The sequence below is a fragment of the Enhydra lutris genome, unplaced genomic scaffold (genome assembly GCF_002288905.1).
Source record: "Enhydra lutris kenyoni isolate GAN:26980312 unplaced genomic scaffold, ASM228890v2 scaffoldscaffold1, whole genome shotgun sequence".
NCBI classification, from domain to species: Eukaryota; Metazoa; Chordata; class Mammalia; order Carnivora; family Mustelidae; genus Enhydra; species Enhydra lutris.
The window spans coordinates 68108402-68180490 of NW_019154085.1; the positions used below are offsets into that span (position 1 = coordinate 68108402).

Here is a 72089-nt window from a genome sequence, read left to right on the forward strand (position 1 = left end):
CTTCGTTAATCAATATCAATACACAATCCCATCCTCTCTTCTCAAAACCTAGCGGTAGCCCTACTCCTTAATCATCTCACAAACAAGGGACACGGCAAGCGGTGGGTATGGAATCCTTCCAGCTCTCGCCCCAACAACGAACTGGATGGGTTATTGGATGCCGGGCCAAGGGGCGGCCCCGAGATTCCAGCGGCTGGCGGGGAAGCCCCTCCTCCCGGGCGGAGGCAGCTCCCAGGAGTAAAAGTCCGAGTCCCGCCCCGGAGTCAGAACCTTAAGGCCGCCGCCGCCGCCTGGCAGAGTTCTTGCGGCTGGCTATGGGGCTCTGATAGCCATGGACGGCTACAAGGGCTTTCTGGGGCTGCTGGTGTCGTCGCTCCTCGTCGGCTTCCTGTCCGTGATCTTCACCCTCATCTGGGTCCTCCACTACCGGGAGGGACTCGGCTGGGATGGGACCGCGCTCGAGTTTAACTGGCACCCGGTGCTCATGGTCACTGGCTTCGTCTTCATCCAGGGCATCGGTACTGGGCATCTCCTGGGAGGCAGCGGGGAGGGACGCAACGGCCGGGGCCCGGGACGGATCGCTCTCACCCGAGTGGGGCAGACGTGGGCGAGCGAGGGGGTGAGGGGGGCGCGAGCGGAGGGTGCCCTGGCGCCGAGACGGCGGGGCGCGGCGGCGGGACCGAGTCGGGGGCCGCGGGCGCGCAGAGCCGTGACTCGGACGACGTGGGCTAGCGGGCAGCGGCGGCCCTGGGGCGGCGCGCGGGGCCGGGGAGCGCGGCCAGACGCCTCGGGGAGGGGGGAAGGCAGAGCACAGCTGCAGCCGGGCGGGTGGCCCGCTCCGCCGGCCCCACTTGGTTAACTCTTTGCTGCGAGTGGCGGGGGCGCGCTGGAAGCGCCCGGTGACCCCCGAAGCCGGGACGCAGGAGGGAGGCTGGAGAGCCGTGCCTCCCTAGCGCAGTAGCCCCGAAAATCGCCCCCTGTGGACGGAGCCTGCGCGGTCCTTGGCGCAGAGAGGCTCTTTAGGCGAGGCCTTTCTCGGAACTTTCTTCAGGGGGGCAGATTGGGAGAGAAACGCAACGGGGGAAATGGTGGGGCGAGAATTTGTCGATCCCGGTCCCAGCCTCGGTCCTGAGTGAAGGGGTCGGCCGGTTAGTCGGTGGCCGGGGTGAGGAAAGCATCAACTGGGGTTTCACTCGTCGTAGAGCGTTAAGTTCAGTGCAGTCCGGGAAGCCTCCGGGACTCAAAAGGGTGTTAGGCTGCCCTGCCTGGTCATGGGACAGACTTGAGCCCAACTTGTTTTGGTGGCTGCCGACCAGTGAAATTTCCCCTGCGGGCCTTCCCGTTGGGCGCTGGCCCCGAATCGGGCAGGAGATGCCAGGTGAGGGTCTGCGGCCGGCCGCCTGGCTCCCAGACGGGCTTGTGCTTGAGACATCCCTGGGGTTTGCCGTGTCCATGTTTGGCCCCGCACGAGCCAGCTCCGGGCCTGCACTGCCTGAGATGAGCCTGACCGAGAGGGAGGGTTCCGTGGACGGCAGATTTTGTTTTAGTTTTTGTTTTGGGGTATAATTGACACATATGTTTCATGTGTGTAACATGGCCAGGTGTATGATTATATTTAGGATTTATAAATCGGAATGGTCACCACAGTAAGTCTAGTTAACATGCACCCACTACATAGCTACACAGTTTTTTTTCTTGTGATAAGAACTTTGAAGATGTGCTCTCTTAGCGACCTTTAAGATCTACTTTCTCAGCCACGGCTCAAATATACAATATAATATTATTCATGTAGTCATCATGCTGTGCTTATTTTATACCTGGAAGTTTGTAACTTTTGACCACCTTCACCCATTTCGCCTCTGCACCCCTGCTTCCCCCCATCCATGGTGGTTTTTACTGTGGCTGTGTAGTGCCACTCAGTGTCCTGACAGTTTCCTTCCTCTGCTGCTTGGCTGGAAAGGAAGCTTTAGCTAGTGGTGCAAGCCCCATTTATTTGTAGACACTTTTCAAAAAGTGGAGTCAAGGCCTGGTTGATAAAGTATTTTGAAGAAGGTAGAAAGTGGTGTTTGGGGGGGTGGTTATAGCTCAGAAAACAACGGATAGAAGCATAAAGGTTTCAGAAAGAGGTGCCCACCAGCTGAAACCTCTAAGCCTTGTCTTTGAGCAGGCCACCTTTTCTCCACCAGTATCTGGCTCTCCAAAACAAACAAATGAAGAAAAGAGCTCTGATCTCTTTCGCAAAGCAAAGATTTTTGTTTCTGTGTAAAACGTTGCTGCCGCCTTCCACGGGTGTGGCCAGCACCCTCTCACCCTGGGATGCAGTGGTAGGTGTTGCTCAGGCTTAGTTCACCTGGGTTGCCATAGGCAACGGGGTGGGAGGGCCATCAGGCAGCCAAATTATTTCCTTACGTAAGTCTAGGTGATTTTGCTACTGACCAAAAATGAAAAAAACATACTCCAGTTCCAAAGTCGCTGTCATCAGAAGCACTCTTTCCTTGGTGGTGGAGCCCTGAAGTGTGGCCAGAGCTGTCAACGTCCTCTGTTTGCTCAAAGTAGGAGAAACAGTCTCTTCATCTCTTCCAACCAGCACTTCAGACCAGCTCCTAATACCAGGAAATTTTCCAGAGTCTTCTCATAATTGTGAGGATAAGGGAAACACAGATGATACTAGTTGTTTCCTGACTGACCCAAGAGGAGATGGTCACAAAACAGTCACTAACATTTATTGAGTGCTTTCTGTATGCCCACTAGTGCATTCTTTCACAGGGATTTAAGAATAAACCAAGGCACAGAGCAGCTAAGTACCTTACCCTTATTTTCAGGGTTCATTTCTCTGCCTTTAAGGTAATATACTTACTTTCTGCAAAATATTCTTAAGAGGAGCAAACACTTCATCTAAAATACACCTTGAAATTCTTTATTCCTGTTAGAGTCCATTAGAGTTTTCCTAAAAGGGTTTCTAGTTTCTCTAAACTATGGGCTTTTCTTAATCTGTCCATACTCACTTTGGGGCAAAAACATGTAAATGGAAGGGCGCCTGGGTACCTCAGCCCATTAAGCTTGATTATGGCTAAGGTTGTGATTTTACGGTTGTGACATCAAGCCCCACCTAGGGGAGTCGCTCACTCTCTCTTAAAAAAAAACAACAACAAAAAACAAAAAACAACAACAACAACAAACAAAAAACTCGTAAATGGATATTTTGGGAATTTTCATCTGTTTATTTTATGCAAACTTTGTTTTCTTAAAGCTTAGTTACGGTATTTGTATCAGTTTTGGAATGTCTGTCCTGTTTACTATTTGGATTCCAGATTTGCAAAGCACTTAAATCAGATAATGCATCTAATCAACATAAACATAAGTTTCTTCCTGCAGACAGGCACATGCATAGTACTCCCGAGTTTTTACAAATCTCAGTGGGCCAGTGTCCCCTCGGGTCCAGCAGTGGAAGGGTAAGTGTTCAGTAATCAACATTATAGGCCAGGAGGGAAACACACATTACAGACCAGTCATGCTAGAACAGGGCTTTTTTACTGTGTGTAATTGTTTCAGGGAGGAAATTTTTAGGTTTTGCTCTTTCAGATCTCTAGTAATGAACAGGATGCAACTGAATTTGTCTGTGATGCACAAATATTTAGAGATGAGGAAGGGAAGGCTAAATTACAGTTATTATTCTAAGCATAAAATGCCTTACAAATACAATACACAAACAGTAAGCATTACTTAAAACCATTTGAGAACAAGCAAGAGTCTTGTGAAACACCTTTAAAAAGTAAGCTCTGGGGTTAGCAGAAAAGTTACAAAATAAATGTGTACACATAGAGGCTCGCAGACACATAGTCCAGATATATTTCAAGGAATACATGTGTTCTAAAAGAGAATATAACCAACAATGGGATATCTAAAACAAATAAAATTTTAAACGAGTGGGATATCTAGTAATTATCTAGTGATTAAGGATAAGAGTTTCAAAGAGAACTTAGAAGAGGCTTTGTGCTTCTCTGAAAGGAATGTTTCCCATGAAGTAAATACACTGCCAGGAAACCAGAGAAACAACCCTCGAAAAGAAGGCTGCAGAAAAGACTGAAACAAATAAACCCTCTCAAAGTGGCAGCTGACCTTTTAAAAGGTTCAGCAAGGTGGAATGTGTTATTCGGTAAGAGGTAGAAAATTCAAGTATTTAAATTTGCGGAATAGAAGTCTCAGCAATTCTATCCTCCTCCCTTTTCCACATGTAGAACTCCGTTTACTGTATAAACTGAGGGGAGAGAAACTGAATTGTGTAATGATCTCAAGTTGGCTTTGTGAGAAAATGTAACTACGTTTCAGTAACATTTAAATGGCTAACAAAAAGAAACTGAGTACTTCTTAAAAGGCAGTTGGCATATCCGATTAATGCCTCTAGAAGCGACCACATTCCAAGTCCACGTAAGTGTATTTGAAAAGGCTCTTGGGATAGAGCCTGGCCAAGAGGACAATGGAGAGAATGCCCCAGATACCTACCCCAAAACCAGCCTTGGGAGCACCACCGAGAACAAAACCTACCAATTTTAGGGAAAGGAAGCTTGCTACAAAGCATAAGGACACAATGCAAGGCAACCCAAAACAGAATTTTTGTTATAAATAAATACATGCAGATCTCTTCGTAATGTAACTAATAAAAATGTTATAGAAATTATTATTTTGCTCAGTTTTTTGTATATCTGGCTCTAAAATAACACCTAGAACTGACAGACAGTAGGCCAATAAGAACGAAGGAGTGATTAGTTCTGTACCTTCATTAAATTGTTAGTAACAAAATGCAGTTTTACTTATTTGGGATGATAATGGTAGCATCTAAGGTAAAAGTGCCCTCCCTTGCCCCTCAGTGATTAGCCTGTTTAGCCAGTTTGGCTGCACAGATTTATTTGGGAAGAACAAGCATCAGATTATATTGGAAATGCATCTTTCTTCTGAAGACCTCAGGCGCATTAGAATGTTGCCATCTAAGTACAAACTGTGTCTCCTCTTGTCTACCAAAGACATCAATCCTCCCTTTTTCCTTCTGCATCATAAACTTTCTTCCCACCGTTGGATTATTTCCAACATGTTATAATGTCTGTCCTCATAAAACCAGCAGCACTCTTAACGCCATGTTCCCCCTTCAGCTACTGTTTCAGTTCTCTGCTTCCACAGAACATTTTTGGGAATTTTTGTCAACACCTGAAGTATAGACAAAAAAGTATCTCCCATTCCTCTCCCTTGTCCTGTTTTGAAGCCACTCCAGTCAGGCTTTTACTCCTCTGCTCAGTCAAAATTGCTCTTAACATAGTTACTAGTGGCAAGCACATAGCTAATTCAATGGTCTCTTCTCAGCCCTCATCTTGCCTGATCAGAAAGCAGCATTTGGTGTAACTGACCTCCTTGGGACACTTCCTTCACTTGGCTTCCAAGACACCTGGTGTGCTTGGCTCTACTCTCTTCACTGGCTATGCCTTTCAGTGCCCTTCGCTTGTTCCTCCTCTTCTCCCTGATCCTTTAAATTTACAGTGTCCAAAACCCAGTCTTTTGAGCACTTCTCCTTTCTTGATGCACTCATACTCTTGGTGATCTCATCCAGTCTCGTAGCTTTCAACACTGTCTATTCGCTGAATCCGATATTTTTGTCTTCGGCTTGGACCTCTCCCCGGAACTCCAGACCCACATATCCATCTGTCTACTCAGAATCTCTGTTTGGATGTCAACTAGACATGTCCAAACCTCAGCTCTCCATACCTCCTCCAAAACCACTCATCACACAGGTTCCCCATCTTAGTAAATGGTAGCTTCATCCTTTCTGGACGTTCATATAGTCATCCTGGATTCCTCTTTTCCTACCATACTTCTCATCCAATCCTTCAGAAAATTGTATTGACTCCAAACTCAAAATACAGTATTATCCAGACTCTGACCATTGACTATTTTAGTTATTTTTTCATTCATTGTCTATCTTCTACTAGAATGTAAGCTCCCTTCTCTGTTTTCTTCACTGCTGTATCCATTGTGTGTGGAACGCTACTGAACATATAGTCCGCATTTGATAAATATTTACTAAATTAATGAAAGTTTGGTCACTCTTCTAAACCAGGAGCCATACTTACAAGGATGGCTTATAAAATCAATATGAGAGTGCTCGCTTCGGCAGCACATATACTAAAATTGGAACGATACAGAGAAGATTAGCATGGCTCCTGCGCAAGGATGACCCGCAAATTCGTGAAGTGTTCCACAGTTTAAAAATAAATAAATAAATAAATAAAAATAAAATCAATATAAGAAATGGTATAGCACCCACTACTGTGTCTTCCTCTATTCAACTAAACATTCAGATACACAAGACGGCCAAGACCACACTGGGCACCAGAGCTTGCTGCCAGGGCAGCATTTGGTATTCTTTCGTAATGGGCAACCTTTCTGCAATTGTTTGTATAGCAGCCATATAGCCACCCGTAAACCAGTCTCTCTCTGGGAGACTGTTCAGACCCTGGAGACAAGATCTGCATTGGTGGGATCAGAGCTTAAGGTCCCCACAGAAGCCAATATGTTTTTTAATTTTATTTTATTATATTTTATTTTTTATTAACAGATAATGTATTTTTAGCCCCAGGGAAGGAGCCAGTATCTTTTGTAATACTCTACAGACCTGGTTGCCAGTGTCCTTGAAGGGGATATACAGTGAGTTGAACAATGGCCCCCAAAAGACACATCTAGCTCCTAATCTTACAGATCTGTGAATGTGACTGTAGTATCTTTGCAGATGTAAAGTTAAGGATCTCAAAATGAGATCATCCTTATTTAGAGTGGGGCTTAAATCCAACGACTTGTGACCTTAGAAAAGAGAAGACTTGGGACACAGACACAGAAGGTGGAGGCGATGTGAAGATGGAGGCAGAGATTGAAATGATGTGTCTACAAGCCAAGGCACACCAAGAGTTGCCAGCAGCCACCAGAAGCTAGGAGAGAAGTATGGACTGGATTCTGCCTCAAAGCCTCCAGAAGGAACCAGTCTTGCCAAACACCTTGATTTTGGACTATTGGCCTTCAGAACTGTGGGACAAGACATTTCTGTTGTTTGAAGCCACTCCGTTTGTGCTAATTTATTACAGTAGCCCTAGGAAACCATCACAGGTTATAACAGTTATTGCACTCTGGAAAGCCCAACGTTTGGCTTTATTGGGTATTTATAGAATTTTTATTGTTCCTCCCAGTCCATTAGGGGGTAATTTTTATTATAAATGGACGTTGCCTAATAACATTAGTGTCAAGCGCCTGGTATCTGTTTATTAGGACAGTTAACCAAAGGTCAGATCCTTGTGCAACAAAAGGTAAATGCCGTGTGTGTGTGTGTGTGTGTGTGTGTGTGCACACGTGTGCGTGTGTGTGTGTGTTGAGAGAGGAGGGGGGATTATAAAGAATTAGAGAGCGCCTACTCTGGACAAAATAGGAAACCTCTTAGCTGCAGCGAAATGTGGCTGTATGGGGATGCCAGCCCAAAGTGCCTAGAGCTTCCAATTATCCAGGAGAAGCCAGATTTTTAAAAACTGGTTCAATCTAGGGACGCCTGGGTGGCTCAGTGTGTTCAAGCCTTCGGCTCAGGTCGTGATCTCAGGGTCCTGGGATCGAGCCCCACATTGGGCTCTCTGCTCAGCAGGGAGCCTGCTTCCTCCTCTCTTTCTGCCTGCCTCTCTGCCTACTTGTGATCTCTGTCTGTCAAGTAAATAAACAAGATCTTTAAAAAGAAAAGAAAAAAAAAAAAAAAACCTGGTTCTATCTAAAAGTAAACCAGCCACAAAACCAAAACAAAACCCCCAAACATGATGCTGATCAAACAAAACACATCTATGGACCAAAGCCATTCCATACCTTCCAGTTTACAAGTGACTCCTGCTAGAGCTTCTCATCTTGATTTTGTGGGATTTAAAATTTTTCCCTTAAAAAGTAGAACAATCTTCTCTTTTAAGAAATTAGACCAGAAATCTTTGTTATAACTTCTTTTCTTCCTGTAGAATCTTTCTTAAAAGGCCAAAATGGGCTTTGAAATAACGATACAGACTTAGGCCATACTTTTCTAAGTTCATTCATTCATTCAGTTTTCATATCTCATGCTATTTAACTAGCATACATTAATTAAGCACTTACTGCATGCCAGACACTCTGTAAAACAAAGGAGTAAAATGTAGCCTTGCCTACAAGTTGTTCTTATTTGAGTTTGCTAGAGCCAAATTATGGTTTCCTTTTGGAAAACCTGAGCCATAGGATTTGAAGTTCAGTGCCTGATTTTAGAGATTTTAGAGATCACAAAGAGGTGATATCAGAGCCAGTACTATTTCTAATCTGTTATAATATTGATACGAGGCATTAAAAAATATAGCTGATGTTTCTAACAATGCAGGATTTCTGGATATTTATAAATGTCTAGCACTTAATTGGATTTTTCTCTCTTCACACACTATTTGTTACCAACTAGCCGCCTTTGTGATTTCAGTCACCTCGAAGAGATGTTTAAGTGCCAAGATACTAAAACAAATCTTCCAAATCATCCAAATCCCTTCCTGCATTTTGATTCTCTAAAGGTTTTCAGTTACATGATATTCATGTAGTGAGACAGTTTGAATACACAGGTATGTTTCAAAACTTAGATTCTTTTTTTTCCCCCCAGTGGCAGGTGGATTTTATTGGACTGGGACACACCGGGGATCCTCACCAATGGCAGAGAGTGGGGGACAGGTTGAAGATAAAAATCTGATGGTCACTTGTGGTAGCACCACAAATTCTGGGGCTTTGCTGGATGAGAACCAGGTTGCCTGGTAATTGGGAAGCCCGACTTTACTGTTGGTTGCCTGTTCCCCAGAAACTGGAGGGAGGCAAAGAGTCCCCGGGGGTGCAGGCAGAGCTTGGGGATACATAGGGTGCAGGAAGAGTCAGAAAAACTAGTCTGTTGGTTTCATCTGCTTTTGTAAGGACAGTCTACCGCCAGGCTGTAGGAAACCTGTCTGGGTGGGCGGAAAGTGCACTGCGTAGAGCTGTGGCTTTGGCGGAGACAGGTACCATGCTGCCGGAAACGCCAAAGGTGCTCTGAGCTGCAGACTAGGCCTAATGGCTGGCTAAGTGGGTCCATAGTGAGGCAGGCGGTTCCGTAGGCACTGCTGGGGCCGCCTTGGAATTGACCGGGCTCCGGGCTCCCTGCGAAAGCAGGGGCTGAGCCCACATAGTGCCGGGTTCCAAGCACTTGGCGTCTGAACATCTGCTTGGCCCTCTCAGCCACCAGGAGGGTGCCTGGGTAACTGTCTTCCAGGGCTCTTTTGCACGCCGAGGAGGTGAGTCCCTGTGTGAGCAGCCAGGCTCTGCGGGGCGCAGCTGATGGCAGAGCGGTCGGGTCCCTCTTCGCGCCTGTTCCTCCTCCTCACGTAAAACTTTTCTTGAGCTGCAGGAAAAGCTGGTGCTTCTCTTCCTCTAGGGCCCAAAACTTCTCCTGCAACTTCAGATTTGTTCCTTGGACTCCTGCAGTGACATTCTCACGTCCATCTCCTTTTTCTTCCTTCTCCGCTGCTCCTCCTTCATCTTCTGTTCCATCATCTTGTCCCCCTCTTCCTCCTATGGGGGTTTGCGCGCAGGCTCCATCTCGATGTTCTGGTGCAACACCCTGGGGGCCAGGAGGCTCCAGAAGGGCAGGCGTGGTGCTGCTGGGGGCTCTCGAGGGGGGTGGGGTGGGCACCCGGCTCTGTCGCTGCCAGACGTGGAACCGGCCCTACCCGGAGGTGGGCACTCAGGGGGTCACAATGGGCGGTGCCCCGTGGGAAAGCCTGCAGGCCTCCGCTGCTGCCACGTCACCGGGTTCCTGGCCCCGCCAGCCCCGAGTGCTCCGCGTGCGCAGTGCCTGCAGGCTGGGGTTCTCAGGCCTCTGCGCTTCAGAGTTCAGATTCTCTTTGAGAGCCACTGCAGGAATCTAAGAAGATTATTTTATTTTATTATAAGATTTTATTTATTTACTTGTCAGAGCTCAAGCAGGGGGAGCGGCAGGCAGAGGGAGAAGCTGACTCCCCGCTGAGCGGGGAGTCCCGTAGGGGACTTGATCCCAAGACCCTGGGATCATAACCTGAGTCAAAGACGCTTAACTGAGCCATCCAGGCATCCCCCCCAAGAAGATTATTTTAAAACAGTTCTCTGCTTTTATGTGTTTTGTTTTAAGATTTATTTATTTGAGAGAGAGAACATGAACAGGGTGAGGGGCAGAGGGAGAAGCAGGCTCTCCACTAAGCAGGGAGCCTAATGCAGACTTGATCCCAGGACTCCAGAACCATGCCCTGAGCCGCAGGCAGACGCCTGACTGACTGAGCCCCCCAGTCACCCCGGCTTTTACGTTTAACCTTGAGGTCTTTGGATACATTCTGGTACATTTTTGGGTGCACAGGGAAATTAGTTGATAATACTGCTTGGAGCCTATACCAAGGATGTCAAAACAATATTTTATTCAAAGAGTTAAGAAAAGTGTAATAGGTACCCCATATTTAATTAGAATGTATAAGCGTTTAAAATTAGCATATAAAATTACAATGTACTTCAAACAATAACTTACTCTTATTTTATTTTGGGGTTCACTTAAATCTAACCTAAAGCTGTTAAGTGGGCCCGGGTGTAGAGTACCTATTACTTACTTAAAAAGACCATTTGGTCTTATATGAACTAACACTTGGATCAGCAGTACAAATTGTCTTGAGTTTTTGATTCATGCATTTTAAAAGAGGATCTGCTCACTTCCTGGGGAATATTGAATAAGTTACTGTATTTCATTAAATTTATTCATTCAACTTAATGAGTTCTACGGTGTACCAAGCTGTGTGCTAAATGCTGAGATATGGCAGTGAACAAAATAGACATGCTCCTACCTCCATGAATCACAAGATTTGAGCACAGAAGAGCTAGAATCAAATTGTTGTCTATGTTTGGGGACATTTCTCCTTCTAACTGTCCCTCTCTCCACATACTCTTTGACAGATTCCAAATTTGCATTACCTACGTCAAACCAGAGATTACATCTTTGAAAGTATATATTTTCACATATTCCTGAATTGATTAGGCAGTGAAGAGCTGAGAAATTTTCTAATAAATAAATTCCATTCAAGTTACTGCATTTTTCACCTTCATTTGTCCAAAAAACAATTAAATACAGGTGTTGATTTCCTTTTTCCTTTCCTCCCTTGCTTTCTTTTTAAGTTTATCACAATAGCATATTCCACTACCAATAATTTTTCTTTTAAAAGATTTAACATGTATTTCTCATATATATGTGTTCATGTTTTCCATCATTTTCTGGGGAAAAAATGGTCTTGCCAACAAGGGCCTCTAACAGAAAACCCTTGTTTCAGTTACAAGTAGCTGTTTGATGCCATTTCCCCTCCTCATGGGCTTATGAGACCTTTTTCTTCCTTCTCGCTGAACCTCAGGAATGGTGTCTAAGTAAATGTCAAGCCAAAGAAGCAAGAAATATTTAAATTCCACTCTCCAGGAAGTTTTTATAACTGTTGAGAGTAGCTTCTTGTTTAAGAAATGTGGTTTTATTTGTTAAGGTTGCCCTTTTCTCCTGAAGTCCACCATGGCTTGGTTATTTATACATTTTTAAAAACATGTAAACACCTTATGCAAAAGTGGTATTTTGCAGTTATCCCTCATTTACCTAGAGAGCTTTTGAATGATAGTGAACTATGCAGCAGAACTACATAGCCAGGATGGGCAGAAAACTCCATGCCTCACTCACATGAGAACCTCTCCAATTTCCAACGACTTAGTAGAGATTAATTCACTCTTAGGTTTGTGAGCTTACGAAAATATTGTTTTAACTTCAAAACTATTAGAAACTCTTTCAATCATACAGAAAATAACATAACCAATCCCCATGTATTCATCACTCTGATTTAACAGATGTTCCGATTTTTGCCAACATAAAGATTTATAAACTAGAACTTAAAGCTGGTAGGAATAAAAGATAATTCAAGATGATGGAGGAAGGTAAGCACCCTAACCTGAGCAAGATACTTAAAGAGGAGATTGAAGAACTCTAAACTAGATCCAGGGACTGGAAAACCGTAATTGCCTGGGCTCATGTGAATCAGAGACAAGCCCCTCTCCTGCTCAAAGCCCCTAAGGGCTTTCTCTGGCAAGAGGATAATATGTTTCATTGGTAACCCCAAATCCACAGTAAAAGATTGAATTGTGTTCCTTTTGTGTTACTGCTGGAGAAGGAAAGCTAGTGTGCACCCAATCTAAAATCATTTAGGTAAATGTGAAAGGTTTAAAAATCCAGTTTTAACATTTAAAGGGGAAAGATTTTAGTTTTATCACATTCCTCTGTGACGCCTATAGTATTTAGAAGAGTAAAAATTCTTTGCTGAACATTTTTGTAGATATTTTATTGAAGAACCACATACATGCAGAAAAATACCTAAATCATAAGTTACATGTTTTCATAACGTGAACACACTCATGTACCCGAATCATGAAACAACATCCCAGGCATCTGAATTTTCTTGGTAACCATTGTAACATCTCTCAGTCATGATAACTGCTCCTGACTTCTAACATCAGAGGTTAGTTTTGACTTTGGAAAAAATGCAATATAACAGGATCCAGATGGGGGAGAAAAAGCTGTTGTGATTTATTGTTCAAATTTGCTTTTCAAGCAAACATATTCCAAGTATTTCCTTTTCATATGTAGATGTTCAAGTTTCCTCATCTAAGATGAGGGCAATGTCTGAGTGATAGGATGGCAATGAGGATGATGACGACAATAATATTAATTTTAAAACACTTATTAAGATTAAGCAAGCTGGGGCGCCTGGGTGGCTCGGTGGGTTAAGCCTCTGCCTTAGGCTCAGGTCATGATCCCAGTGTCCTGGGCTCGAGCCCCGCATCGCATCGGGCTCTCTGCTCAGCAGGGAGCCTGCTTCCTCCTCTCTCTCTGCCTGCCTCTCTGCCTACTTGTGATCTCTGTCTGTCAAATAAATAAATAAAATCTTAAAAAAAAAAAAAGATTAAGCAAGCTACTTAACCTCTCTGTGCCTTAGCTTCCTCCTCTGTATAATGCTCATGGTAACGGTAATCATCCCTTCCTCACAGAGTTGAGGTAAGAATTATAATGTAAATGTAAACATGTAGAGCACTTAGCATGGCGCCTCCTATCTAGCAAGGGCTCAGTTGTGTGTGTGTGTGTGTGTGTGTGTGTGTGTGTGTGTGTGTGTGTAATAAATGAGGTTAACTCAGAAGAGGGTGAGATGATTGTTACATTTTCATATTAGCTACATTTTTATTTTACTACAGCCTGATCACACATATTGCAAAATGCTCTCTACTGTGTGGATGAAAGGTCACAAAGGCATTGGGTCAAGAGGCATTTGTTTTTCTTGAGAACTAGAAAATCCTATATGGTGCTCCACTGAATCAGAGGAGAAAAAGCATAAGGAGGGGAGGCTGTGTGTTTGAGTTGACTTCAATTTTATTTCTAGACTTTCATCAGCCTGCAGAGAGTGCTTTATATTTATTTTAAAAACACTTAATGGGTCACATACACAAATAAAACTAATGAAATCTGAATTAGGTCAGTGGATTATATTGACGTCAATTTCTTAGTTGTGATATTGTACTATGGTTATGTAAGATGTTACCATTGGTAACACCAGGTGTTGCTAGCTGTGTGAAGAGTATATAGGCTATATCTGTATTATTATTATTATTTTTTAAATTTATTTGACAGAGAGAGAGAGATCACAAGTAGGAAGAGCAGCAGGCAGAGAGAGAGGGGGAAGCAGGCTCCCCGTTGAGCAGAGAGCCCAACGTGGGGCTCGATCCCAGGACCCCGAGATCACGACCCGAGCACAGGGCAGAGGCTTAACCCACTGAGCCACCCAGGCACCCCTCTCTGTATTATTTCTTACAGCTGCATGTAAATCTATAATTATCTCAAAATAAGAGTTTAAAAAAAAACATGCCTATGGAGCCACACACTTTGAGCCCAGGGCTGTCCTAGTCTCAGGGTACAAGGAGAAACAACAAAATACATTTTTGCACTCAGAGAGGATGAGAAGGGACTTTGAACTAGATTTTAAAAGTATAGTTGGTGAAGCGTCTGCCTTCAGCTCAGGTCATGACCTCAGAGTCCTGGGATCCAGTTTTGAGTTTCGGGCTCCTTGCTCAGTGGGAAATCTGCTTCTCCCTCTCCCTCTGCCCCTCCACTCCGCTCATGCTCTCTCTCACTCTCTCTCTCAAATAAATAAATATAGTCTTAAAAGAGTTCCAGTTGACTCTGGAACAGCATGGGTTTGAACTGTAATACAGATCTACTTACAGGTCAATTTTTTTTTCAATAAACACACTTTACAGTACTGTAAATGTTTCTCATGATTTTCTTAACATTTTCTTTTCTCTAGCTTACTTCATTCTAAGAATGCAATATATAATACATAAAACATATGAAATATGTGTTAATAAACTGTTTATGTTATGAGTAAGGTTTCCAGTCAATGGTAGGCTATTAGTAGTTAGGTTTTGGGAGGTCAGATGTTATATGCAGATTTTCTTTTTCTTTTCTAATTTTTTTTTTTTAAGATTTTATTTATTTATTTGACACTCAGAGATCATGAGTAAGCAAAGAGGTAGGCAGAGAGAGAGGAGGAAGCAGGCTCCCCGCTGAGCAGAGAGCCCGATGCGGGGCTCGATCCCAGGACCCAGAGATCATGACCTGAGCCAAAGACAGAAGCCCAATCCACTGAGCCACCCAGGTGCCCCAATATGCAGATTAACAGATTTTCAACTGTGTGGGGATCATTACCCCTAACTTTGCTCAAGGATCAAGCGCTGTAACCTTGTTTAAGGATCAGCTGGTCTACCTGGTTGCACTAAATGGCTTGAAAAGATTCATCAAATATAGAAATGATTATCTGATAAGTCTCCACGTCCTCAAGGAAGTATAACCAATCATACTCATAAGATATCCATATATGCACTAAAATTAGTAAGTAGCAATTCTTCAGACTTTGGATTAGAAAAGAATCCTGTCTTAATGGTGAGGGCTGTCAAGTGTTGTGGAATGGAATGAAAGGATAGGAAGATCGACATCTTGTGCTGAAAGCTTTAAAGAGGCTGAATTCACATCTTTCTTTGTAGGTTTATATTTGTCTCTGCCTGAGAATGGATTAGATAATCTCATACATTTTTGTGATCCTATGAAGTTCTTTATATTCAAATTATAAATGTCTTTATTAGGAATGTGCCCTTTTTTTTTTTCTTACTAGAACTAAGCAATATACAGGATACACTGTGGATATAATGGAATCTATCTTGCAAGGAAATATTCTTCAGACTTTTTCAACCTGCCCTACATTTTTAGATCCCTAAATTTTCCCTGACATGGACCGGAGATGTGGGAATGAGGGTGGGTAGCAGCAGGATATTGTCTTCAGAACAAAAATTAATCACATGCTGGTTAAGGTGACCATATAATCTGTTGCTTAAACCAGGACACTTAAAAAAAAATGCTTTCAAAAAAGTTTTTGTTAGGGGCTCCTGGGTGGCTCAGTGGGTTGGGCCTCTGCCTTCGGCTCGGGTTGTGGTCTCAGCGTCCTGTGATCGAGCCCCGCATTGGGCTGTCTGCTTGGCAGGGAAACTGCTTCCCCCTCTCTCTCTCTGCCTGCCTCTCTACCTCCTTGTGATCTCTGTCTGTCAAATAAATAAATAAATAAATCTTTTTAAAAAAATGTTTTTGTTGACGTTTAATCTACATGCAAGAAAGTGTACACTGAATCTCCCCTCAGTGAACACTTATGTAACCTGCACCCAGACAGAGAAACAGAGTATTAGCAGGAAGCTAGGAATCCCTTGTATGTTACTTTCCAGTTACCGCGCCCTTTCCTCACAAGGGTAACCAATATCCTGACTTTTCTTATTGCAGACATGAGTTTTTCTTGTTTTTATACTTTGTATAAATTGAATCCATACAGTACATACTTGTTTATGTCTCATTACTTGGCATCAACATTATAGGTGGATTCATACTCTTGGGTGAAGTTCTAGTTATAGATTATTATATATATTATGTATATATATTTTATATATAATACATATATATTATATATAGTTATTATTCATTCTCTTTATTGTGTATTATTCTATGGTGTGAATATATCACAATTTATTTTTTTAAATTTTTTAAGATTTTATTTATTTGACGGAGATTACAAGTAGACAGAGAGGCAGGCAGAAAGAGATGGGGAGGAAGCAGGCTCCCTGCTGAGCAGAGAGCCCGATGTGGGGCTCGATCCCAGGACCCTGGGCTCATGACCTGAGCTGAAGGCAGAGGCTCAACCCACTGAGCCACCCAGGCGCCCATATCACAATTTATTTATTCATATTATTCATTATGGTCATTTGGGAGGTTTCTAGTTTTTGGCCACTACAAATGGTGCTGCTAATAATGTTCTAGTGCATGTCTTTTGGTGAACATAAATACATACTTCTTTGGAGAATATACCCAGGAGTAGAATTGCTGGATCATAAGTTATGCTCAAGTTTAGCTTGAATAAATACTGCTGGTTTTCCAGAGTGTTTGTTCTCATTTATCTCCTGCTATGGAACATGAGAGCTCTGATTATTTTCCATCCTCTCCAATACTTGGCATTTTTCATGTTTAGCCATTCAGATATATAGTAGACATAGTCTTATTTGATTTTAATTTGCATTTCTCTGTTGACTAATGAAGTTGATATTTTACTTATGTTTCTCTTTCTATTTTTGGATGTAGTTTTTGGTAAAATACTGGGATATATTCTTTTGTCTATTTAGATTGTGGTGCATATTTTTCTATTCCTTAGTCTATCTTTTCTCATCAAACTAAGACACACACACACACACACACACACAGAACCAGTCATAAGATTAATAATTTAGTTTTGGATTTGCTGAGCTTGAGATATATGGAGGCATCTATACAGAGATGTCAAGAAGCTGTTGCATTATGTGGGTCTGGAGTTCAGAAGAAAGTTCTGGGCTGGAGATATGAATTTTGGAGTCCCTGCCATGTAGGTGGCATCTCAGTGAAAGAGTGAATGAGGTCACCCACAGAGAAAAAGTCTTAGAACTGAGCCTGAGAGCCACCAGGGTTTGTTCATATGCTGGGAGTAAAGAAGATGCTGGCAAAAGAGCCCAAAAAGGAATTCTTGAAAGGCAGGGAAGAGGGGAGAAGCAGAAACCATGTGAAAATGGTTTCATGCAAGGGAGTGTTAAGTGCTTCAAAGTGTTCAACTTGTGTTGATTAAAAAAATCAACACCTCATTCTGTCTCCCTTCGTCTCTTCTAGCCATCATCGTCTACAGACTGCCATGGACCTGGAAATGCAGCAAGCTCCTGATGAAGTCCATCCATGCAGGGTTACACACCGTTGCCGCCATTCTCGTAATTATCGCTCTGGTGTCTGTTTTTGATTTCCACAATGCCCTGAGTATCCCCAACATGTACAGTCTACACAGCTGGGTCGGACTGACGGTTGTCATACTCTACATCTTACAGGTCAGTGTTTTGGTGTGTTTATAAACACGTTATAAAAATAAAACAGTTCAGATACCAGCGATGTTTTCTATACATTTGTATTTCTTGGAAATCATCTTTTCATTCCCCCACTAGACTCTGCTCTGTTTTCTTTCCATTGTTCGTATTGTTCCCTGAGGGGCCACCAGAACTGCAGAATTCAGTCTTGAGTGTGAGAGTTTAGATATGGGCATATCTGTGTAGGGAAACTGCCATCTCCATAACACAGAGGCTGCCATTATGTAGACCTCAAGTTCCATGTGCCAAATAAACAAGCATAGGTAAGAGCTACAGATTTCTTCCCCATATTTCCTATCGCTTCTATTTTCTAACTTTATGAATGAAGATATAAATTTTACTTCTCTGTTAGATTTTGTAGGCTCAGCGATTAGTTTAGTTTTCCCCTTTCCTCACTTAGTAAAAACACATACTTTGGAGAGCACTGTATTTAAACATAAGTTAATGGAGTTTGAAAGGGATGTGGCTGTTCTAGGTCACTGAAGGGAAAGGTTAATTTTAGAAATCTTTTTGGTGTTAACCACCTTGATGAAAAATCTTTGTCAACTATGTCAACTCATTTCCCTTGCCTTGTGACAGCATATATCCAGCTACGTAATTGGGATATCAATGTAAACTTCAGTTTTCTGTGAATATAGGAGAAGAAACTGGAGTGAATCTACAAAACCCCAAGGCATATCTTTTTTTTTTTTTAAGATTTATTTATTTATTTGAGAGAGAGAGAGAGAGAAAACATGGGAGTAAAGGGCAGACGAAAATGGAGAGAGGATCTTAAGCACAGAGCTCAATATGGGGCTCAATCTCATGACCCTGAGATCGTGACCTGAGATCATGACCTGAGCCAAAACCAAGAATCTGACTCTCAGCCAACTGTACCACCCAGGCACCATCTGCAACAAGGCATATCTTAAATATATGAATGTATGACCTCTTAGAAAAAGACCTCTTACCAGGTATCTGTCATTTTTCTTATTAAAGAAAGGCTTTTAAAGCCATAAAGCTTCTTGAATTTTAATTAAATAAAAGTGAATGTATGTATGGACTGTATTGATTATTTAAGTTTGCATTACCATGACTGGAGCTAGGGATCAGAGAATGAAAAGGGGCCAGACAGGATGGGAACACAGAGAAAACCCTGGATCAGACACGATCTTACTGATAAGAAGGAAAAAGAAAAGTATCTCTAATTGGATAGCTGAGCTTAGCTCAGACCTCCTGTCCTCCAGGTTGATTTTCCCTCCGTGTTCTTGTCTGGGAGGCAGCTTCTTTTCTCCCCCAGCAGCTGGTGGATCCTCCCCGTTCAAAGAATAGGAGGCAAGAACAAAGGCCATTGAGATGCTGCCAGTTGCTTTAGGGCCCCCCTTGGCTTCCTGGTGTCTCTTCAGAACTTTCCTCAGCTCCGTGTTCTGCTCTCAGCTGTCCATTCCCTTCACTTTGTCTCAATTCCTCTGCACCACTTCAGAATGCCAAACACAGAAGCCAGAGCACTGTGTGAAGCATTCTTCTTCTCTCTCCTGGTCCTTTGTGGGAGATGGCCTTTGTCGGGGCTGAGGAGGCACGAGTTACACAACCAGTGGCAGAGCTGGGACTCAGGCCCAAGTCCAGGGCCCTCCCCACGAGCACTTAGTTCTGCCCTTCCCATTATGTCCCCATGATCACTCAGCTAACCTTCAAGCATCCTCATCTGGAGGGTGTATCTCTGAGGAACAGAATGGAAACCACCCCAAAGCTATGTAGCTTTCCTGTGAGAGAGTTCTGTGGTTCTGAGTGCAGTAATTAAATCGGACTAGATAAAATACCTTAACTGAGTCATGTGGTTGTATAGAGCTGTTCAGATAATTCAAGATTATCTCCCAATCATAAGATCCATAAACTAATTACATTTACAAAGTGTCTTTTGCCATGTAACATAACATATTCACAGCTTTCAGGGATTAGGGTGTAAATATCTTTGCAAGTGTTGGGGGCAGCATGATTCAGCCTACTACACCTATGAATAAAAAAATAGAAGAAATTCTAAATGAAACGAAAAGCTGATTCTTTAAAAAAAAATAGACAAACCATTGCAAACCTGATTGAGGAAAAACAAAATATACAAACTTCAGAATAAGAAAGAAATATAATCATAGTTACAAATAATATTTTGAAATTAGGACAGGTTATTAAATTTTAATACACAGTAATATACTTAAAAATCTTAAAGAAGAAAGGACTATCTTCTTGCTAAATATAAACTACCAGATTTGATCCAAGAGGAATTAGAAAACATAAACTGGCTAATAATACTAGACAAAATTGGTAAGTTTGTTTGAAATCTATCACTAAAAAAGGCATTGGGTCCTTACTGTTTTGTACCTTTGAACTTCTAGGAACAGGTACTTTCAACTATTCCAGGACACCAAGAGAAAACATATTTTCTTAGATATGGCCCCATTGTGCGTTACATACCACACCCAAGATGGCGGTTCCAATGAGAAACATCTTTACTAACACCAGCTTAAACTGTGAAACACTGAAGACATTTCTGTCAAATTGTCATTCAACTTTACCATGGAAATTTTAGCTACAAGATGAAGAAAAAAAATCAGTATAAATAATAGAGAATTTATGACCTTTTTTTGATTTATGGATCATGTGATGTATGTCTAGTAACCCAAGAGATGGCTAGAGTAATACGAGCATTTGGAAAGGTGGCTGGATATAAGATAGTCATTCATAATTCATTAACTTTTGCCTAAACTGGAAATAACCACTTAGAATAAGAAGTAGAATTCGTTTAAAATGTAGATATAAAATTATAAAATACCTAGAGATAAATTGAACAATGAGGGTATAAAATCTATATGTAGAATATATAAAATACTACAAAATCTTATTAAGAAAACATGGTATAATTAGAGAGATACCATGTTACTGAAAGAGAAAAATTAATATGGAAATATCTGTCCCTCTTCAATCATATTTATGTTTAATATCATTCTCATTTTAAGCCCAATGGGAGTCTTAAACTTGCAGAGCAAATACTAAGGATAATAAAAAAATTTTGAAAGAGAAGTGAAGGGATACTTGCCTTATTCAAAACAAGTTATTAATCCAAAAGTAAACAAAATATAGTCATGGAAAAACCAGAGAGGACAAAAATTGTCCAAGTATGTAGGAGAGCTTTTTTTTTTTTAATGACACTATGGTGTTTCAATTTAGTGGGAAAGAATGCTTATTTAATAAATGTTACCATCAGGGGCACCCGGGTGGCTCAGTCCATTGGGCATCTGTCTGCCTTCCACTTGGGTCATGATCCTGGGCTCCTGGGATTGAGCCCGGCATTGGGCTTCCTGCTCAGCTGGCAGTCTGCATATCCCTCTCCCTCTGCACCCCCCCTTGTGCATGTGCACACGCACACGCTCTCTCTCCCAAATAAATAATATCTTTTTTTTTTAAAAAAAGTTATCATCATAATTGGTTATCCATTTGGAAGAAACCAAATAAATAAGCAAAACAACTCTGCATATAAAACAAAAGAAAATAGATTCCAGATAGATTAAAGTCCTAAATATTAAAAAAAAAAAAAAGCCAATGAAAAGAGAAGAAGAAAATTAAGAAGCATATAATCTGATTTTGGGGAGTCCATAAAGTTGATAAGAAATCAAGTCGTAAAGGAAAAGAAAGACCTATTTGATTACATAAAATTTTTAAAAAATTATATGGGACGGAAGATACCAAGGTCAACAGAAACTGCACCAGGGGATATGGGGAATAATCATGTCGTGTGTTAAGGGTTAATACATTTAACATATAAAACAATTCTCTCTTTTTGTTTTAAGATTTTATTTATTTGTCAGAGAGAAATTGCACAAGCAGGGGGATTGGCAGGAAGAGGGAGAAGCAGGGTCCCCGCTGAGCAGGGGCTGTAGGACTCCATTCCAGGACCCTGGGATCATGACCTGAGCTGAAGGCAGACGCTTAACAACTGAGCCACCCAGGTGCCCCTAATATATAAAACAACTCCCAAAAATTAGTGTTAAAAGGCAACCTCATAGAAGAATAAATGGAAAATTTGAATAGGCAGGTCAAAGAAGAAAAACTTAAATTACCAATAAGCATATGTCCAACCTCACTAAGAAGTTAGGAAAATCTAAGTGAGGACAATAAAATGGTCATCTTCCCCCACAAGGTTGTCACAACAACGGTGGTGATGTTCCTTGCTGCCAAGGGTGTGAGGTAAAGGGTGCTCTCTTCTTCTGCTTTTCTACTGCTGGCAGGAAAATACATTGTTACCAAATTTTAGGGAAGTAGTTTGTTAATAGCTACTAATTTTTTTTTTTAATTTGGTTACCCTTAACCTAACAATCCCACATTTGGAGAGAGTGGAAATTAAAAATACTGTAACATAAGGAACTCTAAAAAGGATTTTTAGTGGGGCACTGTTTATGCAGACAGGAAGCAACTGAAATCTCCATCAATAGGAATGGTTAAATAATCTGGGGGAAATCAGTGGTGGATATTATAAAGCTACTACAAGGAACGTAGCTCTGTCTACTGACCAAAGTAAAATCATGATACGTTTTTCAGTATAAAAAAATACTGAAGAGGGATGCTTGGGTGGCTCAGTCACTTAAGCAACTGCCTTTGGCTCAAGTCATGATCCCAGGATCTTGGGATCGAGTCCTGCATTGGGCTTCCTGCTCAGTGAGGAGTCTGCTTCTCCCTCTGCCTGCTGCTCCCCCTGCTTGTGCTCTCTTTCTCTCTGACAAATGACTAAGTAAAATCTTTAAAAAAAAAAATACTGAAGAGTAAAATGTATAGTAAAATGTCATTTTTTTTAAAAAAAAGGAGGGGCACCTGGGTGGCTCAGTCAGTTAAGCATCTGCCTTTGGTTCGGGTCATTGTCCTAGGTCCTGGGTTCAAACCCCATGTCAGGCTCCCTGCTCTGCTTGAAGCTTGCTTCTCCCTCTCCCTCTCCCTCTGCCCCTCCCCACTGCTCATGCTTGCTCGATGTCTCTCTCTCTCAAATAAATAAATAAAATCTTTAAAAAAAAATAAAAATAAAAATAAAGGAAAGAGAGAAAGAAAAAAAAACAATATATGTTGATGTGTAAAGAAAGGTGTGGGAGAATATACCACACTACTACATTGTGGGAGTGGGTAGGATTAGTTGGGGGGGTATTTTTAAATATGTCTTGTTTGACTTGTTTGAACATGTGGCTCTTTTGTTTTAAATATAAGTAAGTCATATGTTACATAAAAATCATATATACAGGGACGCCTGGGTGGCTCAGTTGGTTAAGCAGCTGCCTTCGGCTCAGGTCATGATCCCAGCGTCCTGGGATCAAGTCCCGCATCGGGCTCCTTGCTCGGCAGGGAGCCTGCTTCTCCCTCTGCCTCTGCCTGCCACTCTGTCTGCCTGTGCTTGCTCTCTCTCTCTCTCTCTCTGACAAATAAATAAACAAAATCTTTAAAAAAAAAAATCATATATACATAGTTTGTTTTTTTTTTTAAAGATTTTATTTATTTATTTGACAGAGAGAGACCAAACAGGCAGAGAGGAAGAGAGGAGGAAGCAGGCTCCCTGCCAAGCAGAGAGCCCAATGCAGGACTCGATCCCAGGACCCTGAGATCATGACCTGAGCCGAAGGCAGAGGCTTAACCCACTGAGCCACCCAGGCGCCCCAGTTTTTTGGTTTTTTTTTTAAGATTTTATTTATTTATTTGAGAGAGAGGGAGAGAGCACAAGCTGGGGGAGGGGCAGAGGGAGAGAGAGAAGCAGACGCCCTGCTTCTGCTCAGTGAGCCAGAGTCAGAGCTCGATCCCAGGACCCTGGGATCATGACCTGAGCCCAAGGCAGATACCTAACCAACTGAGCCACCCAGGCGCACCCTTACGTAGTTTCTAAAACTAAACAAGCAAATGGGTGCCCCTCACCACAGTTGTTGAGGGGCTCACGTTGTGCTTGGTGCCTGTGGTTGTTTAGGAATCAGGTGAACAGTGTCCTGTCAGGGAAAGAGGACTCCATTCCAGCTTTATTCCTTTGTTGCATGATGGCTGTTTTCAAGTTATTTGCATTGCTTCTCCATGGAAGTGACAGAACTTATCACCCAGGTGTGCTCAGGAAATGATTACATGGAAGAACATTTCCTTTCTCCGAGAAAAGAAACCAATTGTCAGCTTGCTTTCTTCACTTCAAGCTCCCTCCTCACTATGATTTACAAAGATTCCTGCCTGCATAGTCTTAGTTGTAAAAACTAATGAGCCACAAAAATACGCTTCACCAGAGACCTGCTTCTGTCAGATTTCTGAAGTCAAAAGTACAAAAGGGAAGCAGTGTCTCTGTCTGAACCAAGATGAGTTCTAGGCGGAGGTTCTTGGAGCTGCCACTTGTGGGTGGAGAACAGGAAGCCCCAGTTTCTTGGAGCAGCAGCAGCTGCTGTCTTTCTGCCGGCTTCCCTGGCCCCCGCAGCCTGCACTAAAGTCCCAGAGTTTAACTGTGTGTGGACCATTCACCGAGTTTGTGAGGTTGGTTTGCACTCCCTGCCCCTATCCAAGAACACTTCAGAAAGCAGTCCTACCACAGAGCGCAGAAGAGATGGTCAAGTTCAGATCCTCTTACCTTAGCGCTTAAGGTTGTCTTAGCTTCCCTGTCAGGATTTATCCACCAAGTGAAGCCAGTGTCAGGTGATTTCAGTAAGTAAAGGAAAGAAGGAGGCAAGGAACAAAGGCCACAACCAGAAAAGGCTGAAGGGTCTTCCTCCTTCCTCAAGTTTTGCTATGGGTTGTAAAGCGTTTCAAGTGTAGAATTCTTTTCAACTTGTGACATCTAGCCTCTGGGGCATTTTTAAAAAATAACAAACTATCAGAGGTCCAAACTGTACTCTGATTGGGCTTTGTTGTCGCCTATCTGACCTCTGCTCCCCTCAGCCTGTTGCCGGGGTGGAAATAGGTGGAACCTACTATCCTTGAGCCTACCCCCAAAAAGAGAGGGCCCATCTTTCCTGAGTCCATAGATTAAATTCCATAAAAATGTGTTTGGGTCTACTTGTCTGTTAGATGTTTTCTTGACTGAGGTACTTGGGCCCAGGGTTGGACCAGCCTGGATCATCTAATCTGCTGCCTGCCCCCTGCCCAATTCCACAGCCCCAGAAACAAACACAGGAATGATTCCCCTGCCAAGCAGAGATCCTTTGTTTACCCTTTGGAGGAGGAAATTAAGCTGAAATTTCTTTATGAGAGTCTTCTCCCAGATTTTGCTAACACATATTTTCTTAAGATTTTATTTATTTATTTGACAGAGATCACAAGTAGGCAGAGAGGCAGGCAGAGAGAGGGGGAAGCAGCTCCCTGCCGAGCAGAGAGCCTGATGCGGGGCTCGATCCTAGGACCCTGAGATCACGACCTGAGCCGAAGGCAGAGGCTTAACTCACTGAGCCACCCAGGCACCCATATTTTCTTTTCCTTTTCATCTCTCTGAGGTATTCCTTCTCTCTGCTTCCAAGGCATCCTCTTAGAGTAGTTCTCAAAGTCTGGTCCAAGGAACCCTGGGCGAGTGGAACCAAGATTTTTCAGGTGGTCTTTCTGTTCAAGTTCTTTTCCAGTTATTTGCATTGCTCTTTTCATAGTACTTTTCATAAGACTAAAATGGTATTTGTCTTTGTCACAGTTTCTCACAAGAGTTCAGAGGGCTTTTCCAGAGGCTGCATTATATATGCTATCCCGTAAGACTGAATGCAGAGACAAATAGAGGAATCCAATTACCCATTATTGAACCAGATCTTAAAATGATTTGCAAACGCGCTACTCAGTTCACTATTTTTTTGTTTTACATAATATAGTTATTTTTCCACAAGACATGTTATTTATGTAAATATATAGAGAATTTATTTTCACTGTTAAATGAATAAGTATTTTTAGAAGTTTCAGCTTTAATTTCTAATATGGTAAATGTCAATACACATAATCCATATAAATAAAAGCTCTTTGGGGTTCTCAATTTAAAAAAACCCTATTGTACGTATTTAGAAGTTACAAATCTTGATAAAGTTACAAGATCATGATAAAATTAACTGGTGCTTCCACCATGCAACCTAATTTAGAAAATATAGAACCCCTACCCACTCCTACCTCAATCCCATTTCTCTCTACCTACCCCATCCCCCAGTGATAACCATTCCCAGAAATTTTTTTTTGGTCATTCCCTGTTTTTCTTTATAATTTTGCCTCATACTGTGAATCCCCTAGTAATATGTTGTTTATTTTTCCTTTTTTACTATTTAAAAAATAGTCTTGTAATATTTGCATCCTATTGCAACTTTTTTTTTATTCTGCTGATTCAGCTATATTGATTCCTCTAGCTATATTCATTTTTATTTTTGTGTCCCATTGTACAAATATATCATGAATTTACTTATCCATTCTTCTGTTATTAGATATTTGGGCCACTCTCAGTTGGGTTTTTGTTTTGTTTTGTTTTGTTTTTTTAGATTTTATTTATTTATTTGACAGACAGAGATCACAAGTAAGCAAAGAGGCAGGCAGAGAGAGAGGAAGAGAAGCAGGCTCCATGCTGAGCAGAGAGCAGAACCCTGGGATCACGACCTGGGCTGAAGGCAGAGGCTTTAACCCAGTGAGCCACTCAGGTGCCCCTCTCAGTTGGTTTTTGTTCCAAACAATGCTATATTGAACATTCATATACAATGGCCTTCATAGGCAAAGGTCACTCTGGGTGTATATTTATGAGTAAAATTATATACTCAACCTAAAAAAGAAATACCAAGTTGTTTTCCAAATTGGTTGATCCCAGTGTGTTCCTGCCATCGGCATATAAGAGTTCCCATACGGTACCTCCTTGCCAACATGTATCCTCTTCAAACTTTTTAATGATTGCCAAACTAGTGGTTATAAAATAATGCCTTCTTGTGGTTTTAATGTTTATTTCACTGATTACTCATGTTTCTCTTCTCAGAAATACCTGTTTGTATCTTTCATACGTTTGAAAAATGAGGTTTTTTTTTTCTTTTCCTTGAAGATATGTAGGAGTTCTGTGTCAGATTCCTTTTCTTTTATATGTATTGCTTATCTATATCTTCCAGTTTGAAGCTTATATTTTCTCTTTTATTGGTATTTTCTGATACATAGAAATTCTCAATTTTAATGAAACAAATTAATCTTTTTCTTTAAGGCTATTATTTTTTTATTTCATTTTGATAATCTGTTGGTGAGATTTTCCTTTCCCCTGAGGTCAAAATAAGCCAGAAAATCAGGTTCCACTCCAGATGACTGGATCAAAAACTCTGGTGTGGGCCCAGCAATATGTGCTCATAGCCCGCCTGGGGGTTCAGAAGCATGCTGTTTGAGATCAATTAAAAGCTCGTCTTCTCTAATCTATCAATATAATCAATTCAGTAGATTTTTCTAATGTTAAACTTGGGTGAATTAAAAACATTTTAAATGTCTCAAGGTTCTTTTGCTCTCTGAAATACTCAAACTCTTATCTTTTGTTGTTTTATTTGTGTGCTAACTAGGCTTCTCAGAAAGGTCATTTAACAACTTTATGACTTCTGTTAGCAAGAGGAAATATGACCCCTTGCTTCTTTCTCGCTCAGATCCAGAGAGCAAGTAGTGTTTAAGAACCTGGGATTTGCTGGGGCGCCTGGGTGGCTCAGTGGGTTAAAGCCTCTGCCTTCAGCTAAGGTCATGATCTCAGGGTTCTGGGATCGAGCTCTGCATTGAGCTCTGCATCGGGCTCTTTGCTCAGCGGGGAGCCTGCTTCCCCACCCCCCCCACCCCCCCACCCCCGCTGCCTGCCTGCTTGTGATCTCTCTCTCTATCAAATAAATAAATAAAATCTTTAAAAAAAAATGAACATGGGATTTGCAATCAAGGAGGCCTCAGTTTGAATCAGGTTCATCCATTTGTCGCTGGTGACCTTAAGACAAATTATTGAATCTTTCTGAACCTAGTTTGCTCAACTATAAATTAAGGCTTTTGATATATCTTTCACAACATCATAATCAAAGCCAAATAATGCATGGAAATGCTCAGCCTAGGGCTTAGCATACTAGATTGGCACAAGTCAACTATTGTTATTAGAACTTTAAGTCTTGTGGAAGGCTCCTTTCTGACCCGAAGAGGGCATTTTAAATTTTATTTCTGCTATAGATCCCAGGCACCTTCATGGTTGAGAACATATATTTTGTGTCAATGAAATTTTGTTCATGAGTCCATCCACTCATTCAACAAAGCTAAATTACCTACTGTGTATTAGATTCCTTGCTAAGCTGTAGGGTATGTGTTGTTCAACAAGACAAGCATGGATACAAAGAAACATGCTTTCTGTCCTCAAGCAACTTGCAAGGGAGACTGGTCTTTCCCTATTTGGTAGATAAGGTGGGTGTGGAGTGTTTTGGGAGAGCTCTCATATGGTATAGGGATTAAAGGAAATCAAACCAAAACCTGAAGTCATGAGGTCGGTGGTGAAAAGGGCATATTATAGGGGCATGGGACAGTATGTGGGTAAAAGTTTGTTTTGTTTGAGGAACAAGGAGGTCAGACTACCTGGAGTGGAGTATGGTAGATGAATTGGAGGCTGATTACTCATGTTTCTCTTCTCAGAAATACCTGTTTGTATCTTTTGTCCATTTGAAAAATGAGGGTTTCTTTTTGTTTTCCTTGAAGATATGTAGGAGTTCTGTGTCAGATTCCTTTTCATTCCTTTCATGTAGATAGACTAGCTTGCAAGTATTTACAGAGTTTCAAATGAGAAAGGATGGTGGCCTGAAATGTAGCAGTAGCAGTGACCAAAGTGGATAGTTTCAAAAGATAGTTCAAAGATGAAATTAATGAGATTTGGAAAGTCAGCATAAATATGGGATGAAAGTCACTTGCAGGCTTGAACAAGTAGGGGATGAGAAAGGGAACATTAGAGGGGAAGCAGAGGGCTTGAGGAGTGTCAGATGCTCTAAAAAGTCAACGAAAATAAGGTCTGAAAACTGTTTTTTGGGTTGAGTGACCTGGAATTCGCTGATTACCCTGGAGAGCAATTTTCTTGGAGGACAGAATCCAGATTTCAGTGGATTGAAGAAGGGTGGAAGGTGAAAAATAGGCAACTCAGGAGGTTTGGCTAAGAAGGCAAGGGGCGAGAGAGGATGGCAACTGGACACAACTGGACAAGGATGAGAGTCAAAGCAGGTGTTTGGTTGTTTTTTCTTTTTTTCTTTTTCTTTTTCTTTCTTTCTTCTTCTTCTTCTTCTTCTTCTTCTTCTTCTTCTTTTTTTTTTTTTTTTTTACTTCTTTTCATTGTGAGAAGCTCCGGTGTGTCAAAATGCTCCCAGGATGGCCCCAGTAGAGGAGGAGATGTTGTAAAGGCTAGAGTGAATCTATAGCTATGTCTTCAGGAAGCAGGTTGCCAAGCCCAGCTGGAAAATTGAATAGCGAACCGTATTGTAATTGAAGAAAGTAGGAATTGTTGGCTTGGGGTGCTTTTTTGGTTTGTTCGATTTGGTGGCAGAAGAGTGAGACTCTGTTTTTCCCATGAGATGGTAATAAAATCATCTGCTGATAGAAGGCACACAGGACAGCGAATAGTTTGAGGAAGAGGGAACTTGGAGAACGAGCTGAGAAATCAGACCATTGAAGGATTGTTGAGCAGTGTTGAAGTGCTCATAGCTGTGAGCATCATAACCATGATTTATAGTGATGTCATTCGCTGTGTGATTTACTTCAGTCGTACCTAGCAGACCAGAGGTAGTCCTGGAGATGGCTGAGCCAGTGCTGGGGTATCACCATGTGCTCGTGATGCCAGACAGTGCAGCAAGGAGATGTGGGATACTGATAAGGAGAACGTAGTGTTCACTTTGTGTGTCGTCTCTCTTTATAAAAAACTGTGGACATATTTTAGTTGGTGCTGACTATATTTTTTAATCGCTGGAAGAAACAGGCTTTTATATTTGAAGAATGCAACTTGGAAATGGCCCAAGACAGAGCTTCTCAAAGTTGTGGTCCCTAGAACAGCATCATTAACATCACCGGGGAAATTAGAAATACAGATTCTGAAGTTCCACTCCAGACCTGGTGAATCAGAAACTCTAGGGATGGGACCCAAGAATATGTGCTTTCAATCCAGGAATGAGTGAGTACATAAATAGAGAAACGGAGAGGACCTCCATCTGTCAATCGCTTGATTGCTCATTAAATCCACCTCTATAGTTAAAAGAAAAAGGAAATCATACCAAATACAGAAGCTAGTTAGGCAGTTATTTCCTGGTTTCATTAATGATGTTTGCAAATAAAAGCTCTTGTTAGCTCTCAAAGTTCACATGTATCTTTTTTTAAAAACTCATTTGTTTCATACATGAGATAAAACTGGAATAGCAAAATATATTTGTGAGTGGATAATAATTAATAATTAACTGAGAAAGCCTAGGTATTTGGTATAGGAACTTTAAAAGTAAATTTTTATTGTCTATTTCCAATTATAAAAAGAATATATATTAACTTTAAAATTTATAAAATATAGAAAAAAAAGAACCAAAGTCATTGATAATGCCATAATCTAGAGATACCATTATATTTTGGCTTATTTCCTTTAGGAAATTAGGGTCATACTACACTTTCACTTTAATATCTAAATAATAATTTTTTAATGAGATTTTATTCTTCTTTAGCTCTCTTAAGAACTCCAGTGTGGTGCAGAACAGTTTTCTGCAAGTGATGGTTTCTAAACCCTGGAGCACTTTGTTTGCCCATAGTTGGCTCTTAATACGTGTTTGAGACTGAAGGTAATGGAAGATTCCACCGCCTTCACTGTTAGGAATTTTCCAGACTGCAGTTAACCCATATTTCTGAACCAATGTAAGTGAATCAAAAGCAGTGATCTTCAGACTTTCACATGTATTAGGAATCGCCTGGGCATTCTGGTAAAATGCAGATTGCTGAGCCCAGCTCCCAGGAGTTCTTATTTAGCAGCTCTGGATGTGTCCCAAGTATCTCTTTTTAAAGAAAGGCACAAGCATTTCTGATTCAGGTCTTCAAGAACCACTGACTTAAAAGGACAGAGGGATTTTTTTTCAGTCCGCTGGGTTTCAAGCTACCATAGTACTTGTAAGATGGTAAGGCAAAAAGGAAATAAAGAATGATTATTCTAAATTATAAGTTTTTATAAGTTACTATAAACTTGCATCATTTGGAACACTTTTAATCAAAGTGAAGCATTCTGCAATTTTTTCCCTTTCCTCTTAAAAGCAATTTTCTTGGGGCACCTGGGTGGCTCAGTCATTAAGCCTCTGCCTTTGGCTCAGGTCATGATCCCAGGGTCCTGTGATGGAGCCCCACATCGGCTCCCTGCTCAGCAGGAAGCCTTCTTCTCCCTCTCCGACTTCCCCGCTTGTGTTCCCTCTCTCCCTGTGTCTCTCTCTGTCAAATAAATAAATAATTAAAATCTTTTAAAAAAAAAAGTAATTTTCTTTTGCCCCCCCCCAAAAAAATATATATATATATATTTTTTTTAATGGTGAAAGTAACATTTAAGGGGAGTTAAATCCCCTGGGGTCCTGTAAGCCTATTTCTGGCACCTCACCATCTTCGATCATTGAGCCCTACAGGATTATAAGAGGTACACATGGTAAGGCCTGAAAGAAAGAAGAGAATATACAGTCTTAGGGATGAAGAGTCAGGAGAACAGGAATATGGAAAATACATATTCCCAAGCACAGAAAAGGTGTGGTGACTTTACTCTCACAAGTGTAGATGCACTAAATCCTTGGTGGCCACTTATCTGAGCTCCCTTTTCATAGAGAAGGCACAACCTGTACATCAGGTTGCTTGCCCTTTGATACTAACACAATCACTAAACTTCACTGAAGGAGAATTAGCAGCATTCTGAACCGCCGGGGGGGGACCCTCTGTACCATTTTTCATACAGCGAGGCATTTGTGGCCTTAAGTGGACAACAACATAGGCACAACCAGCCTATCCCATGTATTTTTTAACTTCCATTCATTACCATGTCCCAGAAGCTGATTCTCAATGTGTTTTAGGGTCTCAGACCCCTTCTGCCTTTATTCTTCTGGTGTGCCCCCTGCATTAGTCCTTTGATCTCAGGAAAGATGAACAGTGATGTTGTGTTCTTCCTGTTCTTCCCTCTTCTCATATTTGTTTTCTTTGGGTGGTAGGTCCAAAGTAGGCACCTGAAAAAATGCCCCTTTAAATTCAGCAGCTCAGTGGTCATCTTCATTCTCCTGGGGAGAGGAGAATAGTTAATAGTTGATCTGGGCAACAAAACAAAACAAACTGGAAGTGTCACCTGACTTCATTTTCATAAGAATCTTGCTATCCTCTGCAGAAAAATATCCTACTAGGGCTTTAATTGTCAAGCAAATGGACTCTGCAGGATTCATTTTTTCCTCATAAAACAAAATTGTCAACTTCTTGGCACATACTCTTTTAGGCTGAACTGAATGTGTCCTATTGTATCTGCTTTTAGTGACTTGAAAATCTTTTATTTCCTCTTCTACTTGGCAACCATAAGCAAATAGATAAAAACAAACAAGAAGATACCAGAATGTTCACTGTAACTTTGTTAATGATCAGAAAAAAATAGAAACAGGAACATTCATAGAGAGAGAATTGAGTAAATTACTAGAACAGTAGCCATGAAAAAGAATAAACCAGATGCACATGAGTTGTCATGAAAAGATCTCCAAGATATACTATTAAGGGAAAAAAGCAAGATGCAGAACAAGTATGTAGAGTAACATGCCATTTATAATTTTTTGGTTTTTTAGGAGTTTATATATTTATTTGACAGGCAGGGATCACAAGTAGGCAGAGAGGCAGGCGGGGAGAGAGAGGAAGGGAAGCAGGCTCCTTGCTGAGCAGAGAGCCCAATGCGGGGCTCGATCCCAGGACCCTGGGACTAGGGACCTGAGCCAAAGGCAGAGGCTTTAACCCAATGAGCCATCCAGCCACCCCACCATTTATACTTTAAAAAATCTCTCTCTGTCTTTACATACACACACAAGCTTGTACAGACATACAGATTTTCTGGAAGGGTACTTGAGAAAGTGGTAAGAGGTGTTGCCTTTGAGTAGTGGAACTAGAGCGTGGAAATATACCTTTCATCTTATGCCCTTGGCTCTGTAGGAAGGTTCTTCCTTTTGCACATAATTGCTTTTACAGTAATAATTTTAAAATTCGTTAAAACATAGAATTAAATGATAACCTTTGTACTTGTTGATGTTCAGCTTCTCCTAGGGATTTTCATCTTTCTGCTTCCTTGGGCTCCGCTTTCCCTCCGAGCATTTGTCATGCCCATGCATGTCTACTCTGGGCTCCTCATCTTTGGAACGGTGATTGCCGCGGTGCTTATGGGAGTGACTGAGAAACTGTTCTTTGCCCTGTAAGTTGCATAGTTCTCCTAATTATATTATTTGAGCTATAAAATGTTAAATACTTGTTCCTTGGAAAAGCATAATTTAAAGTAACAAAATTTTAAAAATTAAAATGTATTACACATGTGGTATAGCATTAATAATGCTTGGAAGAAGGACCAAAAAGTCCAAAAAACTGTATCACTCTTACAAAACAACTACTGAAGTTAGGCATGCCCTTTTAATCTTTTTGATGTACATCTTTTTAAATTCATTGTGATTATGGTATACATACATTTTTATATCATGCTTTTTCCAATTTTTAAGTGCTCTAGGTGTTCCAGGTTGCTATAGTATTTTCATACTTACCATTTTTAACAGTTTCATGCTATTTCAATTGAGTTATTTTGGCATAACTTAAATTTCTCCTTAATGTCAAACTTTAAGGGAATTTATAGAAGGGGTACCAGTGTGCATTTTTAAGCAGATAAATTCAAGACTGTTTGACATGTGGCTGGATCGCCCTATTTGTAATTGGACACACTCTCTCTTTTTTGTAGGAATAGTTCTGGATACAGTAAGTTCCCACCAGAAGGTGTTTTCACAAATACCCTCGGCCTCCTGATTGTGGTATATGGGGCGCTCATTTTTTGGATAGTCACCAGACCACAATGGCAACGTCCTAAAGAACCAAATTCTGTCCTGCTTCAGCCAAACGGAGGCGCTCAAGAGGGAGCCGGAGGCTTAACCGTCAACTTTAGCAATGTGGACACACCAGATTCAAAATTAAACCACGAAGCCTCAGCAAAGAAAAGAAACTTCACTGCTGATGAGGTTGGCCAGAGATCCACCATGTAAAATGTTGTAGAGATGTGGCCCAATAACTTCACTTTTAAAAACCAGCCTTCCAGTTTAACTTCTCCTGTTTAGCCCCAAGATGATTGAGCTCTGCAGTCGATATTTATTTTAATCATAAAGTAGGATTCCTTGGAAGAGTTTGTATGGATTGAGGCCTATGATCTTACCTGAATTGGAAAGGAGACGATCTGTGTAAATAGTAGAAGATATAAATGGTGGTTATGTTACTTCTTTCTTATCATGGACCAAAATATTTAGCACAGTGCCTTACATAGAACAGATAATCAAAATGTGTCTCTCCAAAACAAACAAACAAAAAACTTAAAAAAACCAAAACCAAAAACAAAAATATGTCTCTCAGTTGGTAAATGTCATCAGTTAGCAGCATCTCTGGCCTCTTGTCATGAAGTCATTTCCTGTTAATTCCAGGAATCCAATCCTAATGTTTTAGAATCAGATCTGGGGCAGGGTTTATACTACACAGATAAGGAGGAGAGTGCAGAAAAATTCAGGAAAGTGACTGGTTCCCTTCTCCCAGTGACTGTCCCCTGTTATCTATCCCCCTCACTCATTTGAGCTCAGATTGGCCCTGGAGACCAGGGTTTGTATTAGAGCATTTTGGAGTGATGACTGAGCCAAAGGTAGCTAAAGAAATCTTCTCTTGTCAGACCTGGAAGTTTTTCCAAAACTCCACTGCATCTCAAAGTTTCCTTGGGGTTTGGTGTACTTTCTAATCCAGATTCCAAAACCTAATTAGTAGGGACCATGCCTGAAAACATATGTAGCATAAACTGTTCTCCACACCTCAAAGGGCACTTTTTCCCAAGTTTCTGGGTTTTTTGTTTTTACTAAAGATTTTGTTTATTTACTTATTTGACACAGAGAGATCACAAGTAGGCAGAGAGACAGGTAGAGAAAGAGGGAAGCAGGCTCCCTGCTGAGCCCAATGCCGGGGCTTGATCCCAGGACCCTGAGACCATGACCTGAGCTGAAGGCAAAGGCTTAACCCTCTGAGTTAAGCACCCCCCAAGTTACTGTTTTTATTTTAAAAAGTACTTATGTGGCACTTACTACATGCCAGACACTCTTCTAAGTACTTTACAAATATTAACTTGTTCAATCCTCAAACTTTATACTATCACTATCTCTATTTTACCACTGGGAGATCTGGAGGTGAGAAAGGTTAGTAACTCTCCCCAAGGTCATTCAGCTAATTGGTAGCAGAACTGAGGTTTGACACGTGGCTGACTCCTCAGTCCGTGACCCTAACCACTTCACTCTGCTACATTTTCTGTTCAATACTAGTTTGTGCCTACTCTGACTCACCCCTGGGTAAACCCCAGTTGCTGGAGTGCAGTGGTGTTGTTAAAGTGTACCTTCTGGCTCTGTCTTCCAAGGCAGATTCCTCAAACAACCAAGAAAAGGGGTCCACCTGTACCTGAAAATAGATCATGGCATCCCACCATTGCCGACCAGCCGTGGCCCACCTGGAGGCCCCTTTGATCTTAAAATTGTGTCTTGGTAACAAAGAAAGGTTTGGGCAAAAACAGCTGTAACTTTCAAGATTAATCAATCACAATTCTTGTTCTTCAGCATCTTAGCTGCTGAATAGCTTTGGGTTTGGGGATTAGAGAGACTCACCTCATAGTCTGCCCTTCCCAGTGGCAACAGCTAAGGTCCTTCCTGACGTTGGTGGAGTTTTAGGGGACATCTGGAGCTTTGGGTTCTCAGTAGGAATTGAGACTCAGAGGTGACCTCGTTCGAGCGTGGAGACCGCTGTCTAGACTCAGGGCCGACTTAAATTAAAACCTAGAGTTGGGGCACCTGGGTGGCTCAGTCAGTTGAGTGTCTGACTCTTGGTTTCCACTCAGGTTGTGATCTCATGGGTCGTGGAATGGAGGACCCCTTTGGGCTTTGTGCTCATCAGGGAGTCTGCATGAAGATTCTCTCCCTCTGCCCCTCCCCCAGCTCACGTGTATGTGCATGTGCGTGCTCTCTCTCTAAGATAAATACATAAATCTTAAAAAACAAAACAACCCCCCCCACCCTGCAGAGCAGTACCTATGCTGAAATGATGCTTTTCATTTGGGTTTTTTGTTTGTTTCCCTGTGATTTTAAACTGGAGCATTTTAATGTGGGTAAAAACGTTACAGTTTACACCAGACACATTCAACCTTTTTGGTGCTTAGTGGAGTTCCTTTTAAGTGAAGCGGTAATTACCTCCATAGATTGAATATGAGCTTCACTCCATCGTATCGGTTAAACTTGACGGCTAACCATTGAAGATTCCCTTGCCAAAATACTCTTTTCTTCCTATTTAATTCTATTTCCAAAATTGGTAATGGTGTCGTAAGTATGCCCAGTGCCCAGCCCAGTACCTGGCATGCAGTAGGCACAATTCAATATGGGTAAATCATGCTACAATTTTGGTGTCAGATGGAAGTAATAATTGCACTGTCATACACAAACATATTTTTGATAAATGAGTGTTTCTTTATATAAAGGTGCCCAAAATTCCAGGAGTTTTTGGAAGGGGAAGGGGTCAGTGACAGTATCAATGATTGAGGCCAAGGAAGAGGTTACTAGTGAAAAGTTAATTATGGATTTGGCATGAGAATATTCTATTCCATTGCAAAGTATTTGAGCACCCATCATCTCAGCCCTTTATTTTCTCTCTCTTGTGGGCTAATGTGAGAGCAATCTTACGGATATTATAGGAACTTCTTTCTTTCTCAACCTTTATGAAAACAATGCATAGTAAAATATATCTAGAAAACCTTTCCGAGACTCTTCTTTTAATGGGCTTTTTATTCTAATGGTAATTGTACCTTTATCTTTCAAAAGCTGGTATTTCCTACCTAAAGCCATCTCTCCCCAAAATATCTCATTAAAAAGTCCACAAAAAGAAAGAAGGGAGAAGAAAGCCTTAGGTATCATTTCCAAAACAGTGATTGAAATCTTCCCAAGTAATTATAGCTTTTATCATATGGAGAGGTAGTCTGGCTTGGCTTACCCCATAATCTAATTTCTGGGGTTGGGGGTGGGAGGGAGCTTTATTTTAACACTCATCTAAATCAACACTAAAGCCTTTTCTCTGGAAGGATTTATTGAGAAACTCAAATGAATATGCTTTTTGAATTAATGTTCTCAAAGACGTACAGTTTCTTGTGCTTCTATGTCAGACTGAATTCACCCTCCAGAAACTCTCCTTCCCTTGCCTTGTGTGGTTTCATGTAAGCCACCAGTTCGAAACAGCATCTCAGCCCTTACAATCAAATGACAAAGAAGGCAATTGGACTTTCTCAGGAATACTGACAAGTGGTTTCTGTTTTCTAAAGGACGAAATAAAGAGAATGTCTTGTTTTTAATTAGGCTCTTTTCCCTGCTGAGTTGAAAATTGCAGTACCATACCGGTTGACCACAACTGCCAGATCTAAAAGCTCAAAGAAAGGAGTCAAGTGTTATGCTAATTTTATTGCTGTGTGATAGAATTTTCTATCTTGTTATGCCCTTTCTTAGAGAACTCCGACAGAACACTGTAACTGCTACGTCTCAGAGCTGCACATAAGGAAAGTACAGTTAAAAAAAAAAAAACTATTATTTTTTTATCCCTTAGAAACCTGAAAACTCTGAAGTGGAAAATATTACTGTGTTTAAATTTTGCCTTCTTCTGGAAAAATATGAAGTAGCCCAAATATTTTATAATTTTGTAGAAAAAAATACGCATCTATTTTTTCTTGACTTGTCTTTATATAGTAATAAAAGTTATTTTGGAAGCTCTTTGTGTGTGTTAACCATTTGTCCCGCTGCAAGTGCACTTTATTCTTCAGCAAGTTTCTGTCCCATGTTTTTTGTTCTGGGGGGAAAATTCTTTTTTTAAGTTTCTTTATTGAAAATGCTGTCAGATTTAAAAAAAAAAAAGATTTTATTTATTCATTTGACAGAGAGAGAGAGAGGGACAGCAAGAGAGGGAACACAAGCAGGGGTGTGGGAGAGGGAGAAGCAGACTCCCCACTGAGCAGGGAGACCAATGCGGGGCTCCATGCCAGTACCCTGGGATCATGACCAGAACCAGAGGCAGACGCTTCATGACTGGGCCACCCAGGCACCCTGCGGTCAGATTTTTTTGAAGTGTACTCTGAGTACCATACTGTTTCCATTGCTGGAAGGATGAGAGGATTGTTTCAAAACTGCCAAGGTATCCTCCTCTGTGTGGGAGCGGGAACTGGAGCCACAGTCCGGGGCAGAAGGGAGCCATAGGTTTATGCAGCCAAAGCAGATACGGTTTAAGTTGGAAAAACATGGAAGGAGGGCCCTGTTAAGAGAGCCGATTATCACAGAACTCTGTGCTTACAGTCACTCATCCTTGAGAAAGTACATAACTCATTATGGATGAATTGTTAGATTTTTTTTTCTTTCCAAATAAAAAAGGATTAGTCACATCTAAGTAGTGCTGATGCTCCTTGCATCTTAATTTTAACTGCTCATGTAGCTTTTTTTTCACCTACTTTTTATCTCCTGAGAAATGTTAATGGCATTTTATATTGTATACCTATAATAACACCATAATATTATGTATACTATTATGCAATAGAGCAATAATATTGGGTGTGAACTAATTTTTATGTTACATCATATTTTGCCTTTGATTTATATTATTAACTTCAGGGGTACTGTATTTTATTTCAAGTTGACTTTAATAGACAAGTACTTTTGATACTTTATAAACACATGGCTCAAACACAGTAACATGTAATTTTACATATGTTAGCTCATTTAATTTAATTTGCGGTTGTACTGGACAATTACTGAACAATTGTCCACCATGCCCAGCCTTCCCAACACAGCTTTGCTTTACTGACTAGTGACTGTAGGTGATAGATAACCTGTTTCCTTAGCCGAAGCTAATTGGTACCACTCGAATGCCTCCTCTACCATAACTGGCCAACACACTGTGAAGTAGCCTGGTATGAAATGAAAATGTCCTCTTTCATTTCATTTCAGATTGAGGAATGAGTATTTCAGAGGATTTTGGTTCACTCCCTTCTAGGAATTTGAATAGGGAAATATTTCAAGAGTAAGTCAGGGAGAACAGAAGTTAAATGAATACCTAGAGACAGGAGCCCTGAGGAGATGTAGACCAGGGGTCAAGAAATTGTCTATAAAGAGCCAAATAGGTTTTGTGGACCACATGGTTTCTGTGACAACTACTCAGCTCTGCCATTGTAGCCAAAAGGGGCCACACACAATAATAAATGAACATGACTGTGTTCCAAAAGCTTTATTTATAAAAACAGTGGCAGGCCACATTTGTCCCACAGGCCAAAGCTTGCCAATCTCTGGTCTGGACCATGAGGTAAGACCATGACCTTACATGAGAGACTGAAATGATGAGAAATCAAGAACTATGTGATAAAAAGAAAATACCTATCTGGTAGAGAGGAAGAATTGGCAGGTAGTAATAGGAAACATAAGTGGGCAGTGGAGTAGTTGTGGGGAGGGTGGCCAACTCAAATTAATGGCAGGTACCAGAGTGAAGAGCCAAGAAATCCTGCTGAGAGTTTCTCAGGGCGGCAATAGATTCAGTTCCATTGAAACTGCCCCTCTGGGAATTATGGGAGATTCCAGTCTCTTTTTTGGTCCTAAATGAAATTCAGTGAGTTAAATACCATGAATCCTGTCATGAATGTGAATTCTCTTAAGGTATGGGCTCAGATTCTCAGAATGTCACTTCTGCATTCCGTTGGCTAAAGGAAGACAAAAGGTCAGCCCAGATTGAGGGAAGCGACAACAGATTTCATCTCCTGGTATAAGGAGCAGTGTGTACATACAGGAAATGAGAAACTGATCGTGGTCATCTCTGGAGATGATCTCTCATGGTGGCGTACCAGAATGTCTACTTTACCTTGTTAAAGATACTTAAGCTTTATAAATGAATAGGTGGTGGTTTATCTTACAATATCAGACTTTGTTTTCTAGATTATAGAGTTTGGTTAGGTAACTTTTGAGCACACTGAGTGTTGGTTCAAGAGTGTAGTGAAAAGCATTCTAAATTTAAGAGTCAGAAGACCTGTGTGTGTTTTGATTGTTCACCAGCTGGGGGACTTGGGCAAACACTTAATCTTTCTGAACCAAAGTGCCCTTGTTTGTAAAGCAGGATTCATGGTATTTAACTCACTGAATTTCTCAGGAAAGGAAAGAAGGAAGTTAGGAAGGAAAGAAGGAAGGATGGAAGAAGGGAAGGGGAAGGTAAAAAAAAAATAGCCTTTTCCATGTATTTACCATTTCCAATGTTCTTCACCCTTCTTGAAGTCTGTTTCCAATAAAGCATCACTTACCCTCATATTGAAGAACTTCCCTTGGTATTTTTTTAGCACAGATCTGCTATTGATGAATTCTTGTTTTCATTTTTCTAAAAATATCCATATAATTTTCATTTTTGAAAATATAGTCCCTGGATATAGAATTCAGGGTTCGCAGACTTTTTGTTGCAGCACTGTAAAGATGTCCTTCTACCGTGTTCTGGCCTCAATAATTTATGATCCTAAAACAGTAGTTCTTTATATCATTGTTCCCTTGTATATAGTGTGTCTTTTGTTCCTGGCTGATTTTAAGATTTTCCCTTTGTTTTTGGCTTGCAGCAGTTTAATTATGATATATCTGTGTGTAGGCTTTTTTTTTTTAAATCATACTTTGAGTTCATTGTACTTCTTAAATCTATACGTTGTTGTCTTTATCAAATTTGGGATATTTTTAACTATGATGCCTTCAAATATTTTTCTGCCCCATTCTCTCTTCTCATTTTAGAATTCCATTTATAATGTGTTTGACCTTTTTTTTTTTTTGAGATTTATTTATTTATTTATTTGACAGAGAGAGAGAGAGAGAGCAATCACAAGTAGGCAGAGAGGCAGGCAGAGAGAGAGGGGGAAGCAGGATCCCCGCCAAGCAGAAAGCCCGAAGCGGGGCTCCATCCCAGGATCCCGGGATCATGACCTGAGCCGAAGGCAGAGGCTTCAACCCACTGAGCCACCCAGGCGCCCCATGTTTGACTTTTTTTATATTGTTCCTACATCATTGAGACTGTTACTTTTTTAAAATTATATACATTTTTAACTATATGAAAGGAAAGCTCCAGTCATTTTACATTTCTTTAGATATTTTATATTCCCTTTTCTTTAAAAGAAAACTTTTAACTTTGAAATAATTACAGATTCATGGAAAGTTGCCAAGATAGTACAGAGATGTCTTGTCTATTCCTGACCCAGTTTTCACCAATGATTATATCTTACCTAAGTATAACACAATATAAAATTGATGTTGGTATAATGTATGCATATAATTCTATGATAGTTTATCATGTGTGGACTTCAAAACCACTATCACAACCAAGATACAGAATTCTTAAAAAAAAAAAAGTAACAGAATTCTTGCATCACCACAAAGATCTGTCTCATGTTATTCCTTTATATTCATACTCACCACCTCTCCCCCAACACCATTTACATCCTTTTACCCTCCCCATTTATAACATTGTTGTCTTAAATATTTCCTCTATCAGTTGAGAATCATATCGAACAGTGTTATAATTTTTGCTTCAACCATCAAAAAAAAAATTAGAAAACCCATTAAGGAGGAAATTTATGGTATTTGTCCCATATATTTACTTTCTCCATTGTTCTTTCTTCCTTCCAGATGTTCCAAGGTTCCTTTCTGTTTAGAGAACTTCTGTTAGCTGTTCTTTTCAGTTAGGTCTGCTGGCAACAAATTCTCTTAGTTTTCCTTCATCTAAGAATGACTTTATTTCCTCTTCATTCCTGAATGATGTTTTCAGTGAACATGGAATATGGATTGACAGTGTTAATTTATACTGTTTTTCCTTTATAAGGAGGGTGTTTACTCTTGTTGCTTTCAAGATTTTTGTCTTTTTTTCTTTTGGAAATTGGATTATGATGTGCCTTGTTATGGATTTCTTGGTCCACTCATTTCAAGCATATTTTTCATTTATACCCCTGAGCATACTTACAGTAGCTGCTTTATAATCTTTGTCTATTAATACCAGTGTCTGGGTCATTTTGAGATGCAGTCCTATTCTCTTGAATTTGGGCTACATTTAGCTATTTCTTTGTATGTCTACCAATTTTTATTGTATCCTGGACATTGAGAATGGTAGAAGAGACTCTGGCTATGTTATGAAGAATATTGGCTCTTTTTTTTTTTTTAAAGATTTATTTATTTACTCAGAGAGAGAACCTGCCCAGGCAAGTTGGGGGAGGGCCAAGGGGAGAGAACCTTTCAAACAGACTCCCCGCTGAGTGAGGAAACTGCCAGAGGGCTCAATCCCACAACTTTACGAGATTATCACCTGGGCTGAAACCAAGAGTCAGACTCTCAACAGACTCCGCCACCCAGGCGCCCCTGACTTTCTGTTTTAATAAGCAGTTAAGTTGGTTAAGATTCAATCTGCAAACTCTATTTACCCTGAAGCAAGCAGCGGCTGAAACCTCTCCTCTGTTCTTTTAGCCTTAGATGGGTTGCTTAGTCTGCCCTATGTTATGTATAGTTCCAGGTTAGCCAGAGATATGAGTAGAGTTAATGTGCAGAATTTAAGGCTCTTCTTAGAGGTTCTCTTCTTTCCAGGACTCTCCCCTTAGTTTCAAGCTGCTGTGGTCACACTGAATTTTGTTCTCTTGTTCTTCAAGCCATTAAACCTGATTTGAGTTTTAGAGGAGGTACTGAATTTAGCAAGGCAGACAAGGCAGGTGATGTTTGGGTATGTTTTACCAGATCCTGACCATCTTGTAAACTATTTTAGGGCAGAGATTAGTCCTAAACCTAGCAGGGAACCACTCCTCAGGATAGACCCTCCCTGGCTCCTGCTGCTTGGCTTTCTCTGTTGCTTGGTCTGAGTGAAGTGTTTCTCCTCACAGTGTTGAAAGAACCCTGTTCTCTCCCCCTAACTCTTTTTATCAAACTGTATCTATTGGTCATTATTTCTTCCTCCCTCATTTCTGTAAGTGTTGGGGCGTTGGGCTTTGTACCCCAGGCTTATGGTAGGGCCAGAGAGACATATGTTCAATGTTTATGAAAAGTTGATCAACCAGATAAGTAGGCTATGACAGCAAGAGAGGTGGTCAGTGGTATATAAGAGAAGGGAGCATGGGGAGCGGAACTGGTGAGGGCTGCTGCCCCTTTGTGGCTGGACAGGAGGGATTGTTGGTTGGCCCTAGGCTGAATTAAATCTCCCTTCCTGGCTCACTGGCATTTTTTCTTAATTTCTTCATGCCCTAGTGTCTCAGTGCCTTTACTTTACTATTTTTCTCTCATCGAAGGCCATTCGCATTAATGTGCATGGCAAGATGGAAATGAGGGAGGACACCTCTGATTCGAAAGAATTTTCTTGGGACCACTTGGAGAGTTTGATATGTGCCCACAGTGGACTAGTGTCTGCCTCCACCTGGAAAACAGGTAGAGAGACACTCCCCCCACCCCAAAAAGGGTGAAAAGATAGGCTAGCTAGCTGTTCAAATGGGGATGGGGGGGGTATGGGGCGGGGGGATAGAGGTTACTGCTGCACTGGGTTAGACCTGCAGATCCAGAAGCTGTTGGGCAAAAAGTGTATCTCCTCTGTCACTTACTTACTCTGTCCTTAGCCAGCATCTAGAAATCTGGTGATACCTATGGCATTTCTTCTTTAAGAGGGTCTTTTGCCTTCTTAGACAAGAGCTAAGATGACTTCTCACTGTGCACCTCCCCTTGGTCCATATCTCTTCTTACAGAGATGTGGACTTTCTTCCATGATAATTTGATGCATGGAGGACATTCTTGGACCCCAGAGAATAAATCTTTAATTATAGAATGTTAGGCTTTAGGCAGCTAGAAAAGAGGAGAAGAGAGTATAAGTTGAAACGGGTCTTCCTCACTCACCAGGGAGGCATGACCTATAAGGCTACCCATTTTAAGGATGGGCCAATTTGGATGGAGACGATGCTGTGTAAATGAGGTGTATTAGTTCCCACACTCTGCCAATCTCTGTTCTTGTTGGAGGTAGCCCAACATGCTAACGTGTATTACAAATCTGAGTAAGAGGGTATGCATTAAAAAAAAAAAAAAAGACAAAGAAACCCTATGAAATTATCTAAGTTTTCTTATTTAGATCTTAATATAGCTAGGGAGTCAGCTACCATCACTTTCCTCTTGTGAAGGAAGAGTGAGGTTTTATGGATTGAAAAGGGGACGTTCATGAGTGATTGATGAGTGCTCCATTAGGGTAGGATTTTTGGAAGTGGAGGAGGTTTTCTGATTGACTTTCAAGTACATCTTTGATTGGTTTGGTATCTACTGGTACATAACTGGGATATTTGCAGGCTGAGTGGAGTCATAGGGGTTTTCAGTCTCAACTAGAAGGACATCTGGCCCTCAGCCTCAGGGTCAGAATCTTGCTTAAGCATTTTCTCCATTTGCACAATGTTATGGTTGAAATTTAACCTGAAGCCCAGTCCAAATAAAGATTACATGTACTTCTATCTATTCATATGAATCTATCACACTGAGGTTAGACTGAGGCTTGTTACCAATTTCCTTCTTATAGCATGAAAGTGAAAAGGCAAAATGGAAGCAACCGCTGAATGTTGCATAAGGTCTGGGATTCCTCTTAAGTTAAGATTCGGAGGTAATCTTCCCTAATCTGTGTCGCAGGGGCTGGAGGGCCAGCCCCCAATTCAGCACCTGCACACACAGATAAGCAGGCTGGAGTCCAGGAGCCGTTCACTGCTTTTCCTTCTCCCCTGTGGCCCAGCTGGGGGAACATGGAGAGACATGGAAGCATCCTTGTCTCTCCCAGCTCGACCCAACTTCCTCTCTCTTCTATCAGAACTCCTGTTTCCCCTCATGTGTCTAGCACACTATGGAGGATTCTGGGCCCAGTGAACTCACCTGGAACACTCAAATGGAGGAAGGAAAGCAAAAGAAAGGGAAGCAACAACTTTTAAGTATGACTTTATTCACCATAGAGGGAACAAAAGTACAAGTATAATTCAAGGGTGCGCAAGAGTATGGAATGGTGATCATGATTCAAGTCCCGTGGGATGGAAAATCATCCCTTCCTCACCTGGCCTTCCACCTCCATGCCCATTCTCTCTTTTTCCCTGAATCAATCTCTCTCTCTCTCTCTCTCTCTCTCTCTCTCACACACACACACACACACATCTATCCCTCCCTAACATGTGATTTATCAGTTTAAACCAGCATGCAAAACTTGATACATGTTTCTTTACTTCATTAAAATTTTTTTTTAATTCTACTTCTACCCTGCAAGATTATATTAAATTTATAAAGTTGTTCTCCTCACCTCTGTTCAATTCCTTGATTCCTGACCTTACCAAGCACAAATATTTGATTGATTTGGAGAAGGAGACCCACAAGATTTGTGAAAATCTTTGTTCCTTCAAGGAAGACTAGGAAAAGGGCACTGAGGTTAGATGGTCAAGTTCTGTTTTCCTCCAAAGCTCTGGTGGACCCTTGTTCCCAGAGGCAGCCCAAAGTACATGGCCATGCTTTCTTTCTCCTATCTCCAGAGCACTGGATTGTGGGTAAGATGCAACAGGAGACTGAGAATCACTACTTCAGTGATTATCTGTACGACAAATCATCTTTAAAGATTTCTTGTCTTTGGAAACAGTGTCCAGTAGAAAGAAAATGGACAAATACAATGTCAAACTATTTAAGAAAAAACTATATTACCAAATATTACACTATAGGTGAGTATTTATCAGTATGGAAAACTGTTCATAAAGTATTAATAAGGAAAATAAACAGCATATAAACAACTTGTAAATGTTAACGTGCATAATATATATGGTTATATGGTTCTCATTGAGACAGAGTAGGATAATGGACATTTTAAATATCCCTTTTTGTTTTATCTGCATTTTCTATTACCAAAATGTGTTACTTCTATACTGAGAAAATATCACAAATACTTTAAAATATGTATTATCAGATATCCGTGGGGTACCTAGGTGGCTCAGTCTGGTTAAGCCTTCAGCTCAGGTTATGATCCTGGGGTCTTGGGATCAAGCCCCACATTAGCATCCCTCCTCAGCGGGGAGTCTCCTTCTTCTTCTTCCCCTGCTTGTGCTCCCCCCTCCCCACCATCAAATAAATAAATAAAATCTTTTTTTTTTAAAGGAAATCTAGGGGCGCCTGGGTGGCTCAGTGGGTTAAAGCCTCTGCCTTCGGCTCGGGTCATGATCTCAGGGTCCTGGGATCAAGCCCCGCATCGGGCTCTCTGCTCCGCAGGGAGCCTGCTTCCTCCCCTCTCTCTCTGCCTGCCTCTATGCCTACTTGTGATCTCTCTCTCTCTCTCTCTCTGTCAAATAAATAAAATCTTAAAAAAAAAAAAAAAAAAAGGAAATCCATCTGCCTGGTTGACATCATCCAAATCTTTATTTTGCCTAATTGAGCAAGAAATAAAAGATGATATTTTTAAAACCAATATAAATGCTTTATCAACACCAGAAAAGTAGAACCAAAGCATTTACCAGAGCCCAACCTGGTCAGACACCAGACCGGACTGGGGACCCACTTGCTTTGCAGCACTGATGATCCTCAGGTCCCCATAGCCATCAATAACCCCAAGTCTTCCAAAGGTAATGTAAGTTACTGGACACTGGTCAATGTTGAATCATCCAAACTGGATAAAACAGGAAGATGTGGATTCTTGTAAGAACTCTGTCATGGTCCAGGAGTGTAACCTTGGACAAGCCACTTGATCTCTCCATCCTCTCCTGACCCAGGTCTTTCTTACTCACTCACCAGTGATTCATGGAGGTGCTCCTGGGTGCATAGGCACTAATCACTGGCACTGCCCTAGGCTCCTGTTACAAAGCTATGTTATTTTATAGACTTGCCCCCAATTAAATTTATACCACCATTGCCATACTTCAGCACAGAATTATCCAGAATTTTCAAGGCTTAAGAGTGGAGCAGAACTATTATAATCTAAGTATTGAGTCTTCCAGAAATAAGAAAATTAGTGTGGACTTTTTAAAGCTGACAAAGAAGGCAAGGCTAGGGTAAGGGATAAACTGAAAGAAAAGTTAGAGATGGACCAGATCGGAATCCACTTGGCTTAGAACAACTTGGAGGAAGGGGGCAAAGGGGAGAATTCTGGGCAAAAGTAACGGGGAACATTATAGATCATGGTGGTAAATTCCCAAGCATAGTAGTCTAAAAGCCTTATTTTCCCTCAATGTACAATTCATTATTCTTTTCAGGCAAGAACAATCTGAACCAAACAATGTTCCTGTGTTTTCTGTTATTGCAAGAGAGGGAGAGATCAAGCCAAACATCTTTGTCCTTGAATATTTAATATTGTACATGATGGTAAGATCCTGGATTTTGACAAATATGGGAAACATGGGCCAAAATCAATAGAGACGGGTGTTTTGTTCCAGAAAAACTACAGAAAATAAACATGGCCATACAGGACATAACAGTGGCAGTAAAAGTTATTTTTATACTTCTCAGAAGATTTTTAGATACATTGCTAGGCATGGCAGTTTGGGTTTTGGTATATTGTAATTTGATTTTTTCTCCATGTTGCACAACAACATGCTTACCAAGAAAATTCAAAGGGGCACCAATAGTTAACAACTAGAAAACAAACTAGTTGAAAAATGCTCACATAAGGACATGCACTCACACTCAGATGCAAACACATACAGACAGAGGTATATGTCACATAAGGAAAAGAAATAGGGACACCTGGGTGTCTCAGTCAGTTAAGCATCCACTCTTGATTTTGGCTCAGGTCAAGATCTCAGGATGGTGAGATTGAGCCCTCCACTGCGTGTGGAGTCTGCTTGAGATTCTCTCTCTCCTTCTCCCTCTGCCCCTCCCCCACTCTCTCTCTTTCTCTCAAATAAATAAATCTTAAAAAAAAAAAAAAAAAGAAAGAAATATGAGGTATTCAATAAGGAAAACTGACCACTAACCAGAAATTGAATTATGAGAACAAAAATTCCTTTGGGCAAAAGTTGGTGAGCACACTCCCTCCACTCCCTCTTTATGGGGTTCTGAAGAGCCCACCCAATGTCATGGGGAACAAACTAGTTGAAACAACATCATGTTATTTTAAAGAACTGTGCCACGCTCAGTTATCTTAGCCAAATATGGGGGTAGTAAAGTAAAAGTGCATTGTGTGTCAGAATAGACAGTGTTTGATGGGAAAATCAAACCTATTTAGACGCTCTAAGGTCAGGACTGAAGATGTTCCTGGCCAGTATGACAGTTGGATTCATTAAATGAATAAGAACAGTAAATTAAACTAGCTTTTCATTATACCAATAATAATAATAATAATAATAATGTTCCATGATTCATCAACTCTACAGTTCCTTTACTTGTGTTAGGGAGCTAAGAAAGCTCAATTGAGATTACTAATGTTTACTCTCTGGAGTCCAGAAACGTGCTGTTTGGGGATTTTTGTAGCTTTTACATGTGCGCAATGTGTTCTATATAGATTCTAACATTAAAGGAGTATTTTGTATGTGCAAAGACCTACTAGAAAACTTCTGCCCTTGCCTCATTCTCCTTCACACATACACATCTCTGCTTTCCTAAGTGAAATGCTGTAGCATTATAATGCTTCATGGAGTGTACATGACATATTATGGAATGAGATATACAAAGTACACTTGATCCTTAGCCTTATCCCTCACTAATTGTAAGATCTTCAGCAAGTCCATTTCTGAATTACAGCTTCTACATCTGTAGAATGGAGCTAAGAATACCTTTTTATTGGTGGTTTTATAAACAGGTTCTCAAATTTTTTGACACCCCTCCCATGGAGATGTGGAATCCAATTCCCTTCCCTTAAACACATCCCAGACTTGGTGACTCATGTCTAAAGAATGGAATGTGGCAGAAATAATACCATGTGACTTCTGAGACTAAGTTTCCCCTGGCTCTCTCCCTTGGAATGATTGCTCTTGGAACCCAACCACTTCACCATTTGGTGGAAAAGCCAAGCTGCCACAAGGAAAGGTCACACATGCAAGTGTTCCAACAACAGTTTCAGATGAACTCCCAGATGACAACCAACATCGGCTCCCAGACACATGAATGAGTTTTCAGATTATTCTAGCTCCCAATCTTTGAGCCACCCCAGCTGACACTGAGCACAGCAGAGGGAAACTGTCTCCTCCAAGTTCTCCCAAAATTACAGAGTAATGAGCAAATAGATATTGTTACTATTTTAAGCCATTATGTTTTGGGGTGGTTTGTGGTGCAACAACAAATAATTGGAACAGATTTGGTACCATGAGAAAACAGAAAATATGTAGCAATGACTTCAGGACCGGTCAGACTGCTACAGAATTTGGGAAGGTCTTCAAGAAATTGCAAGGGGAAGCTTCATGGCCTTTTTTCCTTTTTTTCAAAAAGATTTATTTATTTATTTTAGAGAGTAGTGGGGGGAAGGGGCAGAAGAAGAGGAAGAGAGAGAGAATCTCAAGCAGGCTTCACACCCAGCACAGAGCCCCACATGGGGCTCCATCTCACCTCCGTGAAATCATGACCTGAGCTGAAATCAAGAGTCATGACCTGAGCTTAACTGACGGAGCCATCTAGGCGCCCCAGCTTCATGGGTTTTGAAGAGGTTATTGGTGAGGGTTGACAGGAAAGTGAGAGTTTCCGTAATGTAGTGGTTATCACATTCGCCTAACATGAAAGTGAGGAAAATGTTACTGCAGCTGTCACAAAGTGGTAGATAGTTCAGCAATGCTGTTATTTGTGGTAATATGGAAAATAGAAAATATACAAATTAACTGAATGACCTAAGGAGACTTTCCGGAAGAGTACTACAGGGGCTGCCTGGTTTTTCTCTGGCTACTGGAAAATACAAGAGGTGAGAGAGAAGAAAGAACTGTTATATAGAGAGAAGCCAGAAACTGCTGGGCTGGAAAATAAGTTACTCTTTTCCCACCTCGCCAAATGGCAGATGAAATGGCTTCCAAGTGAAGATCAGATTCAGAATGCTCTCAGGAAAACACAGCTCAAAGGTGACACCACAAGTGTGGCTCTAAAACTGGCGAGCCCTGGCAAAGATTTCAGGGGTTGCTTTGTCGACATTTACTAGCCACGGAAGGCCCACAGGCGGAAAGGGTGTTTGCAGACAGCAGCTTTGCAGAATCTAAGGTAGAGAAGAGCTAAGCGAGAATTATGGGAGTGGCTTTTGCCTGAGTTGGTAATAAATTGACTCATACGAAACCCACAACTTTTTTTTTTTTTTTTTTTTTAAGAATTACAATGAGCTTAGACTGAGAAGGACAGTCTGGCTGTTGGAGCCCTAGACTTGGAAGGGCTGAGAGCCACGTAAAGAACTACTAGGGGCAAGCATGGGCTGTTAGTGGAGAAGGCAGACTGGCTCCTGCGATGGAACCACAGGCACAGTGGGAGGAGCCTAAAGCTACTTCTAGGAAGTAGGACTGAGTCCTGAGTGAGGAACGGCGGCGTGAGCTCAGGTGGGTTTCAGAGCTGCTGTGTACCAGTGACGGCTGTATGCCTCCCATTTTTCTTTTTTGTAATTTATTTTTTAAAAAGATTTTATTTATTTATTTGACAGAGATCACAAGTAGGCAGAGCAGCGGGGGTGGGGGTGGTGAAGCAGGCTCCCTGCCGAGCAGAGAGCCCGATATGGGGCTCCATCTCAGGACCTTGAGATCATGACCCCAGTGGAAGGCAGAGGCTCAACCCACTGAGCCACCCAGGCGACCCCCATTTTTCTTTTTTGAACCGATGTGTGTACAGTGCTTATCCTGAGCGTGTCCCACCACAGTGTATTAGATGGCAGATGGTTTTGTCTCTTGATTCATTGGCCTTCAGACTGAAAGGAGAACAGTACCCAAGGAGCCTCTGCTCCACCTGGACCTGATTTATGTGTCCACATCGTGACCCTCAAGCTTGAATATGAGGTTACAGCAGGTGCAATGTAGGTATGGGGTGTGTGTGTGTGTGTGTGTGTGTGTGTGTGTGTGTGTTGGGTGATGAGTATATTTTGTATGTAGGGAAAAATGTAAATAATTTATGTACAGTGGGTGAGTTGTGATCATCTTAAAACATGTCCACAAATTATTTAAAATTCTTCCCAACAAAAAGTAGAGCCTAATTCCCCTTTCTTCGAATCATGGTTGGCTGCAGGGACTTGCTTCTAACAAACAGAATATGGCAGAAGTGATACTGTGTGACTTCTCAGATGAGATAACAAAATGAGAGACAGCTTTCACCCTGTTTTCTTTTTCTTGGGTTGTTTGCCTTAGAGCCTAGCAGCCATTTTGGTAGGAAGACAACAGCCACATGAAAGGGCCATGTATAGGTGTTTGGCTCCAGTTCCAGCTGAGGTACTGGCTCATGGTCAGCATGAACCAGCAAACTGTGAGTAAATGAGTTTTCTGATGGCCTCAGCCAAGAGTTTCAAGCCACCCCAAGTGACAGGGTGCCATAACCCTATTGGGAGCAAGGGAGCAAAGGCCATAGGGAGCAAAGACAAACTGCCTTGCTCAGTGCTGGTCAAATTACAAATTCATGTGAAAAGTAAATGCAGTCATTGTTTTGTTTTGTTTTGTTTTAAGATTTTATTTATTTATTTGACAGACAAAGATCACAAGTAGGCAGAGAGGCAGGCAGAGAGAGGGGGGAAGCAGGCTTCCTGCTGAGTAGAGAGCCCGATGTGGTGCTCGATCCCAGGACCCTGAGATCATGACCTGAGCTGAAGGCAGAGGCTTTAACGCACTGAGCCACCTAGGTGCCCCATGCAGTCATTGTTTTTAGGCACTAACTTCTGGATTGGTTTGTTAAGGAGCAGATAACCAGGTACTGATCTGCAAATACTTACTAGAAATACCCACATATCTAAACAAAACCTTGTAACAGTTACAACATTTTATACATCATAAGTTACAGTTGTTTTATGGTCCCTAGCTTTATCACTTCCCAACTCTGTGGCCTATAGTAGACCAGTCTTCCTGAGCTTTATTTTCTACAACTGTAAGAGATAAAAAAACACTTGTTTTTTAAAAAGCGATTTATGAAGATTATATAGCGACAAAGAAAATGATGATATATTGTAGGTTATAAAACTAGATTCAAACGATTACAACTGTAAATATGTGCAGATGAGAAACAGATTAGATTAGTGGGCTTAAAAGTACTTTTCCAAATTTCTGTAAGATTATTTACTTTAGTAATCAAAAAAAGTAAGTGTTTAAAAAAATCCCATTGTGCATTCCCAGCTCAAACCTGGGGAATGGGTTTGGTTATTTCTTCTACTGACGTACCTGCTGGTTAAATCATGTAAAGTGGCTTGGAAGAAAAATGGGGACAACACAGCATCCTGTTACTTGGAGTTTGAAGGTCACTCAAGGGTAGACTCCAGAACTCAGATTTCCTGCCTCCCCAGCCAGTGCACCATTCCTTCATACTCTAGCCTCTTAATACTGGTTAGTTTTTATCTATATGGGCTAAGCATGAAAACCAATGCCACAATAAATGCTCATCTAAATAGCCAGCAGTCCCAGCTATCTGAGCTCAGAGGCCATGGAATCCAATGGTCAGGGCCGTTGGTCAAAATGCATGGGTTGGAAAACTGCCTCCCTCACATATTATCTGGGGTCTTTGCAAATGTAAGTAAGGATCTTGACTGGAGATCATTACACAGATGGGCCCTAAATCCAATGATAAGTGTTCTTATAAAAGAGGAAGACAGAGAGAGCAGAAGACCGTGTGAAAATGGAAGTAGAGATTGGGGTTACGTAGCCACAAACCAAGGAATGTCTGGAGCCATCAGAAGACAGAAGAGGCAAAGAAGAGTTTCTCCCTTAGGGCTTCAGAGGGAACACAGCCCTGTGGACACCTTGATTTCAGGCGTCTACCCCTCAGAACTCTGAGAGAATACACTCCTGTTGTTTTAAGTTATGCAGTGTGGGCTAATTTGTTATGGCAGCCCTAGCAGACTAGTGGAGTGGGTGAGTCTCACAACCATAACATTAAACGAAAAGAATACTCAGTACGGGGAGAAAAATGATACTTAAATCAAGTTCGAATAACATGAAAACTGGTACTTTGTATTATATTAAAATATTATATATTAATAAAAACATAAAGAAATACATGGGAATGATAAACACCAAATTCAGGGAGTGGGAGCTGTGAAGGGAAAGATGGGAACACCATGAGGGTACACAAAGGGCTCCAGCTGTATTGATAATACTGTTTCTTTTTTCTTATGTTTTTTCTTTTTTTAAAAAATTAATATATAATGTATTATTTGCCCCAGGGGTACAGGTCTGTGAATCGTCAGGCTTACACATTTCACAGCAATCACCATAGCACATACCCTCCCCAATGTCCAAAACCCAGCCACCCTATCCCCACCCCCCCACCCCCCAGCAAAACTCAGTTTGTTTCGTGAAATTAAGAGTCTCTTATGGTTTGTCTCCCTCCTGATCCCATCTTGGGGGGACCACCAGGTTGCCTAAGGAGGGGGGAACCAGCCCAGGTCGGAAATGGAACAGGTCAAAACTCCCGTGCTGATCTTTTCTTTTTATTTAAGATCTTATTTATTTATTTGACAAAGACAGCAAGCAAGCACAAGCATGGGGAGTAGCAGAAGGAGAGGGAGAAGCAGGCTCCCCACTGAGCAGGGAGTGGGTCGTAGCACAATCCCAGATCCCTGGGATCATGGCCCCAGTCAAAGGCAGATGCTTAACCAACTGAGCCACCCAGGCACCCCATAATATTGTGTTTAAGGTGAGTGGTGAGGTCAAGCATGACCAATATCATATTTTTAATACCATTGTGTAGGACTAAACTATTTCATAATAATTAAATTTAAAACAGCATTTAGAAGGAAAAAAAGAGAAGGACAAGAAGGAGGGTTGATAATACCTTGAGAGCGGGTGCCTCTTCCTTGGATAATGCGTGACCTTTCAAATGTCAGCCAGAACAACATGATTTGGTGCGTGTGTTATCTCCTGATACTTAACAAGCAGATGAAAATCACTTTGTTAATATTCAGAGTTCTGATGCCATTTATAAATAATTCCAATAGTAACCTTTTTCATTGGAAAAACACCTGTATAGTGCTGACTCTGATTACTCCCTGTGGATATTGCTTAGCTAAAAATTAATATATCATACTTTCTAGAATGACAGACTGTGGGCTGGAATAAGAGAAAACAGTAATTTATAAGATGGAGTAATTACCGGACCATCCAGGTCCTATTTACTGACTTTCTTCTTTGTTCTCAAGCCAACAAAATTATTGAATCCACAATCCCAGAGTCTTTTATTAGCCTTAATCTTAGGTTGTCTATCAAAAACAATACTGTCGTGGATTAATAAACACCACCAACCCATAATAAGCGACACAGGCCCTTCGTCCTCCACGGTAGTAAGTGAGCTCAGCTGAAGCATTATCAAAGTGTGACTGACTAGCTGGGCTGCTAAGCCCGTGCTCCCTCACTATGGCTGAAGCCGCCTCCCCGGCTGCGCTATCTGAAATATCCACGAGGTGGCAGCAACTCCTCGGCAGCCAACCAGGGGCTCCATGGGCAACTGAGGCCGCCTTTGACTTCTTTCTCACCAATAGGGCGGTTGTGGTCTCAGTCAGATTTGGTTGTTTCTTTTGAGCTGGGATTTAGAAAACCATTGTGACTATTTTCAGTTAGAAATCATTCTGATTGAATCACAACTAACATAAACCATAATTTGATACCTGCTATCAAATTTTTATCTCAAATTTTATCTCACATTTTTCCTTCTTTTTTTTTTTCAATACACTTGGTGAAATACTTTATTTTTAAAACATGTCTGTTTTCCCAAATGCACTAGGCATATGAATAATTCTAACTAATAAGACCTTTATATTATGAAGGTACAGGGGAAGTCAACATCTACAATAATCAAAGAAACAGATAATCTTCCAAACAATTTGCATTTTATAAAGGGCAGAATCATGATAGCAGGTAAAACATGGCTGGTACCAGTGGTCTCTTCTTATAGAGCACTGTCACTAAAATCCAGACCCAGCTGGGAAATGTCACACCAAGTCTCTAGTTTGCTTACTCTGTCTTATAATGCCCAGATTCAGAAGATCTGAACCTTTGAGCACCTAGGTCCCTAACAGGATGATTAGATAGTGGTCCTCAGAAATTTCTGGACTGACACTGCAAAAAAAAAAAAAAATTTTTTTTTTTTTAAAGTAGGCTCCACACCCAGCGTGGAGCCCCACACAGAGCCTGAACTCGAGACCCGGATATAAGACTGGAGCTGAGATCAAGAGTCAGATGGTTAATTGACTGAGCCACCCAGGTACCCCACCTAATTTTCAATAAAAGGAAGACTCTCATGCATCCCCCAGATGTAAACATTCTAAGGATGCTTGGGATGTATAAAGAAAAAGCACCATGAAAAAAAAAAAAAGAAAAAGAACCATGAACTAGAAAAATGCCTTCTCTCAACTGTTCATAAATGTAGAACACTAGAAACAATGTGGTGAGAGAAAGAACACTGCCTTCAGCATCTGGGAACACAAATTTGAGCTCTTTCCCTAAGGAACTGTGGGATCTGGGATATCTCTTCTGTGTAACGGATTTAATAACTTCTCTTCTCCTGACCTCCTGGGTCTGTGAAACTCACACATAATGAATTATCTAGCTCAATAAGTGTTTGTTGAATATTGCTAAAATCAGGATAAATGATGGTGACAGGACTTTAAAAAATGTACTTTAATAAACAACCCAAAATATGTAACTGTAGGGTTTTATAACTAAAACATAATGTAGTCACGGTTTGGAGAAATGAACAATGAGTGTCCTTCCACCCATACTGAGTAGTGGCTTTCAATCCTGGGAAGCTTTTCAAAATTCCCAGTGCCCAGGGTTTTTGTGTTGTTTGGTTGGCTAGTTGTTTGTTGGTTAAGCCCTCTGGGTGATAATTACAAGCAGCCAGGATTGAGAACCACTGTTCTAATGCAAATGTTATTACCATTACCGAATGTTGGTTATAATTGAATCAGAGCAGAAATGAGTTTCTAGTTGAAAAAAATGTCTAATGTTTCTGGCCAGAGACAGGGCTATGTCTAGATCACTTTTCTTTGTTATGACACTCTTCTTTTTCTCTTTGTACAAAAGAAAAATTGCTTGATGCAGAAAATGTGAAAAACACAATGCAGATAAAACAACAAAAAAAGCACTCTACATCTGTAGCCCCCCGACACATTGGGGCATGCCCTTGCAATTTCTTTTATTCTTGTATATATATGTCTTTTTTTTTTTTTTTTTTTTTTTTATTCATTTGACAGAGAGAACACAAGTAGGGGGAGCGGCAGGCAGAAGCAGAGGGAGAAGCAGGCTTCCCACCAAGCAGGGAACCTGATGTGGGGCTCAATCCCAGGCCCCTTGATCATGACCTGAGCTGAAAGCAGACGCTTCACTGATTGAGCCACCCAGGCACCCCTATATATACATTTCTAAAATGAAAATGGAATCAGGCCACGTTTTGTAGCCAGCTTGTTTACTTGGGAATATGACATGGACATCTTCCCATACCAACGAATGTTCTTCAAGGACATGGCTTTTAATGGCTACTTTGTAGCTATTAGATCCATCATCATTTCTTTAATTTCTTTTTATTTAACATTAGATTGTTTTCAGTTATTCCATTATAAAGATATTACAGTAAATTCTGTAATAGTTTTTGCACAAATCTCTGATATTTTCTTTGAATAGTGGCCCCACCTTTTATATTTACTCCTGATCGGTTTGAGCAGGCTTTAGATGACTCAGTAAACAGGAGGATGAACTTCTTAGAAGTCCTGATACCAGTGACCTACCTCCACATTCCAGAAGTAGCTCCAGAACACCCGGATCTCTTAGCTAATACCGTCAGGTAGGAAAGCTCAAAATTAGCCAAATAGTCACTAGAACAGTGGTGGTCGAAGTTCAATGTACATACTTACCTCGTCAAATGCAGAGCTTGTCAAAATGCTGATCTGGGGTGGAGGCTGAGTTTCCGGTCATCCTCCAGGCTCCCAGGTGATGCTGATGCTGCTGGTCAGTGGACCACACCTGAGAAGCGAGGACAAGATTATATTCCTCTTAGACTGAGTATACCTGTGTCTCATCTTTGGGTTTCCCAATAGTATAAAACACAAGGACGTCCACAAATAAAGGGGCAGAGTTAAGAAGAACATCTACTTTCAACAATATGTTTGTTTATTCAAGCCAGTTCATTTGGACCTTGCTTTGGAAGAAAAAATTTTACTCTTTATTTTTGGCATTTTCTCTAATTTCCAGAGGACCATAGGCAACTTTTCTTTCCATTGTAGTAATTTTGTAGAAGAGAAAAATCAAGGTTTTATATCTGAGAATGATGCTTTATCATGGATTCCCAAAGGTGAATGAAGCAGCTTGCCCTTTCCTCCATTCATCACTGGAATCCTTCAACTTTCATGGGTGGCCTATTAGAAATCTGAACCGCGAAGAACATACTTAGTGATTGGTGGGATTTTCCAGGAAATATCACATTTTTTTTTAACCAGGAAAAAAAAATACTTCACAGTTTTTGTTTTAACAAGGTAAGGTATCTCACCATATACTTCGAATATTGACAGTTAGCATTTAAACAACTTTTATTACAAAAGAACGATGCGTGTTTATTGTAGGAAATTGGGACACATTAAAAGGTAGAAAAAAGAATTAAATTCCATCACGCAGAGATAATTATCATTGTTAATAATCTACTATAGGGATGCCTGGGTGGCACAGTCAGTTAAGCATCCAACTCTTGGTTTTGGCTCAATCCTGATCTCAGGATCATGAGATCTAGCCCTGTGTCAGGCTCTGTGCTCAGGGAAAAGTCTACTTAGGATTCTCTCCCCCTCTCCCTACTCTTCCTACTCATCCGTGCATGTGCTGTCTCTCAAATAAATAAATAAATCTTCAAAAAAATCTATTACAAGCATCCCCATGTACCTCAGCAACTTAGGAAAACCCTCATTCCCTCTTTGGTTCATAAAATCCACTTCCAGAGACAAATCTTGTGCAATTTTTTCTGTTCCTTATCCTAGGAAGTCGGCATAGTAAACCCAAGACACTCTTAAGAACTATTTCTTTTTCATACCCTTTATCAGTCCTATTGAATTATTTTATTGAGGGAAAATTATTATTAAATCACCTAAACTTTTATAATATTTATTCTCCTCAGCAAAATTATTCCAGTTGTTTTTATAAATGAATATTTAATTGTTTAATGGTTTCTAGGTTTTTTTTTTAATATCAGTGTAGCAACCCTTCCTTACAGAGTCAGCAGCCCAGAGTATGACAAGCTAATTAAATTAATTAACCCCTGCATGTCAGCTCACATACTGTGTTCAGTCAGTTAAAATACCATAGATACTGCATAATTATTAGACCCATGATTTGATCAGTGTTTCAGACTTTACAATAGGTCCACATAGAGCTATTTCGTATGTACTTTATTATGTTGTCACCACAGCAACTCTGTGAAGTTTTAGTTTTATCTCTGTTTTATAAGTGACGGAACTGAGGTGCGAAGATGTTAAGTGATTTACTAAAAATCTCACATTCAGGGAGTGACAGAACAGTGAAAATAGTCCCTTCTTAAATTTTCTACTACTGACTCATTTGGTTCTTAATTTCCCCGTTAAAATGTTCAGAATAAAAAAGACTTCATTTAGGGGCACCTAAGTGGCTAAGAGGGTTAAGCCTATGCTTTGGCTCAGGTCATGATTGAGCCCCTCGTTGTGATCTCAGGGTCCTGGGATCAAGCCCCTACCCCACTCTCTGCTCAGCAGGGAGCCTGCTTCCTCCTTTCTCTCTGCCTGCTTCTCTGCCTACTTGTGATCTCTCTCTCTGTGTGTCAAATAAATAAATAAAATCTTTTTTAAAAAGACTTCATTTAAAAATATAAGGTACAAAGATGCAGATGTTTATGCTTCTTGCTATGTTGTAAAAATTTCTTTATCTTTGAAAATAAAAGTATAAGATACATATGGGAAACTTGCACCATCTTTTCAGTTTTTCTGTAAATGTAAAACCATTCTTAAAAAGTTTATTTAAATGGCTGCACCTGGGTGGCTGGGCTCAGTCAGTTAAACGTTTGCTTTCAGTTCAGGTCATAATCTCAGGGTCATTTAGGTCCTGATCTTGGAGTCCTGGGATCAAGTACCAAATAAGGGCTCCCTTCTTGGTGGGGAGTCTGCTTCTCTCTCTGCCCCTTCCCCCTCATTTTCTCTTTCTCTCTCTCTCTCTCTTTCTCTCAAATAAATAAATGAAATCTTTTTTTAAAGGTTTATTTAAAATGTAAAAAAAAGATAATCTTATAAAATTACATATATCAAAATAATTCACATATATCATGTCAAAATATCTCTTATGTAAATAGTTCTTAACTAATTTCCACTTCTGCCTTCACAGCCTTATCATCCTGTGATGTCCTACAACCACAGACCTCCGGTCCTCTTGATATTCAAGACTAGACTGCTAAGATAGTCCCGCCAAAGACACACTCTACAGAATCCAGAGTCTCTCAGTACAATGAAGCATCTTTTCTAGTGTGGCCAAAGACACATTTCCCATCTAGATTTCTAATTCTTTCAGTCCCAGAAATATGCTGGCATCCATAAGTTAAATGTCACCCTTTGGAAGATGAGCATTGCTTGGGATGATTGCCTCAGGACACTGGCTGCCCTTTAGGGCCCAGTTCAACATGAATGTGTTCCCACGCCATCAAGGAGCCCACAACACCGCCACAGGCCTGTCTGTAACCGCATAACTGTGACTAGCTGGCAAGTCTTCAGGAAGAATAGTAGCACGAGATCAGGTCAGTTTGCCTGCCTGATGGTATTATACTAAAAGTCCCCTTTCTTTTAGGAGCAAACAGAATTTAAGTGTTTATCAACTCCTTTTGGTTAAAAATGACCCGTCCTTGCCTACTCTTCTCCTTTTCATCTTCTGTCTTCCAACAATGGATCTGCCAGACAAGTTCTTGGAGCATTTGGGAAATTGAATTTGGAAGAAAGACTGAGGACAAGAAGTGCTGAGGCTGGTGATGATCAAAAAATTTCTCAGACAGAACCTCTGATTTTTATGTGGGCATACAGCCTTCCAGAACCTCTAGCTCCCTTGCAGCTGGGCATGGCCCTGTGGTGTGGCCATATGACTGAATTCTGGCCAATAGGCCGTGAGCCAAAATAATGTGGGCAGCTTCTGGGTTATGCCTCCAAGAGGAAGGGGTGTGTCTTCCCTTCTCTACCTCTTTCTGCTAGCAGGAATATGGGTATGGGAATGGACCATTCTGATCATGAAGATGAGGGCTATATTCAAGAGATAATAGAGCAAAAAGAGAAAAAAAAAAACCCACAACAACCTGGGCCCTTGACTACTTGCCAAAGGAAAGCCACCAAACTTTCAGGAGAGAAAAATAATCTTCCAACTGATTAGAGCCATTGCATGCCATTCTTACCTATTTGAGTAGATTTCCTCCCAATGTCAATATCTGTGTCAGCCCCTGGAGTACCCTTTCAGGCACCAGGCCCTCCCAGCACCCTCTACTGCACTATGATTAACTAAGCCAGGTTCAGAATATTACAGAATATAATTAGTTCTGTGCTTTTTCTACTCTCTCTTTCTCCTGTGGTTCATAGATACGGTCTCTGCGAAAAGCATTACATAGTGTTCTTTTCCTCATTCTGTTCTTTGCTCTAAGCTTTCAATGCATGAACCTTTCTTACTCTAAGGCTCTGTTATTAAGCACCCCACTTTGGTGCTGTTGGGATCTATGAAGGCTGCACATTCTGTGGTTCTGCTGCTCATTCCCAGCTGACTTGTTGCACAATAGAGTGGGGCAGTTTATCACCTTCAGAAAATTTTATCTGCACGTACATAGGAAAAGGACAGGCTCTCTCACATAAAAACCACTGGGAAGATTACTTTCCCAAGGAAAACAAACACACTCTCGCTGTCTTGTCACATGACCCAGCCACTCTTGCAAGAGCTGGATCTTGACCAGATTCAGAGACTGAAATCAACCCCACCCCATCTCTGCAGGAAAGCAAGCAACTGCGGGGGATGGAGGCAGGTCATTCACACCAGCCAGAGAAAACTGCATCGTGAAACAGAACAACTGGTAGTCCAGGCAAGCTGTTGGTGCCAGAAGGATGTTGCAAGAATTACAGCGGCCTCTTTATTGGAATACAGAATGTGGCACTGAGAAATCCAGGAGCAAGTTCTATTTGGAGAGCTAGGCTGGTAGTTGGTAGTAGAGAGGTCTGGCAACAGAGAGCAGGACTCTAAGCATCAGGCAGAAGCTTCATGACCGGACTTTGGGCTCTAGAGTAGTGATTCCCAATTAGAGGTGATCTGGTCTCTGCAGAGAACATGTGGCAATGTCTGGAGATTTTTGTAGTTGTTATAATTGAGGGATGTTAAGAGCATCTAATGAAGAGAGGGCAGGGGTGCTGATAAGCCTTCCACAATGCATAGAGCAGTCCTTGCACACGGACAGACACAATACAAAACTGTCCAGCACAAAGTGTCAATCGTGCCAATGCTGGGACACCCTGTCCTAGACAGACTAATATTAAAAGAGCAGAACCTCCATTTCCAGGATTTTGGGGGTCCTGAACAGCCTGCCAAGGGCAAGCTCAAGAACAGGAAAGTAAGATGTGGCCCGGATACCAAAGTCAGGCTGTAGGTCAGACAGGCAGGAAATGAATCCCATTTATCAGAAGACATAAAATGTCATGGCCAGACTAGGAGCAAAGTAAATTCACACCAAATCACTAGGGGATCCCACCAGAACAGCTTAAAGCCCTCTAGAAAACTAGGAGGATTGTTTTACAGCAGGATTCTTAACCTAGTTCCACAAATCTTTTGGAGGCAGGGGAAGATCCCTGCACATAAATAAGGGGATCTTGACCTTCCTCAAATTATATGCAAAATTGGGTGTTTTTGCATTTTCCTGGGACAAGGATGCAAAACTTCCTTCAGGATCTAAATGTGGGCAGAAGACCCAGAAAAGGGAAACCCACTGTTGATGGCCTGGGGCACCAGGTTGAGCCCGCAGGAGTGGAACACAAGGTCTTAAGGAAAAGGAAAGATGAAAAACTAGTGAAGACAGCTAGCAGTAATTAAACACTGCATGCCAGCTACTGGTCTGCTGCCTAACGCAGATTGGCTCATTTAATCTTTGTAACAATCTTATGAAGCCCGTATCTTTTCAATCCCATTTCATAGATGAAGAAACTAAGGCTAGACTTTCTCTAAGACAATGCTTCCTAACTTTCCTCACAGCATGGCACGCGCACACACATACACATACACACATGCAAGCTGTTCTATAGAAAAACTCTCAGAATTAATAAGAGACTAGGGATGCCTGGGTGGCTCAGTTGGTTGGACGACTGCCTTCGGCTCAGGTCATGATCCTGGAGTCCCGGGATCGAGTCCTGCATCGGGCTCCCGGCTACGCAGGGAGTCTGCTTCTCTCTCTGACCTTCTCCTCGCTCATGCTCTCTCTCGCTGTCTCTCTCTCAAATAAATAAATAAATAAAATCTTAAAAAAAAAAAAAAGAATTAATAAGAGACTTTAGTAAGCTTGCCATAAATAAGATCAAAAAACTACAGTTGCAAATCTATAGCAACAAATATTTAGAAAACACAATTAGAAGAAAGATGCCAATTGCAGCGATGACAAATTACGAGGCACCTTGGAATAAATCCAATAAAACATATACAAGAGCTTTATGGAGAAATCAAAAACTATAGTAATATCTGTCAAAGGCACAGTGGGGTAAAAGGACAAGGATGCTTACGACCAGAGGCAACTTGACCAGCGGATCCTGCAGCCCCAGGTCCACTCCGCTCCTGCCTGCCTTGGCCTTTTCAGGGCTGAGGGCTTCAAATCTCTAAAACCCATTCAGAACACACCAGTTTGCTTCCATGGCACACCAGATAGAAAACTCCGCTATTACCATTAAAAAAATTGAATTATAAATCTTCCAACAAAGAAAACACTAGGCCTCGCTATTTCTAATGGCAAGAACAGCCAAACATTCAAGAGACAATTTCAATCATACATGAAATTTTGCAGAATAGGAAAAGCGGGAATAGTGTCCAACTCATTATCTGAGCTAGTGTAGCCTTCATACTAAAACCAGGCAAGAATTGGGGAAAGAAACTTTCAGGCCAATCAATCTAAGGTCAATAGACAAAACATAATCTCAAATCGACATGTCAGCGACACATATACTGAGAGACATGACGCTAATTACAATGGCAACAAAAAATATAAGGCTCTTGGGATGGATCTAACAAAAGTTGTGCAAGTCTGATGGAATAAATCATAAAACTTCAGTAAAAACGGGTGCCTAGATGGCTCAGTTGGTTAAGCTAAGCATCTGTCTTTGGCTCAGCTCGTGATCTCTGGGTCCTGGGATCAAGCAGGAGTGGGGGGCTCCCTGCTCAGTGGGGAACTTGCTTCTCCCTCTCCCTTTCCCCCGTTCCCCCCCCACCACTGCTCGTGCTCTCTCTCAAATAAGTAAATAAAATCTTTAAAAACAACCTTCAGTAAAGGACATTAAAGAAAATGTAAACAATATTTCCCTAAAATGATCTATAGACTTAATGATATTCTATTCATGGAAGTTGATGCTGATCTTAAAATACAGGTGAACAAAGAGTCACAAATGACCAAAACAATCCTGGAGGTGGACAAATAGAAGCAATGACCCAACTACCAGCTATTAAGATTTATTATAAGGTCTTTAGTAATTTGGATGTGTTATCAGTTCAGAGATAGATCAATGGACCAAAACAGAGTCCAGAGTCAGACCCGTGAATAGATGAATATATAGAAAACTTACCTATGGCATTGCAGGTTAGGAGGAGGAGGACAGACCCTTCAGTATTAATTGATGAGTCATAAGAGGGAAAGAGTTAAGTGAACTTCTACCTCACACCAGACACAAAAATCAAATCTGGATGGATAAAAGACTTAAAGACAAAACTTTAAAATTTTAAAAGAATTATCTTTCTAATTATGAGGTAACAAAGGATTTGTTGACACCAAACTGGCAACATAAATTCAGCTACATTAGAATAATAAAACGGCTGGCCCTCAAAAGATATCAAGAGAGTGAAAACAGAAGCCAAAAACTGGAGGAAGAGACTCACTCAGGTTTAGTAACCAGACATCAGCGCTCCTTTCAATTGATAAGAAAAATCTAACAACCTACTCCACCGATGAACGAATGGGAACAGCCTTGAACAGCAGAACACATCTGGGTGGTAAATAAACGTACGAAAATACGCTCACCCTCAGTAGTTATTAGAGGATGACAATGAGCTCCTGTTTTGGCAAAAATAAAGAAGTCTGATGTTAGCCTGTGTTGGTGAGAATTTGTAACAACCGTAACTATCAGATACTGTTAGATGGCCATCTGGAACGCTCCAGGAAAGCTGAAGACGTGCATTAACCCTCCCACCAAGCGGTGTCCCTTCTATGTAGTAAGCAGGCTTTCGGGAGGGCCCTCAATGAATCCCAGCTCTCAGTTTCCCTGCCCCGGGGTATTTCCGTGGGTAATTCCCGCCCCGTGAGGTGGGCTCCACCAATAGAAGACAGCGGAAGTGACGCGAGCAGTCCCCGAGACAAGGGTTCAAATCGCTGACTTCCGCCCAGCTCTGCTCTGGCTCTTCTCGCTTACCTGTGAGAAGCGAGCTGCAGCTGTGCAAAGACCCACATGGCAAGGCGTGAGGACCAGAGAGGACAAGCAGAGAGAACTGAAGCCTCCAGCCCAGCAGCCGGGGAGGAAGTGACTCTTGCCAGCAAGTACTCACAAGTACGTGAGCCTGGAGCAGGTTCTTCCCTGAAGATGACTCTAGCGCCTGCCTGCGTCTTCACTGCAGCCTTGGTAGAGCTCAGAGTCGGGGGACCCGGCAGGGCCGCATCTAGATTCCGGACGCAGGAATCCCGGAAACTGTGAGATAATAACTGTGTAATAGTTACGGTTATTACAAGTTCTCACCAACACTGTGTAATTTTAAGCTGTTAAATCTGGCGGTGATTTTTTATGCAGCAGTAAAAAACTAGTATGTGTGAGCACAAGCACATGGGTACGTGGAGTCCGGAGTGCAGGGGAGCCCAGGGTGTTGCTCCTTCGATCCCTGGGGCTGCCAAGACCAAGTAGGTCAAGGCAGGGCTGGGATGAGCAGAGTTCAAAGGCAGACTAGCCCCAGCCAAGAGCAGCCTCGTCTGTTTACCCGAGTGTGCCATCCAATATTATGGGGTTTTTCTGTATGTGTGCCATGATATGAAAAACGCAGGGAAGCATTAGGCTATGAAATACTCTTTCTTGTGAAGAGTGTTTGGTAACTGATATTTTCTGGGACAGTGTTCTCAATGCTTCACCACCTGAGAATGGGCTAAAAATGCAAGCTTTCAGACTCTATCTCAGATCCATGAAATTGGGTGATCTCTTGGGACTGGGGGCAGCAATCTGTGTTTTTAAAGACTTTCCAGATGATCCGGGTACAGGTGAAAGTTTGAGAAACATTGTTCTAAGAATCTGTGCATCTCATCTGTTTTCAAATTTATTGGCAGAGGTGTTCAAGATGCTAACTCCTTTTAGCATCTAAGTTATGTACTCTTCTCCTGCTATGTTGTTGGTGTTTTCTCCTCCGTCTTGGTCAAGGTCTCTGAGGGTTTGTCATTACTCTTAATCCTTTCGAAAGAGGTACTTTGCTGTTTATTTTCTGTTTCATTAATTCTTCCGCTTATTATTTCCATCCTTCTACTTCATTTAGGTTTATTCTGTTATTCTGTTCCTGTTAACCAAATATTTGGGGGCACTTTTTTTTTTTTAAGATTTTATTTATTTATTTGACAGAGATCACAAGTAGGCAGAGAGGCAGGCAGAGAGAGAGGGGGAAGCAGGCTCCCCGCTGAGCAGAGAGCCCAATGCGGGGCTCGATCCCAGGACCCTGGGATCATGACCTGAGCCGAAGGCAGAGGCTTTAACCCACTGAGCCACCCAGGCGCCCCTTGGGAGCACTTTTAACCAAATATTTGTCTTAGATTTATTAGGAAGTAGGTAACACAGATAATATAAATTCTGGCCCCAAACACCTGTTCTAACAAATTTGTGGTTAGATATTCTCCGAGTATTTTTCCCCATTTTTTTCCTTTTATTTAGATCTAAGACAAAAGGTAAATGCCCCTCACTGTTTCTGTCTCTGGAGGGTGTCCCACCCTCACCACCACGCCCCATTCAGCCATCTTGAATGTACCTTATATAATGTTTCTGGAATTCTGGCTTCATGTGGAAAATTTCCAGGCCATCCCCTCAGCGTTTACGGGCCTTATATTTCTGTCTATCCTCTTTGGCATATGGCCACCAAAGTTAGCTAGAAACCTCTGTGGCAAACACCAGCATCAGATAGACTTACCTCTCAGATTTTTACTTTTTTATTATGTATGGCAGGAGTATTCTTCCTTAAAATTATGTTTCAGGGTGCCTGGGTGGCTCTGTCGGTTAAGTGTCTGCCTTTGGCTTAGGTCATGATCTCAGGGTCCTGGGATGGAGCCCCACATCCGGCCCCTTGCTCATGGGGAGCTGGCGTCTCCCTCTCCCTTTGCTGCTGCTTCCCCTGCTTGTGCTCTCTCTCTGTCAAGTGAATAAAAATAAATAAATAAATAAAAGTATGTTTCATCCAGAATTTTAAATTCCATATTGAAAGACATTCTCTGGACATCTAGTCTTCCACAGAACTAGAAATAGAAGTTAATCCTATTTATAACATAAACATCTTCTTTGTCTTTTTCTTACTTTCTAAGTTGAATGTTCATTTCATTTTTAAAGCTTTCTTATCTTTTTATATTTTAAGCTATAAATTTCCCTCTGAATGCCTTTCTACCCACAGTAATCAAGATAAAATTTCATTACTACTATGCAATATTACCATTGCATAGGTGCAAGGCAAAATGATCTTTATGTATTTTCCCAACAATCTTCACCAAAACGCAATGAGATATGTACCATTATCATTTATCATTTTATCAATGAGAGAATTGAAGTAAAGAAAAATTAAGTAATTTCCCTAGGATCATCAAAGATAGGTAGCATGTAGGAAAGCTAAGATTCCAACCCAGATTGGCCTGAATTCAAAATGAGTTCTTGCAAGCAATTTAGTTTATTTTCTGGGGCGGGGAAGGGGGGAGGATGGGGAATATTTGAGATGAGAGTGCAAAGGAAAAAAATGACATCATTTGGGTTTAGTGTTAGAGTAAAAATTACCTCACAATTTGAACTAAGGGAAGCTGCAGGTTGTTAAGGGAATAGTAACAATCCAACCCAAAGTCAGAGAACGGGTTGCAAATTGAGGAAGTGTCTCCAGCAGTAACAGGTGTGCACAAACACTGCCTGGGCTCCCAGGTGCTCTGACAGAAATGTGTCTTTCCCAACAATTCAAATCGTTATTAATTTGCACTTTGTTGGCGATATCTCAGTTTATGAAAAAAACAATTTGTAATCCAAATGGCCATATTTGTAATGTGTGGAACCATCACTGACCAACATATTTTTAGCCCAAAACAAAATAGTCTCTTCTGCTAATCCCAGACCTTGGCTCCAAGCCAGCTGGCTTCTTGCTTTTATTATTTGCAACAGAATCCAGGATTCAGAGTGAATAAAAGAGCTGAACAAGAATATAACTCCCAGTAATATTGTCTCTGCGCCTCGTGCACTTATCCTTTTTGTCTCTCCCCAGGGGAAAAGCGGTTATTCTTACTTATGCTAAATCTAGTTGTTCCCCACAGCGGCCATGTAAATCTTGGCACCGAGCGCGCAGCAGAATAAAAAGTCCAGGCAGTGGGAAGTGCTCACACGAGAGCAACAGGCAGCCGCAAAGCCCCAAACGGTTCCATCCATTTTCTGCTAAAAATAAAGGGTTCTATTCATCAAAAACTTTTATATATTCTTATGATTTTTCTTACAAAAAAAGCCAACATGATATGCAGGCAAAGAATAACAACTCCTGGTTCACCAACTGTGCCATCCTTTCATTTCCCGGAGTAAGCAAATAATCCAGAGAGAGGACAAGTGGGAGAGGCTTGGCATTTGCCGTATTCGCCAGACAAAAACCGTCTACTGCTTAAAAGGGACCTGACCTCAAATTAGACACCGAAATTGTTCAGTTTGGGGGAAACGGTCTCCTTTCTGCACACAAATGAATTACCCAAAACCTGCCCGGGAGAGATGTTATAGCTTTGTTTTAATGTGACTTCTACTTATTATAGGTTTCTTATCATTTCTTCCTAGCCAAGGAGAACTGATTAGTTAGAATTTGCCAAAATTGTAAGATTATTTAGACCTTATTCTTTTACTGTCTCCCATTTCCTCTCAATCTTTAAGAATGATCTTTCTGTTTTAGGTCCAAATTATTGTATGCTTTAGAAAGTTTCCTCTACTTATTAACACAATAGTACTAAAATTTTTAAAAAATATTTATTTATTTGACACACAGAGAGAACACAAGCAGAGGGATCAGCAAGCAGAGGGAGGAGAGAAGCAGGCTCCCTGCTAAGCAGGGAGCCTGATGTGGAACTCAGTCCCAGGATGCTGGGATCAAGACCTGAGCTAAACGCAGCCACTTAAGTGACTGAGCCTCCCAGGCATCCCAATAACTAAAATTTTTGAAGAGTTAAAAAAAAAAAAATCCCAATGCCACCCCACTAAAAAATCAGCTGGTTTCCATTTTCTAGGCTTCCTCTCTTCCCTAAATTTGCATGCCTTCTTTGTACATACATACATACATACATACATTGTTGCAATCCTAGCATAGATGGGATTTTAAAAATCCCTAACATTTTATCATGTCCTGACTTTTTTCTGTTTCTTTCTTCCTTTTGTGTTTGCAGATCAGTTTGCCTAGAGAAGGAATCACATTGGCCCCGGAGGGCTACTCCTTCTTTGTAATTATTCCACACGAGTAAATCCTACCTCTCTAACAAGACCAGGAAATCCCGCCGCCCCCCCTCCACCGCCGCAATATTCTTACTGGCTTTTCACAGACTCTGGGAGAGTGTTCAGTGCATAGAAAGTGTTTCAGTGGTAGAATGTTTTCAGTTATTCATTTGCTTTGCTAGGTATTCCCTCAAGTGAACTGAGAGTTTATTGAATTGGATTTATTGAACTGACTTAAATTTCTCATTCATAAGACTGGCATTACTGGAAAGACTCAGGAATTTTACTAACCAACACCACCAGAGCAGCCAGTCACTGTGTACCTGGTCTCCCAAACATACCAGCCGCTTCCATGCCTGTCTGCCCTTGCTTCTGCTGTCAACCTGGAAAGCACATTTTCATTCTTCTAAACTGTTGTGCAAAGTCTGCCTTGTTTAATGAAGCTTTTCTCTAACCACCCGCCAAGATAGAAATCACCAATCTCTTCTTCAGGCCACTCTAAACTTTGTGCCTCCTTTATTATAGTAATTTATTTATTATATGACTGCCTCCCCATGAGAGTGTAAACTCCCTAAAGTCAAGAACTGTATTTTATTCATCTTTGTTCTTCCAGCATTTTCCATGGTCCTTTGGATGTCAAGATCACTTTGGGATGTACATTGAGTGTCAGATGGCTAGTGGGCACCTCCTTAGTGGTCTTACAGCTAATGTAATGGGAAAGCAAGTTTAGGTAATGTCACAGCATGAGAAGCGGGTCGGAGAACAATGTGGCACGCTGTGATGCCACCATTTCTATTTTTCAAATGTTCTGACAAGGAGAATAAAAAACATGCAACAGCAAAAAAAGCCAAATGGATTCAGACCTATTCTATGAATCTAAAAGACAACCCAGTCATTTTTAAAATGTTTTTTTTTTTCTTTTTCTTTCCTTTTTTTTTTTTTTTTTTTTAAGAAAGGAAGAGAGAGAGGGGTGGGGTATGGGCAGAGGGAGTGGAAGAGAGAGAATCTTAAGCAGACTCCATACCTAGCGTGGATCCCCACATGGGACTCAATCTCACAACCCTGATATCATGACCTGAGCTGAAATCAAGAGTCAGACGCTTAACCAACTGAGCCACCCAGGTGCCCCTAAAATGCTTCTTATGGAAAACTTCAGACATACACAAAAACAGGAATAGTTTAATGGAATGTCCAACATCAAGAATTGCCAACATACAGCACATCTTACTCCATTTATGCCCTGATCCATTTTCTTTCCCTACTGGATTACTTTAAAGATAAATTTAGATATCAAATCATACTTTCGTAAACAGGATATATCAGTTTATATATATATCCTAAACAGTATATATCCTAAACAGTTGGATATATATTTATAAGATAAGAGATCTTTCATTAGACATAACCAAAGTATCACTATTCTTAAAAAAAAATAGTATCTTCATATCATCAAGTATCATCAATATTTAAATTTTGCCTCATTAATAGTTTTCAGAGTTTTACCATCAGGATTCAAAGGGCTAATTCTTTACATTTAGTTGTTTTTCTTAAATTTCTTTTAAACTATCAATTCTGCCTTCCTCCTTTTTCCCCCTTATAATTTATTTGTTGAAAGAGCTGGATCATTTGTCCTATAGAGTTTCCCATACCCTAGATTTAGTGATTGAGTCCTAATGCTGTGTGAATCATGTTCTTCAGTTCCCTGTACTTCCTACAAACTAGTGGTTGGATTTTCAGTCCTATCCAGTGAACTTTTCTGTGATGATGGAAATTTTCTATATCTGCATGTGTGGCTATTGTGCTAGTGTGACTGAGGGACAGAATTATTTTATTTTGTTATAATTAATTTATATTCACATAGCCACTATTAGGTAGTGCCTGCCTTATTAGACAGTACATACAGGTTAAGTCAGAGAAATTGAAATTGAATAGACACCTATATTGGATTCAGGTTTGCTTGTTTACATGATCCTGACTTTCCACTAGGGGGCGGAAAATGTCTGGTTGCTTCTGTGATGTTAGCAGCCCCTTGATGATCATTGTCAGATGATAATTGTCTATATCCATAAATTCATTAGAAGGTGGCAAAATAATCATATTCTATTTTTATCATTCTCCTTCACTTATTAGCTTAATTCTGTCAAGAAAACTTCCTTTCATCAACAATTTTATGGTCCTGAGATATAATTTATATGGGAACGGCAGAATAAATGCTTGATTCTTTTTTTTTTTTTTTTTTTTTTTTAAAGAAAAATGATTTGGTTTCCTAGCATTCTCCAAAGATGATCAATATTTTTTTGCTTGCTTGGCTTTATTATAAACTCACAGATTTTAATGTGTTTCATTCCACTGCAGTTATTATTCATCTTGATGCTTAAATTTGTTCCCATTTTTGGCCCATGGGAGCCTCGTTAAATTGGCCTCTGAGTCCTTTTATCACGACCCCCATAGTTTTTCATAGCTTCCTTGTTTTCCAATATGACAAGATATTCCAAGCCCATCAGAATCATTTTTGACCCAGTTAATTAGCCATTTCCCTGAGAGATTAATTCCTTTTGGTGAGAAGTTGTATTTAGAAACTATAGTCTGGGTGCTGTGGTAGACAAGCTGGGTTTCATCGTTGTCCCTAGGCTTTTCTAGTACATAGACCCAGGAAATATTTTTTAATAGAAAATGCATTATGCATTTACATTTCTAAATCAAATTTAGGATTACATGGTTTTTATTTAACTTCTCTGATTTTATATTTGTAACTTTTTTATGTTGAAAATCTTGGCTCCCCTTGAGTTAACATAATTACTTATTTGCTTTATCCTATTACATACAAAATAGTTTAGAATAAACTCTATCAGTATTATTGGTACTAACAGTATGACTACTGGAAAAAAATTTGTTTTTATAGTTCTTTTTGTCTTAGAGTACATCCCGGTCAAGTTATTATGTTTTTAAAAATACCTTGAAATAGTTCTTTCCTGTGCAGTTAAGCTACCCACTCAATACAGGGTTAGGTTTACTAACTGCATTTTTAAATTTCCATAGTTATTCCATTTTATTTTAATCACGCATCACAGTTACATCATTCCAAAGTCATATCTCTAAGTAAAGTAATTTGAGAAATGTCTGGCTTCTGGTAGTATTCCCTCCTTTTGTTCCTTCTACCTCTCAGGGAAATTTATTTTAAATTGGATGTTGGTTTATCTTCCATTTAAGCTAGTAAATCTGGA

At 40.9% G+C, this 72089-nt stretch overlaps 1 protein-coding gene and 1 pseudogene across 2 annotated transcripts; one reads left to right on the forward strand and one right to left on the reverse strand.

Annotated features, from left to right (window-relative positions):
* The first annotated feature begins 230 nt into the window (after positions 1-230).
* LOC111142943 (cytochrome b reductase 1) lies at positions 231-34687 on the forward strand. 2 transcript variants are annotated; one of them, XM_022496302.1, is made up of 4 exons: positions 231-518; positions 17363-17571; positions 32838-32992; positions 33524-34687. In XM_022496302.1, the coding sequence occupies exons 1-4, from the start codon at positions 332-334 to the stop codon at positions 33819-33821; spliced, it is 849 nt and encodes a 282-aa protein (XP_022352010.1). In that variant the 5' UTR covers positions 231-331; the 3' UTR covers positions 33822-34687. The 2 variants fall into 2 exon arrangements, with proteins under 2 accessions (XP_022352010.1, XP_022352018.1); XM_022496310.1 differs by having other exon boundaries at positions 272-518; positions 33530-34687.
* Positions 8768-10415, reverse strand: LOC111143020 (annotated as a pseudogene).
* Positions 34688-72089: the final 37402 nt, after the last annotated feature.

Bases quoted from the DNA above. Each gene is read 5' to 3' on its own strand.
- LOC111142943 (XM_022496302.1), top strand. From the start codon at position 332: ATGGACGGCTACAAGGGCTTTCTGGGGCTGCTGGTGTCGTCGCTCCTC. The intron at 519-17,362 runs GTACTGGGCATC...CGTCTCTTCTAG, and splicing joins CGTCTTCATCCAGGGCATCG to CCATCATCGTCTACAGACTG. The intron at 32,993-33,523 runs GTAAGTTGCATA...TCTTTTTTGTAG, and splicing joins GAGAAACTGTTCTTTGCCCT to GAATAGTTCTGGATACAGTA.